Raw genomic sequence first — 72089 nt, forward strand, 5'->3', positions numbered from 1 at the left:
AGCTAGCTACCAAACTGAGCCAGTTAATGAATGAGTTTGATCAGTGCTTCTGACTTTAGAGCACAGCACTCAGGCTTTGCCATCTTTGCCAATCCTTTCACCACCGACGTCTGCACTGCACCCCAACATCTTCAGGTGGAGTTAATAGAGCTTCAAAGCGATAGTGGCCTGAGAGCAAAGTTCCAGGATGCTGCAATCCAGGACTTTTACCGTCAACTGCCCCCTGGTTTGATGCCACAGCTTCGACTTCATGCTGCCCGTGTTCTGTCTATGTTTGGGAGCACCTATCTGTGCGAGCAGATGTTTTCAATCATGAATCCAAACAAGACCAAGCACAGATCACGCATCACTGATGACAACCTCCATGCTGTTCTACGGATTGCCTCAGCACAAGACCTAAAACCAGACATTGACACACTGGCCGTGGAAAAAAGGTGTCAGACATCTGGTCAGAAAACACATAGGTAAGCATTTTTAAAAACCTAATTAAAATATAATAAAATGTATTTCAACCAAGAACAAGACTAGTTAAACTGTGTGCAATTTATTGATGTGCTTGCATTTTGCTTTGTGTTTGTTATTTTCAGAACATGATCAATGGATGAGGATGCTGGAGAGGGGATTCATGTGGTGTGTTAAAGGACAGACAGCATCTCCTCATTAACTCACCTTAAAACTTGACCAATATAGTTGTGAACTGAGACAACCCTTGTGTTGTTATTTTGAGTTTATTACATATACTACGTTATATGTGTAGCAATGAATTTAGTGTTTGCAGGTTTATGTGTTTATGCAGACAAATGTTCACTGTAATCCAACCATCTCTCATTAGTTGGATGTAACCCCTTGCAAGGCTGTGTGCAGCCATTTGTTTATGTAAAATTCTACACCTGTCACACATGTTCTTAGCAGCTCACAATTGTTGATTGGACCGTTATTCTGCCCCTCTCAACTATGGCAAAAAAGTTTGAACAAAGTTAATGTTATAACTTGTTATTTATCCTTATTCACTTGGATAGTTTGATTGTTGATTGATGCAGTAATGTGGGTTTCATAAGCTGACAAATTAAAAGGATTTATGTTATAACAGAGCAACAAGCAAACATTTCTTTTTACATTTATGCAAATATATATGTAATATTTGTAAGTTGAATAATAAAAATCCAGAGTTATTTAACATTAAGGAGTAGTTGCATTTATTTTACATTAGGCTACATTTATACTGCCTCAAAGTTACATCTGGCCCTTTGAGGGCAACGATTATGCTGATGTGGCCCTCGGTGAAAATGAGTTTGACACCCCTGATTTAGAGGCATGTTAGAATGCATAAGCAGAGTGATATTTTCAAAAAGATTTCAAAAAAATGTTTTCGGGACCTCAGAGACATTAACTTAAAAAGGAGTATAATAGGTTCAAGTTTAAGCCCAGAATTGTAATTGTGGCGCCGCCCCTTGCGGCCGCCTGCACAAGCACCTCGTGTTGATTATGCACATTCATTTTTTTTGTATTTTTAGAGCTTATAGAGCTTATTGTGTGTAATCACCGGGTGTCATGACAGTCACTGCATATATGTATGACCGTATGTATATGTATGTGACAAATAATCTCTCCCCTTTAAATCAGTTTACGTCTAAAACTGAGCCACACAAATATAGGGGTGTGTGCTCTCAGCAGAACAAAGTGTTGTATGAGCCACAGATTTGAAGAAAAAGAAAAAAAACGAGATTTGAGACATGAGAAAGAAATTCTACCTTATTTCCCCTGTGAAAGAAGTCCAGTTACCGTGTGAGTTACCATGCAGGGGAGGTCCAGCTTGATGGCACCCACCAGTGAAAACTGTACACAAGACACTGAGTTTAGGTAAGGTAGAAATAGATGTAAAAAAATAAATAATAAATAATTGTTTCCTTCAATTAGTAAATGTAAAAAAAATACCTAAAATAAAACACACTATTTCTATTTGTCTTTGGAAACGGGGAAAGCAGAAGCACAGCGAGAAAAATGCAGAATGCAATGAAGTGTAAGATGGGACCTGGCTTCTGTCTGAGAGCACATTTTTTTTTGTAAATGAATAAAAGACGATCTTATAAAGTATTTGTTAAATATGATCCACAAACGTCTAACTTTGGTAATAACATTTAGGAGCCAGGCATGGTGAGACCTTGTATGTTGCCCCAGTTGCCCCCCTCTGCCCCCTTGAATCGCAAATTCGGAGGCCGAGGTGTTTAGTCGGAAAATAACAACCCGGGGTGGCAGTGTCCCTTTTTATTAAGGCTTCAACTCGCCCCAAGCGTTCGCCTCACTCTCCTCTCCTGCCACACTCCACAAGGACCCGCCCCCTAGACAACACACTATCCTGGACACCTCCCCTCCAATCAGATGAACCTATGCAAATTATAACAACCCAGCAATGAGATTGGACCCCCCCAAAACACAGGGTTAAAATAAGTTTTATGTCTGAAATACTAGTGTGGTGGGCCAAGGGAGCGTGGTCAAGCCGTCGCTGCTCCCATCCCGGGGCTGCTCAGCTGCTACGGATCGGGCAAACTAACGGAGGGACTCCGCTGATTTGTACGATCCTAAAACCAGGCAGTAATATAGGGTTTGTTGTCCCTGCAGTGAGGATTGGCATGCTTGTGGGACATGGTGTGGCCCGGACGAGATGAGCACTCTACCCAAGCTGCCGGAAACTTCAGGGCAGGAGTGCACCTAAGCACCAATCTAGCTGAAAATTTCCGTATTTGCCTGTGAGCCTTTAAGTTGTCGTTTTGGCCCATGAGCCCCCTTCTGTTTAAATCCTGTGAATAAATACACGCCAACCCGCATTGTTTCTCTTCCCTCTTCTCTCTCATTCCCTGGCCCTGCGCCTGAACACACCTCTACAACCACCAATGGGTTTATTAGTTATTGTGTGAAATATAAAAATGAATTTCTGCTAATTCACTTGTTTAAAAATGACATGTTTAAATGACTTGTTTAGTCTGTCTCACAATATGTCCTATGATCTCTGCATACACTTTAAGTTAAACAAAGTCTTGCAGTTATCTAGTTAAAGGTAAAAAAATATTTTTATAGTAGTCTGCCATAAATAACTTTATATAATTGAAATGTGAGCTACAACTGGAATTGTTCAAATTGGTCACTGGGACATGTTTGTACTGTATCTCATGACTTCATATATTTTTCTTCTTTGCATTTAAAAACGGATCTTGATCAATAAGCAAATCCTACACCTGCTCTAGGTCTCTGGTACAAATTAGGCTCATAGAACACACTTAAATTGATTGTATTCTTAAAAAAAACATTTCCATGTAGTTTTATCTTGAGGCTCACAAAGCCACACGCAGTTGAATCAAATAGACCTCTAATGCAAAAATAGACAAATGCTAAGCAGCTCCACGCGGCTCACATGGCCAGGGGAGCTGCAACGGTGGATTAACATTTATTTAATAGTAAGTGTGCACTGTGTCAACACGTCTGGTGTATTCCTACTGTAAGGCGGAGTTCGCAGCTTGAGCCGGAGTGTCTTTATTTTATAAATCAGATTTAAAATGCATCCAAAATAGGCAAACAAGCGATTTATGGGTAACTTCAATGGCAAATACGACTGCCTCCATATAGTCGACCAAATGTTAGTCGATGAGAAGAGTCTTAGTCTACCAAGTCTTTCATTGGTCAGTTGGTCGCAGAAAAAATAAATAACTCCATTCTGGAGTTGTGTCTTGTCAAAATTAAACTTCGAGCCTATATGGCTAGACTCATGTATGAAATGCTAAAAGGCTTTTAATTTGAAGCAAATTATAACAAAAATGTTCAGTATCCTTGCTGGTTGTCCCAACACATACTGAAGAATAATAACAGCTTTCAATGACGGAGGCCTGGAGGGTAATCAATGAAATGACCGGGAGGAAGAGGACCAAGGAGGGACAGGTCGACGGACACAGCCCTGAGGAGAGGGTGACAACCTGGGCCAGGCACTTTCAGAGGCTGCTGGGAGAGACTGCGGAAGCAGTGGAGGAAGATGTGCCAACAGTCCTCCAAGACCTGGGAATTGATGATGGTCCCTTCACGGCTGGGGAGGTCGCCAGGGCAAAAACCACCTTGAAAGTGGGGAAAAGTGCCGGTCCAGATGGTCTACCCCCAGAGGTCCTGAAGAAATGTGATCTTGACGACATCTTTCTAGATTTCTGCAACCTTGCTCTGCTGCACAATCGGCAGCCTGATATGTGGTCTCTATCGAACATCATCCCAGTGCCCAAAGCTGGAGATCTCTCGAAAGCGGACAACTACCGAGGCATTAGCCTGACATGTATCCCTGCAAAGATCTACAATCGCATGATACTGAACAGGATAAGACCTGCCATCGACCCTCATTTGAGGGAGAACCAGAACGGCTTTCGGGAGGGGAGAACAACAACAGCCCAGATCTTGGCACTCAGGAGAATAATTGAGGAGGTGAGGAAGGACAACCTGACTGCAGTTTTGTGCTTCATTGATTTCTAAAGGCTTTTGACTCGATCCACAGAGGCATGATGGTGAAAATCCTTAGGGCATATGGAATTCCTCCCAACCTACTCCAAGCAATAGAAACCATGTACGCAGGAACAAGGGCCAAGGTGATGACCCCAGATGGCAACAGCGAGGAGTTTGACATTCTGGCTGGCGTTATGCAAGGGGACACACTAGCCCCCTTCCTCTTCATCATAGTCCTCGATTACGCACTCAGGAAGGCAATCAGCGGGCGAGAGCAGGAACTTGGCTTCACGCTCACACCAAGGAGGTCAAGACGACATCCCGCAGTGGTCCTCACAGACCTTGATTATGCGGATGACATCAGTCTGCTCTCCAATAATGTGGAACAAGCACGAGAACTACTGAAAAGGGTAGAGCTGGAGTGCGCCAAAGTAGGCCTGAGGCTAAACGCCAAGAAAACTGAGGTTATCACCTATAACGTTCCACTAGAACATCAACCTCTGACTACAGCAGGAGGAACTGTGCTGAAAGAAGTCGATGACTTCAAGAACCTGGGTTCATGGGTCAACTCAACTGAGCAAGATCTGAAAGTGAGGAAGGCACCTGCATGGAGGGCCCTGAACGGCATGTCCAGTGTATGGAACGCCAACCTCCCCCGCCAAATCAAACTCAGCTTCTTCTATGCGACAGTAGAGTCCGTTCTCCTCTATGGCAGTGAATGCTGGTCCCTGAAGCCAACCCTAGAGAAGTCCCTGGACAGGTGCTACACCAGGATGTTGCGTGTAGTGCTTAACATCAGCAAGAGTACACATGTAACCAACAGAATTCTGTATGAGGGAATACCAAGGGTGGGCGAGAAGATTGCTGCAAGGAGAATGAGACTAGCAGGACACTGCCAAAGACACCAGGAGCTGCCAGCCAGCAAACTGGTACTGTGGGAGCCAACACATGGGCACCGGTCACGAGGATGTCCCACTTCAACATATGTGGATGTACTCAAGAATGATGCGGGAGCACAAAGCACCAACGAGCTGGCCAGATGTATGGAGAACCGGGATGACTGGAAACAACGATGGAAGGCTCGTCTGAGGACGACCTAGAGAGAATGAGCAGCATTTTCGGGCAATTAACAGCCGACGCGCTACATGAAGTCAACTAGTCTAAAACTCTGGATAAATATTTCAGATATTATAAAACAATATTGCTTATATTATAAGAGCCATTTGAAACCGTTAATCACATTCTTCAATAACAAAATCGTATTTTGAATGCCCCAATGAGGCAGTGCACCTGAGCCCCAGGAGGCCGGGGACTGGGAAGGTGCAGTGAAGCTGGTGGTGGACCAGCTTTTCAGCAGGGATTTACAGGCGGGGATCCGCGGCCCCCAGGAAATGCGCCCGTTGGGCCCCTAAATGAGGGGTCGCAGTCACCGGGAAAAAAATCTTCAGTAAGCCATATTTTAGTGCAATTATGTCAATATGTAAATTAAATGTGTACATTAATAGAATAATAATAATAATAATAATAATAATAGGGCTTAATAAGTTTAACTGATGTAATGTTTACCGGTGTCATTTCCAGGCAGCGTTGCATTGCTGCACAGCATTTTAATTAAATTAATATTTTAAAGGCTGGTTATTAGGTTTTGTATATATCAGTATTGTAGCAATGTTAACGTTAGTTATAACATTCTCTCTCAGCCCTGGAACTCAAACCATTTTCTTAGGCGCCAAAGACATAACTTGAATAATTAAATTAATATTGTAAACGTGCGACAAAAAGCCCACTAATGGCTTGAACTGAAGACAAATAGTCGACTAGGAAAATCTTTATTTGGGGGCAGCCCGAGAAATAACAGACAAAATGTATTTACAGATTTTAATAATAACCAATAATAGCAAACATTAGGTCGTTCTTTTTCCCTTTTATGTTTTGTTAAATTGTAGGGCTATATATATATATATATATATATATATATATATATATATATATATATATTTGGGGGGGGGGGGATTTGTTTGTTTGTATTGTTCAGTGACTTGCAAAATAGTTTTAAAATCCAACATGAAAAATAATCACGATAAGATCATGGATCCTGACTGAAAAAAAATTGATAGATTTTTGCTACATCGCCAACCCCTACTTTACTTTAAATAGTTTACTTGGGGAAGAAACTGATATAACATGCCAATCAAAGTCGTAATGTCAATCAAGTTGTATCGTTTGTAATTATTCATTGGTTTGGTTCTGCAACTCTCCAATAAAAATGTTTTACGCCTTTTATTTGTTGTTTTTTATACAAAAAGTTAAAATCTGCTTCATGAGGAGGGCATACATTTCAAATTATATATTTGTTATATCGTATATAAAAACAAATAGAAATGCTTATTTTCAGTGAGCAATCCTAATAACAAAAATCTCATGTTTAAAATATCTTGGAAGCCAGCCATGAACTCAGGAACTATGTTACATCTCATTGATTTGTGAACAGTTTCCACTCAAGTAAACCGACTGGACGTCTCTCGTGGGGTCTCTGGACGCATCTAGCAGGGTCGGGTAACTGGACCATGACAAAAGGCTGAATCTCTCTTGCATGTCTCAATCATTTTTGTCCAAATTGGCCTTTCAGTCTTAACCACACTTCAGCAAGACTACGCATGAAAATCAAGCTTATATTTAGATATTTTACCCAATGTTTTCTTAATTCATTCGTGTTCCTGAAATTCCTTCATCATTAAAAACACATTTTAGTAGTAGTTACACGGTGTATTAGAGCGCAACTCCCACCTGTCTGTACAAGAGGAAAGTACTTAATTTTGTTTAAAGGACAGACTAGGAGCTCGAAACTAAATTCCACATGACATTTTATGGCTCTAACCGGGTGGAGTACTGCCCGGTGCTTAGCACCTTATGAGGAAATGCTAGATCTGATCAAACAGATTTAAACAGTTCACTAGATACACACCCACTGGTGGTCCTCCACGGCCAAACACATTCTTGCACGGCTCGATCCCCATACCTCGAAACATCGATATGAGAGTCTGTGAAGATTGAAAAAAGAACAATAACCGGTGATGGCTTGAACAGGTATCTCACCAATTTTCAGCAAATCAAAAGTGTTTCGACAAACATTTTGGGTTGCAACTTCTCCTTTGGGCAGACCCTCAGGCGGCTTCTTCTCGGTCAAGCCTTGCGTCGTCGTTTCACATAGCCGTGCTCGTCCCACTCGTGGCTCCAAGCCCAGCGGTGCCGTTTCTTTCGCTACCCGAAAACTTGGTTCGGGGGAAGAGAAGAGCAGACCTCTGGCCCTGCCAAATCCCCCCCTTTCAGGTAGCACAGGCAGGCCTCTGGCCAACCAAGGGAGGGGCTCACTGGCGGGTGGCGCTGCCCCTCGTCCAAACTGCATCAACCCTGCATCAGCAGAAGCGATGAACCCTCTGGATTGACTGAAGCCAAGCCCCGCTGCGGAGCCCGGCAGGCCTCTTCCACGTCCAACCACTGGCTGCTCGGACCCGAGTCCTCTGCCCCGGGCCATCCAGGGCAGGACACCGGGCGGAGGAGAATCCATACCAGTAAGCACAGTTTATTCAACACTAAGTCTGGAGGGTAGACAAACAAATGACTTGTTAACTTCCCACATCAGTCTTCTATTTTTTATTTTATTTTTTACCAAAATGGACATGCTTGTTGGTAGTGAAACACTACTGAAAGGTTTGAGTCTCTTTTTGAGAGTCGGTTCTTAACGAGTCACCCAGTAAAGAGGGTTCGTTCACTTTGACGACTCTTCGTCCATTTCAATCAGTTGGTGTAACGCAGCGGTCGGCTGCGAGTCGTGAACGGAATTCTCACCAGAATCATTTCACTCCGTAAAAATACATTTATTTTGGGTGAAATAGATGCTGAAAAACCGATCACGTTCGATGAATTCGATCACGGCGCTGGCCTCTATTTTATCTATATTTTGCCTTCGACTCTGCGTTTGAATCATCTCGTATCACTAGCAGGTAGTCGCAAAGGGACCAAACAAATGCCCGGCAGAATTAAAACAAAACAAAACAAGGCTTTAAACATGAATGGTGGGGTTTTTTTTTAAATTCAATAAACAATGTTGGTAACCTAACATGGTTGTCAATTATCCAGCTCGTTAACTTAACTCCCACTTGACGCTCTAACGGCAGTTTCAACACGTGGTCAGGCTACGCACCACCGACGGGAGTAAAACGCGACTTCATGTTGACAAAGCAAAAGCACGCACGGAGGGACACGGTTTTTTTTTCGGTTTACACGCATTCGTGAACTCGCTCGACTCCACGGATACGTTTGATAGTCTCGTCGCGCCGTCCTGCGATACTCACCAGTCCGGGAGCGACCGGGCCGTTAACGGACAGGGCCCTGAAGTGCGGCGAGGGGGCGGCGTCCGCGGGCCTCCCATTGGTCCGCCGCGCCTGTCAATCACCTGGCAGCGTCCGTACCTGTGATTGTGCCGCGTTCGCGTCGGATTCGACCCGCTTAGAAAAACCCGATGTCGTACTTTGAAAGGTGCGAGGGAATTTAAGTCAGAATTCCAATTTGGAATTTAAGTCAGAATTCCAATTTGGAATTGTGCGTCCGAGTTTGCCGGGGTAAGACTCCTGACGTCACGGCAACACGGTGTCACACACCGTTGACGGTGAACAAAGGTGCCCTTTGCGTGTTTTTTTTTTGATTCGAAAACACGGTTACCTTCGATGGGAACGGCGTTGTCGTTTTTATTGTAATGTTTACATACCTTTTGAAGCTTGTAGTATTCACAAGATCGTCAAACTAAAATAAATGTGCTGTCCATGTTTCCCCGAACAGAGGCGATAGAACACATTTGGCTCCGAAACGGGGACCGCCTCGTCGGAATTACCGATTTCCTAATTGCAACTGAACGCAGCATCGGTTTAACGTAGACTGAGCGATACAGGCCACGTCACTGCCATTAACACGAATGGAATTCCTTTAGAGGAAATCACAATGTCCATTATATATCATATCCACATGTTAAATACAGAAACGACATCACTTTTCAGACACAAATGAGAACCCTTTGAAATCATAAGTAATTGGTGCCTGTCATGGGTACCCAAAAGCAGTAGTTCTCAATGTGGGGTCTCTACCTATAGTACAGACATGAATGGAGGTTTGAGACAAAATCACATCTAACAATAAAGAGCTTCTCACAAAAGTCCACGGAGAACATGTTCCTATTGTGAGACAACAGCCTTGTATCCACGACACAGACTAAAACCTATTCTCTCCGGTGCTGATTTCTTTGTAATCTTTCCCGATGCCCTATCATCAAATGTGAAGGGGCAAAGGATCATCTCTTCTGCTCAACGCATGTGTGGCCGAGAAGGGGTTGGAAGCCCAGATGGCAAACACAACGGGTTGTTATTTGTGTGTTTTTTCTTTTAACGACAGCAGCTGTAAAGTATTTTTTTGTGCGGCGTTCCCTGTTCTAAACTGTTTATGTACATCCATGTGGGGTAATCTGGGGCTTATCCTTATCCCTACCAGGTGCTTCACGCTCACAGAACTGAACAATCCATCATAATAAATCTTTTTATTGCACCAGTAATTCAATCGAACCCATGCAATGAGCTAAGTAGGATGATCACATGACGACAACAGTTGTTCACTGGTAGTTGTGAGACGTGCCATCTATCGATGTCGAGTTTTGAGGGGTTTACTTTATACACTGTGTTTTCAATCCAAGATGTGCCAGCTTGCTCTTTATGAATCTCAATTAATTGCATTGACACGTTTGGTCTCAACATGCTCTGCTACATGAAGGGAAACTGTCAGATATTCACTTCTCAACAGGTTTCGGCCGCCAAACAGCGCCGTACATTGATATTTTCCGTTCCACTATTGCTCCCCTATTGATTCATATTGAATTTGATGCAATGCAGCTAATCTGTCTTTTTTCACCAAGGCATATGTAACAGTGTCTTTAGTCAGAATTGGGAGGTAAGAAAATATAGTGTTGATTCCCTTGCAGGGTGGGTTGGAGTGTAATAATGTGTAATTCATGGGGTGGTTTAGGCCTAAAACACAGATTTAGACACAGATTAGGCCTAATCTTAGACTAAATCAGGATCTCTTTAATCTGGACTCACTGAAATGGCCTTTCTCAGCTGTAGTTTAAAATAATATCAGACTTGTTCAGGATTTCCAGATGGAAGATTAGAGGTAATGGAGGTGTAAGTGAAGTTTTAAAATAAACCTGGCCAGAGGCAGGTTTATCTTTGGACGAATGGATGTGGCGTCCAGATCAACCTTGATAATATAGAACATGGATGATCTGGACTAAGACCAGCACCAAGACCAGACAGAAGGAGATGGCTAGTCCTTCATGACCTTAGTCTAGGACTTCCTAGTCTAGAACTAATTCATCTGAAACTAAGCAACGTCTCAGAAAGGAATTTTGAAATTCTGGATGAACCGTTCTGATATAGACGAAACCTCATCTGTGAGGCCGCCCCCTACAGTATATGATACGGTTATCAATTGAAATACAAAATAAGTAACAGACAAAATAGACAAGCTCAAACAACACTCATATCAAGTTCAAGTTCAAGTTCAAGTTCAAGTTCAAGTTTAAGTTCAAGAGATTATTTGTCACATATCATTTGCTTCATAGCACCCCGGCACTGTGGTTAAGGAACGGGAGAAAATTCCCTCCCACGGAATAGAAATGTGCAAATTCACAGCCTGTCTCTGCTCCTATCTGAATCGCGTGCATTTGTCAAGCTCGGTTTTACGTTCTGACGCATCCGACTACTCTACTTTTCAGCAGGCCGCTGACATTTCATGATTGATTGTAGTAGTGATTGATAGCAGGAGTGAGGGAATGCAGCTCAGGCGGTCAAGCAGGTCGTCTAGTGATCAGAAGATTGCCAATTCAATCCTCGGCTGAGAACGTGCTGAAATGTCCTTCAACAAGGGGTGCATGCATCAGCGGGCTATCTGGAATTAGCTTGAGCACCACTACTGTGATCGTCACATTTAATTCTTTGCTCTGTTGTTAAATGTTGGGCTTTTTTTTTTTTTTTTTTTTTTTGGTGGAAGCCATTATGCATCACTCAGGCATTTTTGTCCGATTCATGTAGCACTTTAGAATGCCAGGGGTAAAAAAAAAGCCGGCCCGCCTGCCTGCCGTGGAAGAAATATACCACAAAACTGTAGAATGAATCTGCTTAGACAACGTCGGAAGCCACATTAAACAGACAGCTAATAAAATGTATTACAGAGCGACAGACATGGACTCTTTAATCCAACGTGACAGCGAATGTAGTGATATGAGCTCAGACTGTAGGGTACGGCTTGGAACATGGCGCTCTTCTATCAGCAGCCAAGACAAGACATGACATGCGAGATTCTGAACTTGTTGTTAAACTTGTTTTTGAATGTATTACCAATATTGACTTCGGTTTACTGTTTAAATTTTTTAGGTTTATTTTTCTGTTGCTTTTGTACGTTTTATTTTTTTTGGGCTTAAGTTGAGTTTTGTTGTGCATTATCAATTTCTTTCTAAGATTCATCTTTCTGCTTCACTGTTCGGGTTTATTTCTGTAGTTATTGTACATGACCATTATGTCCTCTGGCCCTGCCAATTATTTTTAATGTTTAGGTTAGATTTGTTGTTTATCATTAGGTTTAGTGGATATGGCCATATGTTTTTTTTATTGTGTACAGTAAACTGCCAGGTTTTATTATTTATATGTTTCCATATATTGCCATTTTCTTTTCATATTTTTATTCCATTGCTTTATTATTATTGCTTATCTTTTACGTTAACTGCTGTGACACTGAAACTTCCCTCCAGGGTTGAATAACAGTATCTATCTATCTATCTATCTATCTATCTATCTATCTATCTGTCTGTCTGTCTGTCTGTCTGTCTGTCTGTCTGTCTATCTATCTATCTATCTATCCATCCATCCATCTCTTAGGATTCAGAACGGCTACTCCGAACAACACTCCATTGGACCAGGGTCTGCGGGACAGGAGGGGTGCGAGTGATTCAGGTTTGACTTGCCTGAAGGACTCGCACCCCCAACCCCACAATTTTAACTGCAATTACCAACAGCACACATTGAGCACTGGGGCTTTTTTTTTTCCGGGGTGGCCAGTGGCAAGCGGGTCGGTGTTGGGGCGTGGTTGGCCGGGGGGTGGTTGGGTGGGCCCCCCCTCCCGGCCTGGCTGGAGTCCTGACGGCTTGCGCCTGGTGGCTTGGGATGTGCTGCGACCTGGCTGGGCTGCGGAGAGCGCTGCCGGGTGCTTTCCGGGGCCCTTGGGGGGACTGCCTGCCTTTGTGGGTGTGGGTTGGGGTGTGGGGGGCGGCTGTTGGCCTTTTGCTTCTGCGGCGGGCGCCTGGGGGTGGCGGGGGGCCTGTATACCTGGCAGCCTGTCGGGGGCGGCACTGCTACGTGTGTGGGCACTTGGCACTCCCGCCAGGTGGGGGTCTGGTCAGCTGCGGTGGGGCAGGCCTCCCCCTTGTGCGGGGCGTGGGTGGGCATGGGGGTCCTGCCGGCTCGCCCATGGGGCGGGCCGCTCGGGCGGGGTGTCGGTCTGTTCCCGTGGGGCCAGGATCTGGGCCAGCGGTCCGTGCTTTGCACCCATGGCCCAGGTTCTGTGTCGGCGGCTGCGTCTTGTGCCTGCACCCAGGGGTTAGTTGTGCGTGTGCGGGGTCTCTTCATGCTCCCTGGGACTGGGTCATGCTCCTCGGGGCTGGGCATGGGAGTTGCTCCACGGCCCTCTGGCTTCTCTGGGGGCCCAGGGGTCTTCTGTGGCTGCAGGGCGAGGTACCCGGGGCTTTCCTGTGGCCGTAGGGTTTCCACGGGGCTGGGGAGTTCGGGGAGGCGCCGCGACATATTACCAACCTTCTACACCAATGCCAATGGGGATAAGTCAGGTACACTCACCGGTGGACACACACACACACACACACACACACACACACACACACACACACACCTGCCTTGAGTGCACCCTCCTGGTTGCATTCCTCTCCTTTCCTCCCTCATTTGCTGCCATAACTATGACTGGAAGAGGCCACGTGACCAGTTGTAGTTCCAGTTTTCCTGGACCTAATTCACTGTTTTTCAATACATGTTGTCATCCAACGTTCATGTTTTTGTGTACATTTTGTTTGTTTCTATGTTTATTTGTCTCACCATGGTGATTCAATAGTTCTCCAAAGAGGGTGGCTTGGTGGTGGTTCAATACAATCAAAAACTGTGCTCTTGTCATTCTACAGGTCATCCACAGGACAGAGTTATTGCAGCAGTTTTTGATGATTCAAGAATTATTTAAGAGTTGCATTGCAGGTTGAGAAGTTGAACTCCACTTGCAGACTAACTCTGTCCTGAATACAATGGCATACAAATACTTTGTGTTGTATGCCCAGCATGCTGACAGCACAGGTAAAAAAAAAAAATAGACAGATAAGGACACTTAAGAGGAATTTCCTTTTTTTTTTCAGGACGGCGAGATGAAAAATGACGCAGACTGAAGGGACGGATATGCCACAATATACTATATGTGACCATTAGAACAGCAGCATAGAACTCAATAGATGTTCTCTGTCAGGTCAGATGATGCAGTGTATTTCTGTGTGTACATGTGTAATATGGCAGCTAAGGTTTTCCAGAATGGATCTAGAATTTGAACGGTAACTTAACTTGTTGTTTTTGGTCACTGGCTAGGCACACTGGCAATTAGACCTAGGCCTGCTCCAGCCTCGCCGTAATGACAGAAACTTTCCCGGAAGCATTAAGTAGATAACTTTCTTCCCCACACCTGAACTCGGCCAGAATAATTAAATCGACGTTGCGGAGAGTGGTCTTTCCGCCGCCCGTCTTCCTTCCATTTCGATGATTTTACATAGAGCGACCAAACACGTGGTGTTTTCAACACAGATATGATTGCTGTGGAACACAAAACGATTTGACCGGTTTCTCGACAATTATTACAAGCAGTCAGACTCAATGGAACAGCCAGTGCCAGTCGAGAATAACAATGGAAACAATGGAAAGCCATACAACCATCCAACAACTTGGTAGATTGATTTTAGTTAGGTCACAGAGTTAGGGGAAAAGCAGTAATAAATAAATAAATATATATATATATATATATATATATATATATATAAAGTTCAACAAGCAAGTAGAAAAAAAATATATACTGGCTCTGTTCCATTGAGTTAGACTTCTTGTAATAATTAGAATTATATATATATATATATATATAAATATATATAGGACTTCCTGATCACGTGAATATATATATATATATATATATATATATATATATATATATATATATATATATATATATATATATATATATATTTTTTTTTTTAATATATATATATATTTTTTTACATATATATTTTTACAAGAAGTCTAACTCAATGGAACAATGCTGCAATACTTCTATCTATCTGTGTGAAGGACGACAATATATGGACAGGTAAAACTATCCGGTCGCGGAATAGATGGTAAAAATTTGTGGCACAGTCGTATTTGTCACATTTTATGGGGAGATATTAATATTAAAGTGAATGATGTTCAATTTACACCACATGTGTATATGACATTGCGACTGTTTGAACAGTCGCAAGCATCCGCACACAACTCCATCAGATCAACTCACACTGTATAAAATTCAACCTTGCGCAGAAGGAACATTTAGACGCCCAAGGTTCTCCCCAAACCTAACTAATGCATCGGGTTCAGAGAGAGGATTAGAACACGTCTACACCATAGCTTATTGCTATATTGCTCCTCTGACTATTTTTATTTTTTATTTTTTTATTTTTTGGAAAGTCACTTGAAAACAAACTGCAGGACGAGAGAAAGCCAAGGTGATGACAAGTCTATATTGTCAACACTCTCTGAACTAACATGTAAACATAGTAAATGTTTCCTGTTGTTTTTCTCTCAGAACTCATCTTTCTCAAGCCTCAGAGCTGGATTATTTATGATGCCAGCTATTTCTGTGTTAGAACCTGCTTATGAATAGAAAAGTTGGACATGACTTCTTTAAATTAAAGAAAAGCTCTGAGATAGGTCAGACACTATGGTAGGCAAATGCAGATAACTACTTCCCCCGCAGAGGGATCAATGATGTATACCCAAAAAAAGAAGAAAAAACACAAACCCGCTAATGACTGGGGCACATAGTGAGAGTGGGGGTTGACTTTCAACTCCTGAAACCTCAAATTTATGCAAATTGTTTCGCCATTTCACATTTTTCTCCTCGGTGCATATAATTAAATATATTGCTTCTGTATTTTTTCCATTAAAATAAATGTTCTGATTCTTCAGAAACAAAATGCATCGTTACAGTGTCTACAAAATGCTCTTGTGCCTTTGTATTGAGCGCTGCCCCGCTGACTCGCTATGCGATGGGGGCTGGAACAACTGTTTCTCTCTGGTCCTGCTCACCACTTTCACTTTCACTATCTTACTAGTTATTGCCCCGCTTAGCTCGGTAATGTTTGTACATAAAGGCCCTGTTTAGAAATCCTCAACTCGCTGCCAGGAAAGCAAACTAAACACTGTTTACGCCACATCCACGGGGAGGCAGACGCTCTCATCCCACCTGTCAAGTGCGATCCACAGAAAGAACGGTCAACAGGGGTCATTAGCCAATCAGGTTGGCAATTATAGTAAAGGTTGGCCTTGAACAATTTATTGACCATATTGTATGTTGACTTCTCACCCAGGACCCTTTAAAGCAGTGGTATTCAAACTGGGTGCAGCCCCCCCCTAGTGGCGCACGGAGGAATTGCCCGATTCTTTTTTATTTTATTTTTATTTTCATTCGTTGTCCACCTTTGTGCTCTTGTGTGAATAGGCAATTAAAGGCCACAAATAGATGGAACTGGCCGACCTGGGTAACTACAATATAAACTATGTTATTTTGCATATAACGCATTTTTTATTTGTACATTGTGGGGGGGGGGGGGTTTGAAGCATTTTAGAATGGCGAGAATGCATAATCTGAGTGGTATTTTCAGCAAAAAAAACAAACTTCAAAGACATGTTTTGAGGACCTCAGAGACTTATATTAAGTTGCTGAAAAGGAGTATAATATGTCCCCTTTAATCATGAACAGTAGACCCGTTTGAGATTGTCACTTTTAAACATCTTGCATACTTCCGAGGATGATTGGCTCCCAATGCGAGTATAATCCTACACCTGGTTGTCCCTCGTAATTACTCCAGCCTCACAGGGCTGAAGCAGACCCACTTCGCTGACAAGTGGTTTTGCATAAGCCCCCCGGGGCCTCTCCTCCGGCTTGGTAGACTGTAAACCCTGCAAAGATGTCCTCCTTGACATCTTTGCAATTGTAATGTCTTAACTGTATGTGGGGAAAATAAGACTGACAGCAGAACCCGGGGTATCGGCAAGGGGCCAGTGGCCACAGGTATTAATCTGATGTGACAATCAGCACGATGGACCTACAGTCAGGACGGGGATGAGTGGGAGCTAATGGGTGAATAAAAAGGCCGCAGCCTGGTGATCCCATGCATGGTGGTGGGATGGGGGCGGGGGGCGTGTTGGAGATTTACAAGTTGAGATGGCCCCTCTGCAGCCAGAGGGTACTGTAGAACTGCACCACAGCTGTTCCTGCCCGGATGATGATGCAAGCAGCCTGATGTCCCCAGAATGTTTTCCCCATATGTCCTCTCCTCTCCCCTCCTGCATAGTTCTGGTTTTTTTTGCCCTCATTTCATCAATATTTAGGCATTCTAAAAGATGAGAGGACTGATCAACCATGAATGGCATCCGATTACAAACTTGGAATAGACTAAGAATTTAACAAATCGCTGTAGACCATGCATGCGAGCTAATGTGCAGTCCAGTTCAGTGGTTTTTCGCTTTTGAGTGTTTGTAAAGCTATTTATAATAAGGTGACTTCTGCTGCCAGTGCTAGGCTACTGGCACGCTGCCAGGATACTCATTTCCTGGTTCCAAAACAGAAACAAAATGGACATAAATCGAGGAGGAAATGTGCACTAATGCAGATCCACATTGAAATTCTACACTTTAATGCTACTCGATGGATGGATAGATAGGTAGATAGATAGATAGATAGATAGATAGATAGATAGATAGATAGATAGATAGATAGATAGATAGATAGATAAATAGATAGGTAGGTAGGTAGATAGATAGATAGATAGATAGATAGATAGATAGACAGACAGACAGACAGACAGATAGATAGATAGATAGATAGATAGATAGACATCAAAACAATGGACTTTTGTTCCTAATATAAGAAACGAATGCCAATATGCCATAACATTAACATTAAAGATTAGAAACATAAAAAAAGCAATACACAATAAACTTAAAAATTAACAATAAACCCATGTATCAACAACTCACAATCCAAAAAAAAAAGGAAATCGTGCAAGTTTGCATACATATACTGTATGTCCTAGAGCCTTAATGAGAACGCAATATATACGCACACACTTCTCCCCATTCCCATTGGTCATTTTGCCATGTCGGTTGTGTGCCCCGCCATCTGACAAGCGCACAATTTGAAACAAAAAAACTAAAAAAACGGTGGTGTTTGAAGTCACTCATTTTTTAAGCTTCAAAGGTATTTTTTGGCTTTTGGTTTAATTTATTCCCACAGTTCATACATTTTGTGCCTTGCATTTTCTTTGACATAATTTGCTGGTTAGGTGCCCCCCTCCCCTGCTGGTATCTCACAGTCCGTCTGAAAGAGACGCGGCTCAGTCTCGTCGCTCCTCGTATTCGAAGCGGAACAAGCGCGCTGTGCTGAAGGAGGAGCGCTGATCTTCACCGCGACTTAAAAAAACGACATTTTTTCTATTTCTATATATATAAATACAAAGATATTTATATAGAAAAAAATATATATTTATATTGATACGTATAGATATATATTCTTTCTTTTTGTTCTTTTTTTTATTTTGGACTTAAATGTCCCTTGGATGGAACGCGCGCATATTTGGCCGTAGTGCGCGTCACTTCATCCCAGGGCTTAGAATAAACCAGTTCCCACTCACTGGAGAGTGTGGACGTGGAGAGGAGGTGGGTAGGATGGAGACCCCGCTCCCACTAGAGCCACTAGACTGGAGCCCAGAGGTCCATGTGGATCCACTATGAGCCTGGCCGGGACCACACTGCCGTGATGTTCAACACGTCGGGCGTCGAACTCACTCCCAAGAACCACCAGGAGCGAGACCTTTCCGAGGTGATCAACGGCACCGTGCAGCTCCTCCACGCCGCGCTGGTCACCATCGGTCCCACTGCGGCGTGGAACGAGTCCTGCGGGGAGCAGCTGCAGGACTTCGGCCGCCCGGAGAAGATCGTTATCGGCGTGATGCTGGCGATGATCACGGCGATCACCGTGATGGGGAACACGCTGGTGGTGATCGCCGTGTCCGTGGTGAAGAAGCTGAGACAGCCCTCCAACTACCTGCTGGTGTCCCTGGCCGTGGCGGACCTCTCCGTGGCCGTGGCGGTCATGCCGTTCGTCATCGTGACCGATCTGACCGGGGGAAAGTGGCTCTTCGGTGAGGTCTTCTGCAACATCTTCATCGGCATGGACGTGATGTGCTGCACCGCCTCCATCATGACCCTGTGCGTGATCAGCGTGGACAGGTGAGCTGCCCCCCAAAAGTTTCAGAGTGAAACGCGACCCTTACCTGTAACATAAGAATAATATCATGGAAACATGGACTGTAGAACCTGCAGGACGTCAGTGGGTCTTCAGATCAAGTTTGTGAATGTACTGATGAGTTAAGAGAGTTACTACCGACCCCTGTGGGGTCCTTCAAGAGATTCCAGGGGGTCCTCGGGAAAATCGTAGTTTAACTGACAAGTCGTTTGCCCCATTATAAAATGTACAATAATGACTGTTTTCTTGGTTTTTGTGTCACTGTTATCTCGGTTAAGTGTGGATGTTTGGTCTAAATCAGGGTTGTTCAACTGGTGGCCTGGGAGCCAAATGTGGGCCACTTATCAGTGTAGTGTAGCCTGGCCCTTTGAATTACATTAAATAAGACAGAAAGAAAAAGAAAAGAAAAGAAAAACCCCAGAAACTTAATTAAATGTCCTCCAGAGGCAGTTTTCCCTGTAGTCCAGCCCCATTTCGGTCTCGACCAATCATAATTTGCTTACTCACTACTGTAATTATTTAAATAATCTGGCATATTACTCAAGTGTTGTTTGGTGAGTAAACACGGGGCTGAGTGGGAAAACATCTATTGACAAACTGGTTACATTGGTTACGAGTTACATAATGTTTCTGGTTCACAGTGTCATTAGGAGAAATACCTGATGGCTCAAAGTCAGTTAAAAAAAAGAAAAGAAAGCATTTTAAAGCGTAGCCAGACTATTTCAATACAATTTATAAATAAATCATGAACCCTGAGCTGGCGGCAAGCAAACAATCCGTCCCCCACTAGAATGTAGCTGAATAGCCCTGGTCTAAATCATATCTAGCAATATAAATCTTATCAGATGGGTGGTCCCAGAGAAAATGCCTGATCAAATGGTGTCCGAGGCTTATCAATGCCCATATCAAATCGAGGGTCCTTGATATGAAAAGAGGGTTGAGGATCACTGTCCGATAGCAAAGAGATCGCGGACGCAAGAAGGCAGTGCTGCGATGGGTGTGTGAGCAGCAGGTGAGGTGAGCCGGTGGGATTCTCCAGCTGTGGTTAAACAGGGATTCAGTGAAAAGATCTATGTGTAGCTCGCATTTAATTTACAACCAGAACGAGGGAATCCCCCCCACAAGGCTGCTTAGCCACCACTTCTTCTCGTTATTTCTTCATGCTACATTTCTGACTGGCTGACATGCTTACAGTTTTGTTTATTTATATTTATATTCATCCACATTTTGTTATTCGTGTGGGCTATTTCCAAACAAGCTGTGCATAATATGAAAATGGAAATGCCGTAATCCTATTTAGCTACATCTCCCCAGATCATAATGTGATTATTATTCTTTTTTTTTTTTTTTATAAAAGAATAGAACAACATGCAGAGTGCATATTCAACTTCACATCACTAAAATAAAAATAAAAAACAACAACCTTTCTTTCCTTCATATGGCTCAAAAACAGGATGCCCCCGCCCAGCCACAAAGCACCAAAAAGAGGATGATTTAAAAATGATCTATCAAGAACGCTTTCAAGGCCGCATTTGTGGTCCATGCTTTGAACCCCACCCCCAATATTTTCCATTAATTGCTTTGAAACGGATCTCTTAAAGTTCATTATATGATCAAAATGGGCATAAAAGGGATCACTCTACGCTGTAGCTCACAGACACTCCCTTTCCGTCAAGATCGAGTTAAAAGAATCAACTTTCTTAGAATAACAGACCCTAAACCTGAGGGTTGCTGCTGCACGGTGTCATGTGCCAGGGACAGCAATTGGAAAACATCCTCTGTTCTCGCCAAAATCCTGAAATAAACAAGTTATCGTGCTTTCTTTTTTTTTGCTGGATTTCTGTTCAGGTTATTTTCCCTTAGCTCATGAAGCATTCTTAACTCAATACATTAAACCCGGATTATGGCCGTCGTGAATTTGATAAACAAGTGGACAGGAGGTAATGCAGAGCGGCTAATGCTATTAGGAGAGGAAACCGGAACATGGATATGAGACTGTGATTAAAATGCTTTGGCTCCAAATTAGCCGGATAAGTGTGACATATGAACCCCAATAAGCCGCTGTATATATATCAACAAGTGTTGGTGGAAAAATGGTGTGGTGAGACGTTCTTTGCCTTCACGTTGTTCAGGAACCAGCGGGAGGTTAGGGGTCACAGTAATTACAGAGCCCGGGATGGATGATTTGGTGTAGACTATCAGTGGTCACCTTGTACTGAACTCATCCCACGGCTTCCCTTATAGAGAACATAAGTCACCGGGGCCTTGGAGGTGAAAACGGAACGTTCTTCTGACCCCTGTGCTGGCCCTCTCCACTATTAAACAGGGGGAAGGGGGCCAACTGGCAACCTTGGTCGCTTAACCCCTGGACCCCTTACCATAATCGATATCGCCGTTCTCATCAGCTCCTCTTTAATTCTGAGTTTTAAATGACTCATAGCATGTGGTCAGAAATGGCCTCCTCCCCCCTTGGTGCAAACATGTCCTAAATGATGAAGTGGGCCATTCAAGTGGCTCCGACTTAATTTGTTACCTTGGCATTAAAATGCGCACACCCGCCATATCAATCAGAGAGCACAAGCCAGAGATTATTTTAGCATTTTTCATTTGTCATGAAACAAATGAAAGCATTGTGAGTGTGACCAGGCACGGCTCTGTGTCAATTAGAAATAAATACTCGAGATGAGTAAAAAATAAAAATAAAAAAAATAAAATATAATGCACATTACCTCGATTAACCTTCTGCTGTGACGGTCAAATCCAGGACGATGATGATGATAACTTGCTTCGCTTGTGGGATCCGCGATTCGAGCAGCCCCTAAAAAATGCTTTTGATCTCCTCGATATTAGGTTCATATTAAACTTTGGGGATCGTGTTTGGTGATAGCTTAGACAAACTGAGACAATTATTTCGGAATTGCACTGGACTCAACCCTGTACATAGATGCGGGACGATTTTTGGGTGTTAGCTCTCCTGCTGTTGTACGGGGCTCCCGGTGGTATACATAAATTCAAGCTGTCAATTTTTGGGTCGAGAAGATTAAGCGTGGCACAGGCCTGGTATCGATCAGCCACGGCTTACTGTGTCCCCTTATCATTAAAAGTTCGACACTCGACTTTATGCTGTGCTATTGATCTTCGTTGAGAGAGGTCCTTTAAATTCACTGAGGAGCAGTAGCTGCAGTATGACTTTGAGGGAATGAGGGGAGGGACAAATGCCAACACGTGGACTACGATGGCTATGATGTCAAACACAGGCCTTTGAGCAATGCCCAGGGAGGCATCGTGCACCGTGTTAAGTTCAAATCCTCTACGATGCTGCATGGGACGCCACCAGTGGGAAGGAGCAGAGTGACATGAGTGGAAGAGTGAGAACAATGACTCAAGAACAGCGAGGGGGGATTACACTCTCTGTAAGTGGTGTTGGATTTGTCTGTACTGTCGTGATACGGTGGCATAGGAAGTGTGAGAGAAAAATGCATATGATCAATTATTTGAATGAGGTCTTACCTGTTTTATATAGGACAATTGCCTTTTACGTATGTTACCTAGCTTTTAAAACACTTTGCCTCTGGGTTTTTTTGAATTAGTCTCTCAGAGTTTTGTTTATGTGAAGAGACTGCTCTTTCTAACTATGTTTGTCTATTGTAGTATAAAGACGAGATCACATTTCATCCTCACTCAACCTTGTGTGGAGATAAGGGTAACTTGACAGCGCATTGAGTGTATGATGTCAGAGCGTACCTGTGACCTGGGTTATGGCTGTTAACCCATTGTATGAGCTCTAATGATTTGTTTGATTTGATCAATGGATGATTGGGGGGGCATTGTCTTGTAAACGACACCTGAACAAAGGTACACAACCTCTCATCGGTATAAAGCCTTCTTCGTCAGAAGCAGGAGCAGATTGGTCAGAACACTGCTTTGGAGCAGTACTGAACCTTTCTCTTTATTCTGCAGAATAAATATCTTGAATATACTCAGTTTTTGTTTTCTTGTAGCGGGCAGACAACCTCACCGATCATTGCAGAAGAATTTCTTCCACAGAAGTCACACTACAGTGGAGTAGTATAAGACCAGTTGTAAACAAATCATACTGTCTCTTGTGAGAGATATGTATGTCTTATGGTGTATTGTGAACTTTATATATGAATGAAAAGGAGTTGTATGGATCAGTGTCTAGTAGAAGTTGTCCACGATACGTTAAGCGGTTTGAAAGACTTGCCGCTTATCACTGGCCTGGCTTTAAAACCGATCGAGGAGCTTCCTTCACCGCGGCAGAATTTGTGTCTGCAGATGCTGATTTGTGACTGTGATAGCTGCGCTCTTGGATGAGTGCCCATTCATCACCTCTGATCGCTTGGATGCAAAATGAATCCAATGCAGTGAAGAGCAAGACTCACGGACGAAAAGGAAAAAATAGACACAAAAAAAATCAATAAAATAAAAATGTTCTTGATCTTGAGCAGTAGATGGCCTGCAATAAACCCTCGAGATCTTGATCCCCATAGTCTGTGTCAGAGACCATGTGAGACCTCTACCTCTCAGATAAAGGAAGCTGCTCTGGGGCCAGGAGCAACTTTGCTCCATTGCCTAGTCCACATAGTACCTGACTCCATCCTTAAAAGTTTGTTTCCCATGTGACTGGTTGTTACCCTGCTGAGAGTTATATGATGTATCTTTAATAATTCAATGACCATATATAAATGATTCATGTCCAACATCAGGGAAAAAGGATACTTCTTTTTTAAACTTGCCCCGCTGCCTCGTAAAAAACGGCAGATAGCACAAAAGGGAACTATAGTGCTTTGCTCCGGCAAGACCATTCAATTTACAAATAACAAACACACGGTTTTACCCTGAATGGAAGGATGGATGAATGGATGGAGATACTGTATGTCTGGCTTAAAATAGAAATGCCCCTTTGGCCGGAAGGCTCCAGTCCCTTGATTTAACCCCCTGACAGCACCCGTTGCCCGATAGAGTCCTCGGCCTTGGGGTGTCGAGAAGAGAGAGGGGGAGAGAGGGAGGGCGAGAGAGAGCGAGAGCGAGAGAGAGAGAGTGTTGTGGTGTGGCGTGTGGATGGGATGGTTTGAGCAGCCCCACCTGACCTGGATCTGGGTAATTGGGTCAGGGTGGCTGCATACCTGTTGCTCATTGGCTGGGCTAAGGAGCAGCAGGTTAAAACCCCATCCCCAGGATACACTCAGGATAGGAGCCCTGTCATGGCATGTTCCATCTGCTCCAGGTTAGTTCCACCTAGCCTCCTCTCTACAATAAACTGATGTCTACAACACATCGTCGTTTGTGTCTCTGTGCCGGGGGGCCCTGGAAACGCCACTTGGTTGGCGTGTGGCAGGCGAAACTGCCACAAGTGTATTTTGTAATTTTGTGAGGCGGGCGAGTGGCACCCCAGGAGGGGTGGCGCTTGTTTCAGTGGAGATGGGAACGTCTTCCCACAGCAGATGACTTGACCTGGCTGACGCGGCACATGTAATGCAATGTGACACTTTGGCGACTCTCTCTTTGGCCCCCGTTCACTTCTGCCCCCCGCCCCCCAGCTTGCCGCAGTGTCTCGGCATGGCTGGAATACCCGGGAACATGGACAGCACCACCATCACCACCACCACCACCATCATCATCGTCCTCCTCCTCCCCAGTCAGTGCAGCCAGATCAAAGGCAGCACACGCTGCACACGAGGAATGCTAAAAAGAACAAAGAGGCCATCCTTGTGATGTGCGGCGCCGAAACATTCTCGAGGTGTTTCTCCGGGGTGAACTTAACCTCGGAGAGGTTTTTCTTCGGGCTGGAATGCCACCACCACTGGACTTCAACGTCATGAAGGCTTCATTATTATCGGCTCTGTGGTTCTATTGTGTTTTCTTGCAAAAAGGTTGATCCTTAATCTCAAATCCCACCCCGACGCCTGTCGATGTTGGTTTTGCTGGAAAAAACGTACCTCCGCTTGACCCTCTCATCTCGCCGGCTGACCGACGCATTTCCCCTATCTCCCCTCTCTGTGTAAAACGAGGGTTTTTCTGCTCATTGAGAATGCTGGTATGAGACTGCGTTTGCGTTAGACAACTTCTGCTCTGGTTTCTATTTGCCTCCGTTGGTTGTTTTACTACAATATTAAAGGAGCTGGGCCTGAGCGGCATCAGCTGAAATTGAGCGTCCTGGTAGCGTATCCATATTTAACCAATACACAGTGGATAAAGACGCACAACAAATACAGCGGCTTATAGTCGTTCAACACGCTAAATGTGTTAAGTGGACTTGCTGAATAATTATTCAGTGATTAATGTATTACTGTGATGTAACATGTCTGAAGAGAATCAATCGCAGGGGTGAATTCAGAGTTCGAAATAAAATCAGGGTTTTAGCTCGGCAATGATTTTTAATTAGCATTTCCCCGCTGAATCCCGACTCCTGTGTCAAAAAAGAACAAAACAAAACAAAAAAATCACACCGTTTAAAATGTTCTTTGCCTTGGGGCTGACGAGATCCCATGGAGTCGATGGGGGTTAACAAAGAAACAAGGCGTTTTCTTACAGCCCCATTTGAGGAGACACGAGCATCCTCCAATAACAGTGCATTTGCATGTCGCTCTCCGTCAGACGGAAGAAAGGGGGATAATGGATTCTTTAGTCTTTCAGCAGATCGCCATCTCTTGTCATTTTCCGTCTCTCTCCAGACATCCAGTATGTCAACCATTTTCCCTCGCCATCCCCTGGGAGAGGCGAGGTGAAAATGCCAAATTATTGACTCTGTTTCAAAATGTAGTCGCTGCCATCGTATAAATCCTGCTCTTTGAAAATGACAAAGGAGGGCTCCTTTATTTGTCTTAAGCGAACAAAAGGCGAGAGAAAGGTTCACCAGGAACCCAGATAATCGCTTTCCCATTGACTGAGCTCAGTGACAGCATTCTCACGTCAGGCTTGTTAGGGCATTGCAGCTGCTGGAGACTTTGGAAAGTAAAGTTTCCCCATTCGCAGTAGAGATTTGAAGTAAAGATTTGCATCGAGTTTTATAAGCATAGAATCCATAAAATCAATCCATTAATACAAATGCCTCGCAGTATATGGATGTATTTCCAGCGCTGTTTTTGAACGACCTGCATGTGTGGGCCATTTTTACAGCCCCTTCTCAAAGTCAGCGTCCAAGGCTGCCGAAAGTGACAACACAGCATTTTCACTGGAGATTTGGAAAATCCATAGGGCTGGACTTGTCGGCTTTACACTGCAGTTTTTCACATTTGATTTTGAGAACAGGAGGGGGGGTTGCTGCTATTACTCTGCTTCAATTTGGTCACCCGCTACCATTGCTTGGTGATTCTCGGCACCAACCTTCAAAGAAATGTAGAAAAAAAAAAAAGAAGCTTTTTCCGTGTTTTTCAAGGGTTTTTGGGGCACTGCATGCCATTTGTGGCTCGACGCCACGCCAATCTGTGCTCTGATCTCTCTCTTGTGGCATAGCCTTTGTAAAAAAACCCACAAAATAACCCCGATTGCTTTTTAAGTTTCAAGTGAATGGACATCAAAGCAACGATACTGGGCTTGTACCAGTAAGTAGACGTTGGCCCATAAACCCGCCGCTTTTTGTGGACCGTGGCTTCTGGGATTTTCCTCGCCTCGCCGTCTCCGTGATGTGCTGGAGTCTTTTCAGTCAGAAGTTCTCGACTGTGTCACTGTGGTTTCCCCGTCAGTGTCAATCATTTGAGTGTTATATCTTTGTGTTATATTTGGTGTCTGTGCCAATGTACACTTTTGACGCACGTCAATTTCTGGTGTGATATTGTTCGACTTTACATATAGTTCCTTCCCCACTTCGAAGGAATGATGGTGTAGTGATGGTGTAGGTAGACCTGGAGTGGATATTTGGTTTCTGATTAAGGACGTTTTTGTTGTTTTTATCTTCCTCTACATATAAATAATAATTTATAGGTATTGATTCGCGCAGAGGAGGTTTTTTTGGACTTATATGGCATTATATGGACGATTATTAGACATGATCCGAACAATAAAGAAAAAACCTGTTTGCTTCCTTGTTGGGACAAGGGAGTAAGCAGGGAAAGTACCTAGACAAAGCGTCTAGTCTACAGTATATAGGACGAGACACAATGTGCATAGGAACTCCATTTTTGACACCTGAAAAAAAACGTGCCAAAAGTACCAAACCCATGTCTCGATGGGTATCTATAAAACAGCTTGACCTACAATATTAGTTGACAAAATTAATTTAGTCCTAATGTAAAAGGGCAGTAAATCAATTGCAGGTAAATACCAAGTGGCTATATTTTACATTTAAAGACCTCTTGATTTTGCTAGTTTGCTGTAAGACATCCTCATGGTCCTTCTAAAGATTATATATTATATATTATACAATTTAAAAATTATACAATTTGATATATATATGTCTAACGGAAAGATTCTTTATTGTCACACACCACAACACGTGCACCCATGCGGCGACAGCGGCACACTCAAGTGCTTCACTTGCTTGAAACTTGTTCTCTGCATTCCACCCAGCCTCAGTTTGTCCTTCCTCCAGGGGGCAGCCAGGAGCAGCGGGCAGCAGACAGGGACCAACTCCAAACGTCCATCATTGCTCAGACGACGATCTTCTGCATGTTTTTGGTGGGGGTCGTTACCAATGTTGTATGGAGGAAACCCCATGTGAGCACGGGTAGAACATGCAAACTCCACAGAAAGGCCCCTAATCGAGAGAACCCACCTGAGCGTGGTGCCAACAGGCACTGTGCCACTGTGTGTGTGTATATATATATATATATATATATATATATATATATATATATATATATATATGATAAAGTGTTATATATTCATACTTAACACACACACATATATGTATACATATACACACACACACACACACACACACACACACACACACACACACACACACACAGACACTGTATACACAATATGTGTGTTTGTATGTGTGTGTGTATATGTGTGTGTATTTACTGTGTATATATATATATATATATATATATTCATTTCTTCTTAAATCTTTTAAAGGTCAGGAGTAAAACCAGAGGAGGTAGAAAATGCCCCCCTCCTCCAAGATCTGAGATTTCCTCTGAGGTTTTTTTTGCCGACCGAGGCCACTGTCCCCTGAGACAAAGTGCACTACGTCATGAGCCGAAGGGAAGGTAACGGAGATGGACGCCCTTCTCCACACTCTTTCATACTCCTCCTCGCACCGAAATGACAGACGGGCCGGAGCGCAGTTTTTTTTTTTGTTTTTTTTTACGTTATTTTATTTTCCACCGCTGACTTTAGCGGCTGTATAATGATGAAGCGAGGGGTTAAGCGCACTGATGAATATTCAAGCGAGCGTCTTGGACTGACCTAACTAAGATGAGTTTGTTGATTTGGAGCTCTGGCGTGCATGTGATGGGGAACAGGATTGGAGTTTCTCTTCCCCTTTTTGGGTTCTAACACACTCTCTGCACTCTTCCCTTTCTGGCACGGCTCTTTGAGGCACACAGAGGCGCAGCCATATTGTGGCGTAAGCGAACGGGTCAGCAGGGAGCAGGGCTTTCTAACCGCAGCACGCATCCCGGTGATAATTTGGTTATAAAAACGCAACTTTATGCAGGATGCAGAATATGTGCATATACGGGGCGCAATCACATGTCACATGTCACATGTGTATATTATATACATTACAGTAATGCTGACCCTGACTCATACACAATATAAGCATCATGAAAACATGTAGAGCTACTGTCACCATTTGAAAACAGACAATTCCAGAGGTGGTTTATGACCGTGGGAGACATTTGGGCTAAGGTAAACATACAGATAATGGAGAGAGGGGGAGAGAGAGAGAGAGAGAGAGAGAGAGAGAGAAACAGAGGGCGAGAGAGAGCGAGAGCAGTTAACTTAATTGTTGTCATTTAGAAACAAGGTCATCTCCTGTGTTAAGTTAGCTAGTTTATGTTTGAATGAATGAACGAAGGGGGGAAATAGGTGACTGACCAATCGGAATCGAGCTGCGATTCCGATTGGTCAGTCACCTATTTCCCCCCTTCGTTCATTCGTTCATTCAATCATGTCATGGTCAATGGTGGCACTCAGCGGTCAGTTATTCTTCATAATGGCCGCAGTCTGTCAGTAATGGCCGTTGTCGCGGGCAACCACTTCTCTGCCTGGTTTCACGCCCCTCGTATTGCTCCATCTACTTGCTAATGCTTACACTAGATAGCGGCGACATGTTGTGTCGCTACATAGAAACTGCAGTGGAAGGGTGGTGCTGCACGTGCAGTGGTGGGAAAAAGCACTCAAAAGCCAAACTTCAGTAAATATCTTACTAAAAAACTAAAGTCACTCATTAGAATACTACTTGAGTAAAGTCTTAAAGGGGCTTAGGGACTTACGGAACAGACTTGGCAGAAATGGAATATAATATTCACAAGTATGTTTTAATTTGTGTATAATCTCATGAAAATAAGAACCTTAGAATGGGCCGTTTTTATCTACATAGGGAGCGTGTACGTTTCGCGGAGGCAGCCATGTTGTCCGCCATGTTTCTTCTACGGTAGCTCAGAACGGACAAGCCAAACATCGGCTCTAGTGATGGCCTTTCGCATTTTATCACTAGTTTCATGGCCACTGTCTCTTCCACGGAGGCCGCCATGTTGGAGAGGGGTATTCAGTTGATTGTGATCTGCAACCTCACCACTAGATGCCACTAAATTCGACACTCACTGCACCTTTAAAGTAGCTGATATTAACAGTAATTAAGTATCAAAAGTAATTATAAGGTATTCAATTGACTTAAGTATCAAAAGTAAAAGTGAATGCTGTGGAGAAAAAACTTTTTTGCTCTGATTTTATTCTGGTTGCCAATATTTCCGTATTTTTCAGGAAGCACAAGAAGCATGTCATTCGGTACGACGCATCTTTCACTCCGTGAAAGTGTTCAGGGGAAATGTATTGGAGTTAAAGTATACTTTTTTGGCTGTAGCTGAGTAATGTAGCTGAGTAAAAGTAAACGTCGGCAAAAATATAATAACTCAATTAAAGTACAGATACTCAGCAAAAATATTTATGTACAGTAACAAAGTTTTATTTTACTTTCTTACTTTACACCAATGGCCCCATGTACATACTGTAGGTGACATAGGTTCATCAGGGTGTAGGGTGTAGGTTTTTTTGTTGGATGAATAAGTTCGTAATGTTCTTGCAGCGTTAGCTACCTTGTTGTGGACTACTTTTCTTGGCGGCTTAGCTCTTAAACTAGGCGTAGTAGTTCTTAAAACCATTTCAAGTCAATATTCCGTCTTCATGTATTCTATTATTTAGAAAGTAGCCGTGGAATAAGCTGGATAATTGGCAGCCAGCAGGTCATTATCACAACTACTCTTGTCAAACCTCTGCTACTTAATGAAACCCTAAAGGGCCCGTTTTGGTTGGCAGAGTAAATTACAAGATTATATTACAATTGACTTAAAATAACATTACTTGATCATCGGTTCATAGAACCGTTGAATTGAAGCTCTAGTGCCCGACGACTACTCTGTATAACCAAACTCTTCTAGGGTTTTGTTTTCGTTTTGAGAATTGCATTAACTCATCTTATCTAACATCCGTTAAATATCCCAAGCATGGCAGGATGTTGTATAACACGTGAAGTCATTATCTACTTATTCCATCAGAGTTCTGTGAGAACCGTGACAATACGCATGCTCTGTGTTCTGCCGCTGAGGTTGTGAAATTTGAAGCTGACCACTTTACAACCATTAGGAGGAAGTAATAAAGATTCCATAAAGATACAGTATCTTTACTTAAGGACTGTTTCCTCCCTATTTTATATGTTGATATTCATTGATGGATCTTTTTTCTTTTTTAATTGGGTTTTGGAATAGGTAACTTAATTCAGGGGATAGTTTTTCTCACTTCTTCCACGGTCCCTTGGCAGGTTGCCGGAGGTTGACTGTTGGATTTTTCATTGGCGCGCGGCACTCTGAAACTCCAACTCTGAAACTCCAAGCGTGCATGACTCCGCGCAATCGAGAACGAATGAAATCCGAGGGTCAAATCGTTTCCGCAACCGAAAAAGGAGAACACTGCCTTTCCCGGGGCCGGGAAGACCAAACGGAATGACCACCCCCAAACCGCCACGACCGAAACGTCCGCAGGTTGACATTTGGGTAATCAACTTCCCTTCGAACGGTGTATTGATTCCGGTGGAGAGCGGGCCGTGGAGGAACACGCCGTCGGCCACTCGGGGGTAGTTGATGGTGGGAATGGCAAGGCGAGGCCGGGGCCACGGCCCGGGCGGAGGTCAACACGACAAGTGTCAGCTGAGAAAGCATAACCGTCCAGCGATGACTCATTGAGGATGTTTATATAAGAGTCTATTTTAACAGGAGATGATCTGCAAACAAACGATCCCTCCATAGCTTAGTCATGCTGACCGACGAGAAGTGAGAAGAAGTGGACCCTGGTTAAAGGTCAGTCTAACTGATGAGGAGCAGGAGTTAGTCATAAAGAGTGGTTGGACTCTTGGTGAAGTTGGTGAACTCCACTGGGTTCGCCTCGTCGTACAGGTGGAAATTGCTTGTCCCGACACTTATTGCGGTTTCATTTTTCGGCCAGAGTAGTAGCCTCAGTATTGCCCTTAATAATAGTGGTCGTTAAAAAGAAAGAGGGAAGGTTAATGAAACGTCCCTTCCGGCACTGAGCTCGCCCTGTCAAAAAACGATGAAGACGTTTTACCTGAGTGTCGATGCTTTTGCTTTTTGAAAGGGGGGGGTGAGCACGTAACTGTAAATGTCGTGCTCCTTTCGACTTATTAGAATTGAAGGTTTTCACAGTCGATTGCGTTTTACATAAGCGCGGCGGCCTGGGAGCCCTTGTTCCCTACACAAAGTGGATTGATCAAAATACATTGAAGGCGCTGAGACAACATGGAGCCCTGCACGCACGCACACACACACACACACACACAGACAAACACACACACACACACACGCACACACACACACACACACACACACACAGACACACACACACACACACACACACACAGAGCTTTTGTCCAACAGGAACTACAAGATAAAAATAGCTTCTCGGCAAAGGATTGGGTACATTTCAGCAGTCTCCCTTTTCCTTTGTGCTTACACAGACCAAACATGAAAGCGGCAAAATGTAGTCCGCAAAAGCTTGCAAGTGCACTTCACAGTTGTGTAAAAGACGTGCGGCTTGATTTCAGATGATATGTGTGTCCGAATACGCTTGTTTCACAATCACGCAGACCGTATATAGTACAATCCAGGGGAAGAATGCGAGGGAATCCTCCAGAAACAGAGTTTCTGTGGGGAAAAAACCCCCACAAAAAAACAAGAAATGAAGCAAGCGATGTCACAGAGGAGCCGTGGCCTGCCTCTCACGCTCCTTCCTTTTAGGGAGAACTGTTCTAAATTTGCCCCAGCGTCTTCCCAGCCCAATTGTAACTTAGTAAATATTTCACCGTGTGTCCTCTCTCAGACATAAAAGGTTTGAGTGGTGCTCCTGGACTTGACTGGCGGACCACTGCAAACACTGAGGCTGTTTTGGCATTTGCAGAAATAGAATACTGTGCCCTCGCTGGTAGCCTAGCGGAAGTAATAGAGTTCTCCATTAACTCGGGTGCACTGTTTGTCTGGGACCAAGCAATCCCTAAGGGCTAGTATATATGCTATTTATTTATATATATATATGTATATATATATCTACAGTATATGAAATAAACAACATACATTCCAACCCCAGGTCATACATTCCAATTCCCCGGGGTCATGTGAATTTACTCAAAAGCAGAGGAATTTTTCATTTAAAATCTACAGCCAAAGAGTATAGTTTAAATTAAACATTATTTAAATGTAGATATTTAAATAAGTTAAATACTTGTGCTCACTTACTGTTACATAAGCAAAACATCATTTCCAAGATATTTGAATACGATTATGTTAATCTCTCCTTCAAATACTCTGCTCCTTAGGCAGTCAAATTTGTCATTTTTCCTTCTATCTTTCTTTCCACAAAACATAATAAACGTGTATTTGTTTCCGTGTCGCAGCCACAAGCACCCCAAATGAAATGACAACAAATCGATGTTCATGCTCCCTCATCCTCTTACCATGAAAAGATAAAGGATAAATGAGAATGAGATACATAGTCTCCTACAACCTGACAATGGTATCTCCCGGTAAAGTTGGTGAGAGGACTTAGCATCCACTGAGAGTGCCCCCTCTCCCTCCCCCTCTCGCTCTCCCTCTCCCTCTCCCTCTCTCTCTATTTCTCTCTCCCTCTCTCCCTTTCTCTCTCTAAAGGCCAAAAATGAGTCACAGGCTGCAGAAAACTACACCCCAACCCCCTCAACAGCCCAACCCCTCCACCCCCAGCCACCTCTCTAATTGAATAATGCATTCATAGAGGAGTGTTGCATTACTGTGTATCCATTATGTATTCCTGCGTGTTCCCCCAGCATGGAACGCGCCCATCCCAGGGATCCGTCACGTATATCTATCTGACATTGCTTGCCTGGATGCAGTCCGTCCACTCCGCAAACTCAAACCACTTGTTAAGTGAAAGTTGTACTCTGGGCATAGTAATGATTGGGGGCTGGGGGCCGGGTACATGCAAATTGTTACGCAACAGCCACACAAAACGGAGGCTTTCTCTGAGAGGAGGAAAGAATAATTCCTCGCCATGTGCCGTGCGAGTGCACACCGGGACCCTGCTGAAAGTTCCGCTCGGGTAATACACACAAAAGACGCGTGGCCCAATGACCTTACCTGCACTGCCCGTGACCCAGCAATTCAGTTCAAATCTACGTCTCTCTCCAATCTACATCTATATATGCTATACTGTACATATGAAATGAAGATGATATTCATGAGGGACACAAAGCTAAATGTCGTTTGAAGGCAAGTCTAGTTTTGAGATGATTGATGTTTGGAGAAAGCTGGGAATTGTCCCAGTTTTTACTAAATGTGAAACCTTTTGCACTCAAGTGTATCATGTTTTGGTTTTTGGGTTCAGCACTTCACTCTAGAGCTGCCCAGTTGAATTAATATTACTTCTGTACGGCTTTTCAAAAGCTAATGTAAGAGAGCTACAGTAATGGACCGCCAGGCGATAACACATCCGACACTCGACGCAACCTCTCATTTTAATGCCCGTCTCCATGAAATAAATGAAGAGCCCCCCTAACGTGACTGTACTCTGATTTAAGGCGCCAATTTGGCTTTATAAGGTTTAATGGCGCATTAAGATGCAGCATTCGTACTTAAGGACTGTCCAGAAAAACAAAGCAAAAAAACAAGAATCAAGCTGTGTTGAACAATCACAGGCATCAAAGGGGCTCTTAGACCAGCATCCAGGTTCTTTCAGAGCCACTGAAAAGATAGTACTTATCTGAAAACAGCCTGAAGATGAGGTCTTCATTAATTCCTTTCCCTCTTTCTCCCGCCAGGTACTTGGGGATTACGCGGCCTCTGACCTACCCGGCGCGACAGAACGGCCAACTAATGGCAAAGATGATCCTGGGAGTGTGGCTGGCGTCAGCATCCATCACCCTGCCGCCCTTCTGCGGCTGGGCCAAGAACGTCCACACAGCCGGTGTGTGCCTCATCAGCCAAGACTTTGGCTACACCATCTACTCCACAGCCGTAGCCTTCTACATCCCCATGCTGGTCATGCTGGTCATGTACTACAAGATCTTTAAGGCGGCGCGCAAGAGCGGAGCCAAGCACCGCTTCACAGACTTTGTGCGGCGTGAGCGCCTGGAAACGGTGGCCAGCGAGGCTCTGCGCATGCAGGGCCTGAAGCCGCCCGGCGTGGCTGAGGAGTGCGCCGCCCTGTCGCGCCTGCTGAGCCGCGAGCGCAGGAACATCTCCATCTTCAAGAGGGAGCAGAAGGCAGCCACCACGCTCGGGGTGATCGTGGGGGTTTTCGCCGTGTGCTGGCTGCCGTTCTTCATCCTCTCCACGGCGAGGCCCTTCATCTGCGGTGTGGAGTGTAGCTGCGTGCCCATTTGGCTGGAGCGCACGCTGCTCTGGCTGGGCTACGCCAACTCCCTCATGAATCCCTTCATCTACGCCTTCTTCAACCGAGACCTGCGCTCGACCTATCGTGACCTGCTCCGCTGCCGCTATCGCAACATCAACCGCCGGCTGTCTGCGGTGGGCGTGCATGAGGCTCTCAAGGTGTGAGGATGATGACGCTTCTTGTGTTCTTGTATGATTGATATTTAAAGGCTGACCTGTGCGAAGGGGGCCTGTAGATAAGACATGGAATGACAGAATAGGAGTCACCGTTAATGGTGCTCTTGCTCCTCCGCAAAGGCAGAGAGACATTACTTCAATGTCTGTATGACTCAGTTCTTTTTTGGGGGGGGGGGAGGTGGAAAATCACTGAGCGTACTTGATGGGCTATTCAAGTTGACACTGCTTTTGTGTATATGCCACAATTTTGTTCCGGCCTGACCAAGAAAATGACAAGCAACCGGTCAGTCATTCAAGAAGAGAAAAAAGTGAATTGATTTCGGTGTATTTGCTCAAAGGATGCTTGAGCGAGGTAAGCCGCGGATACTGTTGGTTCAACTTCCCGCTACACCCTTAACGTGCAGATGACAAGACTTTTTCAGGCCAAATCACATTCTGTACAGGTATCCATAAATGTATTAACCACTGGAGGCTAATGTTTTTCAAAACCGAAAATAAATAAATAAAAAGAACAGCATTGTTCCACCTAGAGGAGGGATTATTGACCCATTTCATCTTCCCATCTCTCAATCAGCTCCCACCGAATACAATCCTTTGGGTCCTTGGCGAAAACACAAATACTCATAAAATACCTCTAAGTGTAGCACAAATGTTTACTGAAAACAATGGCAAGAAAAGTTGGGAGGGTGTCAGATGGAGCTAAATGGATTATTTTCTTAAAACCACTGCAACCGCCCCTAAAAATCGAATCAAAACCTTTACGAGGATCTCTGTTGAGTGAGGTCCGCATGAACCACGTTTCTCTAACGATGCTGCTGCCTGCATCAATCAGGAGACAAAAAAGGTGCAAATAGTGCTGGGCGATAAAACGATAACAAAAATGATCCCAATATTTCTTTCCTCGATGTCGAAATACAACCGGGTCAATAATTTCAATGTCTCCCGCAGATTTCTTAATTGATAGAAGCGTTAGGCAAGTAGCAATGGAAAGCTAATCAATTTGGACGAGCTAACGATGACCTTTCACCTCCAGCCAATTACATTTGTCGATATGGAAAGAAGCCCCGCCCCGCAGCGGAGACTGTCCAGAATGAGTAACTCGGAGAAGGAGAAAGGTGATGCATCGTTGACAAGAGGGCCAAATACATCCATAGTTTGGTGTTTTTTGGGATATTTAAGTTCCAACCCAAAGCAGACGGTAAATATCAATTGTGTCAAATATGTCGACAACAGGGGCAACACCACAAACTTTATTATTTATTTTGATTTCCGGCCGACTTCCATATTTATTTTGTTTTTGACTTCATCTCAATTTTATTTAAGTGAAATGTTAATCACAGCAGCTGCACTTGTTACTCCCTGTTCGCTTCTTACGTACATTACAAGTGCTGTGCAATCTTCATTGTATAAAAATACTGTTCAGCATTTTATCTTTAGAGTTTCCCCCTCTCTTTCGTTGATATTTATTTTGTTAAAAAAAGAGGACGCTGAATACTGGTACGTTTTGTTGGAATTTTTTTTTTATAATGCAGATGTTTATCTTTATGTTATTTCACCAATAAAAATGTCTTTATAAAAAAAAAAAACGCTTAAAATAAATTGTGATTTTTATATATAGCGTGATAAATATCGTTATCAAAAGGTATGAAATACTTTATCGTGATAACGTTTTTGTCCATATCGCCCAGCGCTAGGTGCAAGTAGGTTTGACATAGCTTGGCACGGTTGTACTCATAGAATGCCTATCAGGAAACCAGATTATGTTGGGACCTCTTCTACTAAACCGTTATTCTGCTGCGATCCATCTGACGACAGTTGACCGCCGTCTTTCTGCTGAAGTTTATGAAGCAATTTGCAAAATACTGGTTCCATTTCACATAGAATTAAAAGACAGGTGTGCCAAAACAAATATACAAATATATATTATTCATATATCATGAATGCAGATCAAATTGACCACTGAGACGTTTGACATTTGAAAAGGCAACGAGAATTTTACTGAATATTAACTGCTTAATATTCCTATAGTGAGCAGTAATGTAATGCTATGTTATGTAATGAGGGACTGCCCATTGTTCCGACGGCCCATTATTCTGAAACCCCAATAGTATGAAAAATGCACGACTGGGAGATTTTTCGGACTTTTGGGGTTTCACAGTTGGCAATCAATGGGAAAGCGAGCAGCGGGGGGGGAGCAATCACGCTCACTCAGTCTACCGCGGTTGGGGTTGTCGCAGGCCTCCGCACTGGAACTGTCCGCGTATGCGAGCGGGACACCTGTGGGACACTCGCGGACCTTCGCTGCCGCGGCTCCCAGTGTCGTCAGCCTTTTCAGACTATTGGGGTTTCGGACCAATAGGCCGTTGGAACAATGGTATGGCACCGTGTAATGCTAGAAATGCCAAAGTTGGAGTTTGGGCGAAGTAAGTTTTCTTTTTTTTAGCGACCTTTAAAATAAAATTTACTTCGAAAACACCGAAAATTCTCAATATTTTTTGGGGAACCATCCTCACTATATGCTGTTCTCCCTCAATACAAGCTGACAACACTAAGCACCCGGCCTCTTTTAACATCGGATGCCTCAGTGGCCATTTGTCTGTGGATCAAATGATTACAGATAAATGAAAGTCTATAAAAAGGTGGAAAATCTGTGAACTTTTAACATGTTCATGAAAATGTTTTGCTCCAATTGCTGCCGTCGCTCAAGGTTTTTTCCCTTTACTGTGAGTAAAACAAAGACTGCAATCCCATTTAAACGGCTAAACATTTCCGTGACTCCCTTCTATCCAAATCAAATCGGGAATCATCCGAGCAGTGAGTGCTTTTTCTACCTCAATTTTTTGCAAAAAATTATGTTTCTTTTCTGGAAATATCAGTATTTATACCTTGCACTGTATTGAAATGAGCCACTATGATAGGCATTGTGTGAAGCTGCTTGATATGGCCAATTTGTCGTTGCCTTCAGAAGCCACATGGATCACTTTGTAAATAAAGTAACACTTGGTTAAAACGTCACTCCTATTCATGTCAGTGGCAGAACAGACTCCTGCAAACATAACTGCTTTAAACACAGCACTCGATGTAATGTTTCTTTCAGCGATACCGTTGGTCCCCCTCCATGGCACCGCATTAAACGTCGCATCAGACAACCTGGAATTGTACGGCGTTTTCGCGCAAATGACATCAGCCCAGTCGAGTGGATTGATCGGTCCATTGTGATAATAATGTAGACGCACCTCGCAGGCACGCCGCGTGCTTTTTTGAAACATTCCTGACATTCTTAATGAACTGGTGAAACAAGGCGCCCGGATAAAAGAGGCTGCTGTGAAATGACATTGACTCCGGGGAGAGTCGTCTCGGGATGGTGACCCAAAAAAAGACGAAAAAAAGACAAAAAAATAAAAAGACGCCTTTATTCTCCACCTGCTCGGAGCAAAATCTTTTATTCAAAACCTAGGTGGCAGCTGTCTTATGTGGCAGCCTGTCTCAGACAGCGCAGCAGAGACGGGGACGGGCAAGAAGCCGGCAATTACAGCAATGGTTTCTCTTCGAGAGATGAGAGTGCGTAAATATTCTTAACCGATTTCCCCCTTTATTTAGAATAAAATAACCATAGTCATCGTTAAATCTGAAGGGATGGGACACTTATTGTCAGCCCTTTTTCTTTTTCCCCATATATTGAAAAAAACGGGGCAGAACGCAATCTACAGAAGAAGAAAATAGAAAATGCTGCAGCTGGGGCCTTTGGTGGGAACATGAAGTAGCAGGAAGACGAATCCTTTCCTTCTCCTCTGCGGTGTCCAGTCTTCCAGCACAAATGTCAGCAGTTGTTACTCATGTGGGATGAGCACGGCCATGGCTGAACGGAGGCTGTCGCAGTCTTGCTTCCTGTGCATGTCCCAATGTGTGTCACCGCTGTCAGCCACGGGAGAACGGGGTGAAATATTCACATGTGATGTGGTATACTCATCAAAGGAAAATAAAACGGTAGTGACAGATTAGTCAGTTCCATATGATGCCCAAGGGGTCCATTGCCAATTATCACAGGCTCTGTGTGTGTGTGTGTGTGTGTGTGTGTGTGTGTGTGTGTGTGTGTGTGTGTGTGTGTGTGGTGTGTGTGTGTGTGTGTGTGTGTGTGTGTGTGTGTGTCTGTCTGTTGGGAGGGGTGCTTGGGGAAAACACACTATTTTTAGTTTGCTCCAGTAATTAGGTGGTGAAGCTTTGATTACAACATTTCGCAAAACAGATCTTACGTTCTAGTTTTTGGTAATGTTCTCTCCGCAGCCCCCAAATACAAATGTGCAAAAATTGGGCGGGAGTTTAAAAAAGCATTGTCTATTTGCACAGCCTCAGGGGAGCGGACGAGCGAGCGCATCAGTCGCGGGGACAACGAGATGGTATTTAAATGGTGGCATGGTTTGGACCAGGACCTTGGAAGGTCACCTTCTGACAATTTGAATCAGGTTGGAGCACACGGTGAAGCAAAAGGCCGACTATGACCCCGACAGTTATCGTATGCACCAACGGAGAGGTATTTGCAGCATCGACGTAGCCTCGAAACCCAGCTTTCAAACCTAAGAGCGGTTATATATACCGCGGTAGACATGTCAATTATGATGTAATCAAATTTACGCGGTGTGACCTGGAATATCAACTTCCTCCCACAGGCGGCTGCCGGCCAATCGCAGCAGGATAGTCTGCTGCTCCGTGCCGCCTCCCGCGGCGTCGTACCCCTGGCAGGTTCCGCGCGCTGAAAGAGGTTATTTGCGCGGTGGCAAAGTGACAGCCAAAATAGTTCCCTCCATCCACTGGAGGCTGCTTGCTTTAATTAGCTTCTGTCAAAGCTGAAAGGTAAACGCATGCATCTTCACCACTGCCAAAGGACCTGTACACGATAGCCTCCCCGGCACCACCGGTCCCTCCCCGCCCACCTCACCCCACCCCACCTAAAATGCACTTCAAAGAAGACGTTGTAGACATCCCCCCCCCCCCGCTCCGCTTCTATTGATTTTGCTGACACACATTTTGTGTTTCAGAGAAGAGTTTGAGGGCGTTGACTCACCGCCTTGTGCGTTCCGCACATATTCACAACAATCGGTGCCAGAAGGGCTCCTCCTACATTCACAACACGAGATGACCGCGGCCGTCGTTGAGCGCCGCATCTGCCGTTTAAATGCATGCGGCTGCGTGAGCGTGTTGATGCTAGTGTTTGGTGGTGGTGGTGGTGGTGGTGGTGGTGGGGGGGTGGGCACCAGCTCATCTACACCGACAAATTGTTCTCCTCCAAACTGTCGTATTGTCAATAAAAGTTGGATGCGATTGCACTTCGACTCCTCCAGGTTGAAATAAAGGATTTATTGAGATGATAAAGAACAAAAGTGGGATGGTTACGAAGCTTTGAGATTGAAGAGACGATGCAATATCGGGGCCAATGCATCTGAGTCTCTTGGTTTTCTTAATTTTATATGGTCGTGTACTTTTAACGCTGAATTATTAGGTTTCAGACAACATTTGAGGGCAGCCGTGATATGTGAGTTTGGTTATACTACATCTTTATTCAGTAGAGAGTGAATGATTCTTTACGTTATTTTCATTGTTTGTGTCCCTCTTGTCTTGTGTCTTCAACTTACTCAATGTACAGTAGAACTATTTGAACTACCTCTCAAGAAAAGCATTTAATGGAGCTGCATAAACATTTTGTTGATCACAAGTAATTTATTCTGCTTTAAAGGAGTTAACGACTGTTAATGTGAGCGTAGAGTCGATTATTCCTCAGCCTGCCAATAGCGTTGAACCACTATCCTCTAGAATGTAAATAACAGATTATATTCCATTTATTGCTCCTATTTACTGCCTACAGATGAATCATAGGCTACACAATGTGGGCCAAATGCAAATGATGAGATGAGATGAAAAATGTGCTCCAAATAATGCATTTATCACTTTTACCAATATTGACACATGGTTATTAGGGGCCACAGAAATATTATTTGGGGTGTGAGGTGGACACAATTATTCTTAAAAAAATACAGTATTGTACCCCCTATTATAAAAAAAACAACCCATCCCATACTCTTCCCTTCACTGAAGCAACTAATAATAATAATAATAATAATAATAATAATAATAATAACAGTAATAATGATAATAATAAAAATGATAATAATAATAATAATAATAACAATAGTAGCACCTAAATTAAAACCTATTGAGAAGGCAAAATATAACTTATTTATAACATTCTCCTCATCATACAGCATTATTTTCCATCGTAATTATTATTATGAATGTTGTTTTGGAAAAAGTATTCCTCGGGCATAGTATGGTTCTGCTCAGATATTGTGAAAGCCTGCACTCGCCAACAGCTACACACTTATCTCAGTAAAAATCAACATTAATCTCCCAATCACACATCAAGAACAACCAGGCTTATCAGCGAACAAAATAAAAAGCAACATATGTTCACAGTTGTGGCGATAACCCCATCTTTGCTGCAGCTTCGCCCCTGCTCACTCCTCTCCATTGCACCGGACTCCTTTGGAGGCAGAGCCTGCAAAGAAGACTAAACACTTTGATGAAGACTTTCCATTCCTCACAATCAGCCTCTTCCTCTTCTCCGAGGCCATGTTTATTTCAGTTCTTTGAAGAATAGAAAAAAATATGTGCTGGCCAAAATAGATGACAGGGAGATACTGTTGAGGGTCCAAAGGCAGGATGAAATAAACTGAAACGGGAGCTGAAAGAGCTGTAAAATGGCAAATGTAAATATGGATATGAACTGGCACTGCCTTCCAAAATGTAATAATTGTAGGACCTGGCGCTTTGAGTGTACCAGTTGTACGGGCCCATAAGAAACGGAAAGCGAGGTGCACGTTTCACAGCCTTTCATCCTCAAGTACGGTATCCTCCAACCATCCTCTTTCCTTTATATAAATCGCCGGCTACTCCCCACATCACCAGGTTCATTTCCAGAAATAGAGCACATCATACGTTGGTCCGCCTTATGCAAAGTGTCTGATCTATGCTGCACACGAGCTACGTTATGTTCAAAGGCGGCTGTGAAGTCAGGTGGAAGCCTCCACGTAGCTGAACATCCTGGCTTTGTCAGTTTTCGCTGAGGCCGCCTGGTTACACGAGGCTCTGGGTTCGGGGGCCGACGGCAGAGCCAGTCGGTCGGTGTGTGCGGAGTTAAGTACACCCAGGTGTTCCTGCGTTGTCGAAGCCGGTTACGGCAGCAGTCGATTTGGACCTGCCTCTTGTCACAGCGCGTCTCTGCTGATCCGCTGGGCTTAGCTGGAGCAAGGGCTTGTTCACCCGGACACCTCACCCGACTCTCATCAAATCTCTGCTCGGTTTGCCGCTGATGACTCCCAGAAGGCCCTCCCATGCAGGAATAAGGAAATAAAGATTCCAGTGTGAAGAACATCCCTCCTGTACCAGGGACCATATGTGCCAGGGATGTTTTCATCAGAACTGTCATTCAACTGTCATTTCCTTCTGGATTTGCATTAATGTTCTGTTACTGTGCGTGTTCTCTTCTGCACTTAGACGCTGATGACAGACTTCCCCATTAAAGCAAACGCATTAAGATTTGTGACCTTTGTGCGGCTTGTGTTCCTTTTTCAGAGGCAGGACTCAAGTCATGCAGGCTAAATGACCTTCAGAGACACCAGTTGGATATTTCGGTGCTCGCCGAGGCGAGATGCTGGTTCTCTAAGTTTGGCTGGAATGCCGATTGATTTTTTGAAGATGAACAGACCTTAAGGCAAACACGAGACCCACCAATGTTCATTAAACAAATCATCTGCGAATTTTACATTCCTCGAGGAGGCTGTCTCTCTGACAAAAATAAAAAAATCAGAAACTAGAAAAATCTGACACTCGCCGTGGCTAACGGCTGTTTGGGCCATTGGGCCAAGTGGGATTGTTTGGTGAAATTGCTTTAAAAGCGCGGCGTGTGCACATTCACAGGCATGGATGGGAAAAAAACGAGTTTCTAATATGGAATTGACCGGCTCCGCAATTCAGAGCGCAGAGCACTTCGCGCGCTGACAGCGGTCGTTGTGTGGAGAGCCCGGTGCCTGTTGCACAAATTCAATATAGAGTTGAAGCCTATTATCAACAATATAGAGGCTGCAATTCCTTTTATCTGCCCTGTTGTTCCATGCCCCCTCACATACGCACACCACACAATACATTACAAACTAGACTCCTTGATGACTCTAAAAATGACTTTCTATAATAAAGGGGAGATAAAGATGACATCGCTCATCAGTGGGTGACTGAGTGAGTGAGTGGCAATAATTGCTGAGAGCCACTCTGTGCGTACAGACTTCCACTCTTTGCTCATTGCTGCTGTTTCTATTAACCCTCAAAGCCGCTTGGACAACCAACACAACGTGCACGGCAGCAGGGAGACGAGAGGGCCGAGGGCGGGTTTGCCTCACAAGATAAACTCAACTCCATCTGGCGTCACAATTTACACCTCCACCCGTTCATTAATGTGCCTATTTCAAGACCATTTCCTGAGCGGGGTGAGCGGAGATGTCCACATCCATTACGGCGATAAAATCCTAAGAGAAAGGGGGGTTTGCCGGCTTGGTCGGAGGTGTGTGGTGTTATCCGGTCAAGGTTACCGGGCATTCAAGACGAGGTTGCAATCTTCGGGGGACGCCTCAGAATCAAAATGAAATTACGCCGGCTGCGTCTCCATTTTTTCGGAAAATGTAGTAGTCGAGATCTTCTCTACCGAAGGTTTGGCCCCCGTAGTATTCAGCCGGTAAACAGCATTTCAAATCATCATTCTATTAGAGAATTTATTTGAAACCTCTCCTCCTGACAAACTTCTCACCCAAACTAACAATGCAAATAGAAACGGGCTTGGGCTGCGATCCGTCGCTTTAAGTGCACCCTTGATTTTGGATGAGGATCATATAATGGGAGGAGTGGTTTGCCTTCTTTTTTTTTTTTTTTTTCCCCCCCACAGCACACTTGGCACCAAAGGTTCCCTCTGTCTCTCTATTTATTACAGGCAACACCGCCCACAAAACATTTTACACATCCTCCGTGTGCGGGAGATAAGAGATTTTTTTTATATGTGAAAGAAAACCCAGCACAAACCAATAACTTGGCATCCAAGTAAAAGGAGAAGCATGTGAATGATTCAATGGGACTGTAGAACAACTTGATGGTTATTGTTTACCCCACCCCCACCCGACCCAAATAATGGATTGCTCCGTATTCTAATCCATTGTGACCCCATGAACTTCCCACTCTGCAGAAGCTGTTCTGTGATACTACACTTTGAACTTCCCCAAGCAGGTACAGGGCGAAACAGTGGTGGAACATAAAAAAACAGACAAATTTATGACTCAACCCTGAGTTGTGTTCTGCCCAATTTCATTGTTTCAGCGTGAATAAGTTGAGTCACGGCGCAGAATAAAGGCCGGCTTTTTAAATAGGGGAGCTGCACACTTTGATTCTTGGCTTGAAAAACTCATCGCTACTGCTGGCACCCGCAGATGGATTAGATTGTCGAAACTGCTAAAAGTATGACACAATCGCAGAGAGAGAGAGAGAAAAAAAAAAAGAATCACACCTCTGAATGAGTGACATGTTTGACGCCCTCCTTTTTCACACTTTTGTCTTGTAGGATTTCAAAGTACAGCGTCACGAAAATCACTTAGTGCTGTATGTGGCTGGCTGCTCTCATGGACATCACGGAATGAATCTTGACAATTCAAAGACGTCAATTCTGAGATATTGTTGTCCACAGAAAACAAGATGCAGTGGAAGATGGTCGTCGGGGTTTAACTGGGCAGTAACAGGCAGCTCTAGTGTCCATCACAATCAGATTCAGAATCTGTTTATCTGGCCAAGTACATTTTCATATTCCAAGAATTTGTCTTGGTAAAGGTTGTTGCATTTTGTAAAAAACATTTGCATAATGTAAAAAAAAGCCAAAATACAAAACCAAATATAGTATGTATACAATACATTTTTACAATAAAATTATTATGATGTTATTACAATGTTGTCACAATGTTATTACAATTATATTACAATATATTTCATAGTTGTGACTCCTGACATCTCCTTTTACATACATACCAAAAATGTAAATGCTATTCAGAAACAAATGCAAGCAAGCAGTTCCAATAAGAGTTGCAGAAATGCCATTACTTTTGCAGTTATTAGCGACAGTGTAACTTGTGACATTGGAATTTAATAATCAAGAGAAAAGAAAACATGTGATTCCTCCTGAAAAGCACCAATAGAAAATACATGCATGTTTAGAGAGCCATTCGGTTATGTCACATGGATGTTTAATGAAGAACTTCCGCTGATAAAATGCAATGAAACAGCCATAGCCTCTTGTCGGGCTCTTTACATTGATAATTCACTTTTTAAATGTAAGTCATTTGGCCGCGACTCTCATGCAAAGTTCTTTACCATCATCAGCTGCTTGACTAGCAGTGCAGCTGCAATCACAAGGGCTGCGTGAAAAGTCAAGTCAAGTCAAGTTCATTTGTATTTTCCTTTATCACAGTTTGAGTCTCTAAGTATCCACAATCACATCACAGCTCGACGACAACCTCCAGCCCTAAAGCCTTTATCAACAAATCAACAAATTTGTTGATTCAAGTATGAAATCCCTTTGAGATGTGAGGTCCTTTTGATAGTTGCTTTTGGGTCCACCGATCTGTTGATATGACTTAGATGCAAGGTTATATCTGACAGGCAAGGAAGATATATCTATGCATATATAGATATAGACATCTATACCTGAATTGTCCTGTTCATTTCCCAGGCACAGTTGTATTCAAGTTGCATTTTCTTCTGAAATATACATGACAAAAACCTGGCTGAGTTGGGGAATGACTTTCTTGAGGCACCGAAGCCTTTATTCACCACCAGTCGCTGGATTTCAATACTTATAATACCTGGTGTGATTGCTGTTAGGTCGCCGTATGGGAGAATGTCAAAGGCTTTGAGCTCATTCTTGTCATGGATTACATTTTTTCATCATGCAATCAAAAAATTCATTTTCCCGGATCTTCTGTTTTTTCGCATAGGATTGCGAACGGCTCAGCCGTATTCGTCGCTCGTATCCATTAAGCAATACGCTTTCACAATGGAAATTCGTCTTTTGAAGTGAAAGACATATTTCGGGGAGTCTAATGAGAAAGTCAAGGACCTTCATTGAGCTTGATCTCGGGGATACGGTGGGGATGAGGATTTGCGGTGAAGCGCTTAAGGGGAAGCCTTCTTCTGTGATCCATGTATGTCGTAGATATTTCTGAATGTCTTTGTGTATATTTCTGACAGACAACTCATAGATTTACTTTAAAATTATCTTTATTTAGTTTGCATCGTTGGAGTTTGACGTCTGGGCTCCACTGCTCCTCACTCCCGACAAGGTGTACAGAAAACAGGCATACTTAGTGAGCTACAAATATTGGGGTGGAGAAGCTCCCATTGGATAGAAGAGTAGAGCCCAACAGGTGCATGCAGGCGAGGTGGGGAAGCGCAGCAACGCAGCAAGCAAGCAGGCAGCAAACCAGGCAGAAAAGCACGTAGGGCAGGAGGGATTGGCTGCTTGAATGGGCCGGCCCATAAGGGCAAGGAAGCATGCGGCACCGTCAAGTTGTCCGACAGAACGTGCTCCGCAAGCTGAGCATCATTTGTGTCTAAATTTTTGGACTCCACTTTACTGTGATTCATAGAACCTACAGCAGTTATTACAACAATTACCGTACATTAATCTTCACACATCAGGAAAAAGATATAATTCACACGGCTCTTACGGATCTTCATGGGGAACGCGGAACAAAATCTGTGAATGTCTTTGGGCAGTTCACCCTGTCATTTTGAGGGCATCACCCCGCAGGTGGTGGACACCCCCAGGGGGTGATGCCCTGTCCTCCTTCCAGAAAAAAACCTGTCCATTTGGAGTAAAAGCGGGATGCAGCACGGGATACTGTTTGGATATGAATCATCTGGTCATTCTCCAGAGGAGCAGCATGATCACGCTCCATTACACACTGAACCCGTGAACACCCAAACACATCAAATTCAACACATGAATGGCTAAATAAAAAAAATAAAAAAAATAAAAACACACACACACACACACAAAAAAAAAAACAACCGAAAAAAAGTCACACACAACATGGAGCCTTCTCATGAAGTTGCGGATTAAACACCGTCTTAGCAGAAGCATTCCCACCCTGGGGACTATGCGAGTGAATGTCTGATTTGTGTATCGCCGCCCCCCACTGTGCCGGTCCATCTCTGAAATTCCCCCAGGAGAAGTGAGTGTGGGTGCGGGAGGATTTGTGGCTTAATGCCGATCTATCTATCGGAGAATAACGGAGAAGGAGACTCTTGCCAAAGTAGTGTAGAAGGGGTAAGAAGATCTACGATTACAAAAGACTGAAATTGCACAGTGATACACCACAGCTGAACCACTTATTTTAAGATCTTAGGCATGGTTTCCCCTATATTGAATGTTTTATTATAAAGAGATCTAAATTTACTGTTCACAGTATAATGACATCTGACACTCAAGTGTGAGATGTGGATCTATAATCAACCAGTTTAGTTAGAGGCTAATTCACTCGTCCTGGAAAAAATAAATCCCTAAGTGGCCCAGTTTCCCTGTCTCACTTCTCCATGGCTCATTGCTGCACCACATGAATACGCTCATCAGCTATAACATCAGCTTCAACGTTAAAACCACTGACAGGTGCAGTGAATAACATTACTCATCTCGGTCCAGTGGCACCTGTCAAAGTGTGGGATATATGAGGCAGCAAGTGAACAGTCAGTTCTTGAAGTTGATGTGTTGGAAGTAGGAAAAATGGGGAAGCGTAATGATCTGAGACGACTGGGTCAGAGCATCTTCAAAATGGCAGGTCTTGTGGGGTGTTCCTGGTATGCAGTGCTTAGTAACTAACAAAAGTGGTCCAAGGAAGGACAACCGGTGAACCGGCAACTGGTTCATGGGCGCCCATGGGTTCATTGATGCACGTGGGGAGAGTCTAGCACATCTGGTCCAATCCCACAGAAGAGCTACTGCAGCACAAATTGCTGAAAAAGTTAATGCTGCTATGATAGAAAGGTGTCAGAACATACAGTACATCACAGCTTGTTGCGTCTGAGTGTCCATGCTGACCCCTGTCCACCGCCAAAAGTGGCTACAATGGGCACGTGAGCGTCAGAACTGGACCATGGAGCAATGGAAGAAGGTGGCCTGGTCTGATGAATCACATTTTCTTCTACATTATGTGGATGGACGGGTTAGGGTCTGATCTGATGGAGCATCTGTGGGATGTGCTGAAACAACAAGCCCGATCCATGGGGGCCCCACCTCGCAACTCACAGGACTTAAAGGATCTGCTGCGAATAGCTTGGTGCCAGATACCACAGGACACCTTCAGAGGTCTTGTGGAGCAAGACGGGCCATGCATTGACGGGTCGGAGTTGTTTTGGTGGCACGAGTGGGACCTACACAATATTAGCAGTTATCAGTGGTGGTTTTAATGTTGTGGCTGATGGGTGTGTGTATATAGTATGTATATATATATATATATATTTATATATATATTGCTAGCCCCGACATGACTTTCAAACGAGGAGGATTAGAGCCAATGAGAGAGACAAGAGGAGCCACGAAGCAACACCCCACGCGGACTGTCTCCATTAAAGCAAGATAAAACAATTATAGACGTACGCGCGACTTGGAAGGAGTGGTATTTGCATCGGTGAGTCTCTCCCTCTCTCTCTCTCTCTCGCTCTCTCTCTCTCTCTCTCTCTCTCTCTCTCTCCCTCCCCGATGAGAGAATAATCGTGCGCCCACCAGGACGCCAGGGGGAAGTGGCTTTCATTCCAAAAGGTCTTGGGTTGCGGTGGCAGGACCCTACACCTACTCCTCTCTCCAAGAAGCCTCGCCTGCAGCTTTATCTACGCTGCCAGGCCGTCTCCTCACCGAGCACACACACACACACACACACACACACACACACACACACACACACACACACACACACACACACACACACACACACACACACACACACACACACACACACACACACACACACACACACACACACATCTTCAATATGCACACACGTTGCATATTTAAGCCCATAATTACCAGTCATGGTATGCATAAGAAGCAGCTGCATTTGCTCCCAAATATTTTCTAGTCCTTCCAGCCTACACCGTAAAAGCTGAGTGATTTTCATTCCTCTAAGAAAACAACAGGGAAATAAACTGACTCTCAAGGTGGTGGATAGAAATATCAGAATAACCTTTTGTGACGCAAATGCTCCCATTTTTATTGGTGCCGTTTTATTTTCTATTACCAACAATGGCTCTTCGGGACAACAGCCGTATCATTATCGCATCCACGACCTCAGCGGTAATCAGGCAGCCATTTATTTTTCACGGCGACTCACACTTCGTCGTGTGATTGCCAGGAATGAATACCATTGTTTGCGTCTTCCTCCATGCCGTTCAAGTTGCCGAGAGCCGTTCTCATGGCGTGGTAAATGGCCAGGCATGAATGTAAATTACCGTATTTGTCACGGAAAAAAAACGAAACAAAACATCTGCAGGCAGTTCTCAAAAGCCCATGTGATGATTCCCCAACCAGTGACAAAGAAAGCACAGTCACGTAGCGTGCTCACATTCACAAGTTAAGGTGGACCAGACCAGAAAAAAGTGCGTCACCAGAATGAGATGATGATTGAATAAGGTGTTTGCATTATTTTGATTCCTCCAACCAACCGAGATTACACGACTCATTCTTCAGTCGATCAACTCAATATTCAACCGGGTTGGGAGCAGAGGAAGTGCGTGAGACTTTCCCGAGAATCATCACGTCCTGAGAATAAAACATTTTATTCATTCATTTATTATATTTAAAACATTCCGCTCCTTCATTTGGGTGAGCATGAATTTACTTTGATCATCACTCCGAGAGTGTGGCTGCCTGCTGCCGGTCACAATGGAAAATTTCCCGGTGTAAGTTCGTGTTGTGTGAATCTCTGACCTTTGAACATGCCAGAAGTGTGTTCCGAAATATGACCGAAGAATCAAGGTCCGTCACTCGGATCTTTATTCCGATCAGATATCATCAAACTATTGCCCTGATTCGGAATAAAATAAAACGGAACTTTTAGTGTGGACACACCACACTAGACACAGAGGATTCTTCACTCCCCTCCCCTCACATACTCTGAAGTAGACTTCACACCGAATCCCAAAACGCATCTGACAGTCGCCCTAGAGGCTGTCGGATCAACTGCCTCTGGGGTGCGGGTCAGAAATTTGCCAGGGAAAATGGGAGGGCTTGTTTTTCCAGTTCAACATTTACCATTTTTTTTCATGAATGGGAGATAATACCATCTTGATATAGCGTTCCCAAAATGCAAAAAAAAAAATACACACAATTCACCTGTATAAAAAGACGTGTTGATAGTGAATATGATGACATCCACGATAACGTCAATAATGTCATTAACTTGGATACGTGAGTTATATACAGTACATAGTGCTAAGCCGAGTTCCAAAGACACGACTGATGCAACATCCGGTTGTAGTAGCCCGAAACTTGTCGCAAGAGTGGAAAAATCTGAACGCATCCTGGAGCCTTGAACGCATCCCGGCACATCTATACCGATGCGGAGTCAGACTCTCCAAAGGGATGAATGGACTTCCGGTTTGTTGTTGAAACTTTTGAAAAAGAACACCACTCAAAGCAACACCTTGAAAGAGCAGAAACAGAGGAGTGGAGGAGACGCAGGCGGAGAGACTCCTCGCCGCGGAGCGAGGGGGCCCCCGCCGGCTGTTTTTTTTAATGTCTCGGAATGTTGCGCAGCGGCTCTTAAGAAGGGTTGAGTCATGCCCAGGTGAAAGTCACGTCTGGCTTTTTGGAAGATGACCACCGGTTACCCCTGGTGCCTACCCACACAGCACCAGCTGAGAAGGTCAGATCATGTCAGACGTTTGGGATCCCACAGTCACTCCGCGGTCGCGGTGGATAAGCATTTCGTTGCCATTTCCCCCGAAACATTGTCACGATTCCATTCCTTCACACCGTCGGCTGCTAGACAGATGTTCTGTTCAATGCGGTCGTATGACTAACTGCTGGGCCCTGCAAGGACAAGTGGGTTTTCAAAATGCCACTAGAATAATAACTAAATACAAGTTTGTAATTCTATTCAAAGTGGTTTTGAAGCATCGACAGACAGAAACACAAGGGGACAAACGGGGCTAACACACGGGCACATGGCGACGGAGCTCAGCATACAGTATGGGGAACGCCACAGCACATCCAAGATGCGTGAATGGCACAAAGAGAGGGGAAATCGAATACATTGAAGCAACATGGGGACAGGAAATGAAATCTGAGGTGAAGCCAATGATATCTTCTTGCCGAACAGTCATAGCTTTTCATTTACTTGCTTCTCTGAAAGCGATTGCCGCGTAGCTTCCTTAATCTTCACACATCGTGGGTTAAAAGGATAAGAATGCTATAATTTCACAGCTGCCGAAGTGCGAAGAGGAAATTAATTGTCAATGCGTTATAGTCCTTTGCTCGTTGCCGACGTGGAAATCCAAATTATTACTGCTATCCAAATCTTCTTGAGGAAGGGCTTTAGTGTTCATTTGCTTCAGCTCAGCTCTGGACAAAGTGCCTCTTCAGCAAAGAGCATGATTAATTCAAACGGCCGCGGAAGAAGTTTTTGCTGCAATGGGATTAAGTTACTTCAAAGGCAAGGTTTCTATTGGTAAGGCAAAGTAAGACGACTCGGCACTAATCTCCAAAATCTTGTAAATTCTTTGTCCTACGATGTCTAATAATGTTGTTAATAACCCAATCTCCACAAATGATTTAGTGGTCAATATAGCTGAAAATAACGACCTAGCAGACAAAGCGGCTTTCTGGTTATGTAAATACAAAATATTAAAAGGCAAGGGCATGTGTTGATGTCCATGACAATATTTCAACTCCTTCCACTGATCCAATACAGCACCAGTAATGACATCCGTGTTTTTGAAATCCATTGTATTTCCCTTTCGGCTTTCAACTCTCAGTAGACAATACTGCGTTATCTCTTGCCAGTGTAGCTATCCAGCACACAGACACTTTGGATGGGCTGGATGGGGCTCACTGTCATGGTTTGTCGAACCTTTTAATTTGGCTTCGTAAGTCCAAATAAAACAAGTGTTTAACATCAAAAGTCATATTCACCTAAAGGGACTATCCAGTGAGTCATCCGAGACAAAGATATTTGAATATTTGATAACGACGACCAAGTGTTGAGGCAGAGCCCAAACAGATCAACTTCACAACTCACTCACGTTTTTGCTGCAGATGCCTAAATCTATGAAGTTGTGGCCTTCTACTTATTGTGTAAATGAATGCAGAGCAGGCCACCACAGGGCAAGCTCTCCAAACACGCTATTTAATTGCCGTCAATTACACGTAGGCGTCTTGTTTCTCCTATTTAAGCGTTCAGGGAAGGATGTTCGGGGTGTGCCAACATTATCTGTCGTAAATGTCAGAGACCATGCCCAGTGAGGTTTGCCCAAATCGAATCCCGACTGGTAAAGCAGTCCAAAGATTAACATTATGTCTCCATTGCAACGTGTAATTAATCGAAAACGCTCGCCTCTGGAGAGGGGTTTCACAGATTGGTTCAGGATTCACAAACCTTGAGTCTTGAGAGAGTGAGGGCGAGGGAAACATTTGCAAGAAAATTAAGCGAAGTGGAAGAAAAACGAGACCGGCACAAAGCCTCTCCGCCCATCATGGCAGTTCCAAGGGATTACCACGGCAGCCTCTGGGACAACAGGCTTCTCAACCCCCAAAACAACAAGTCTGTTCCATTTAGACGCGTAGGTTTGTTCAGAGGCGATGGGAGCCCGAAATTAAAGAATATTATTCTTGCAGCAAATAGGAACATTATGAATGTAAACATCCGGGAAGGAAGCCAGATTGTAATACCCTGATCTCCACTGCACGGACAAAAGCCTTCCATCTCGACAGCATCCGAAGAGCAAGCGATCTGTTTTGAGTTTTGACAAACAAGCTTCTGATCTGTCAAAAACAGCGGACGTCTCTCGAGCCACCAGAGCATTTTCCCCAGAATTTCCGTCTCGGCCGCATCAGTCCAAACATTCGCTAATGATGGGGAAACATATACATGGATACCGCTGTCATAAACAACTGGAGCTATTCGCCATTCCCTCAAACAGCTGTGCAAGAATGTAAGCATCATGCATCTGTGCATGTTAAAGCGTCAGATGAGAGACAGGGCAAAAAAAAAAACCAGAAAACAATCAGACTCCTTTTTAATGCCAGATCCCTCTTATCGCCAACTGGACGTGGCGTCCTAAAAACCCTCCACCAACCACCAGACCGCGGGCTTGATGTCCAGCTCATGGCTCAACCAAATGTCCTGCTCCTGTTGGCAAAGAGTCGCATTTCTTAGTTGAAGTGTGTTTTTCTGATTAAGTATGGGATAATGTAGGGCCAGCCGGTCATTATCAAAAAATAACCCCCCGGACAGGCTGATCGGGTCTTGCAGCACATTGAACAGCTACTTACAAAATAACAGAATACATTGAGACAGGATAGTGATTTGAAATTGTTTTAAAAATAGTATGCCTAGTTTAAGAGCGAGGCGCGAGGGACGTGAATCCCGGCAGAGAAGTGGTTGCCAGTGACAACGGTCACTATTAAGATAAGATAAGATGGCACTTTATTAATCATATTAAGGTGAAATTCAGGCGCTGCAGCACCTCAGTGGGAAAAACCTGAAGTACAGAGGGAGAGTAAGCGGATATACACTAAATTTGCAATACATACATTCAGAAATACAAAAAATCAAATAAAATAAAGTAATAATAATAATTCACGGCTCCAGAATGTACAGCGTAGTCATTAACAGACAGCGGCCGTTATTCAGAAATAAGTGAGCGCTGTTTAGAGCTATTGGCCAATCAGAATTGAGTATTCCACAGACTTGTATAATAACATTGGTTTAGGATACAGTAGATATTCAGCTTAATGTAGCCTCACATACTACTGAGTGTCCCTGCACTGTTTGCCACTATTCTGTGCAGACTGGAAATCAGGCTGCATCCCATATTGAATGACTCACGCCGGACCTTTTTTGTTGTCATCTCTTGTCATTTACCTCCTGTTCCGAACATTGTCGGACATAAATCACTGTGACATGATAGAGAGATAACGACGGCAGCGAGGGAGAGCCCAGCCCATGGGCTCTTGGCAGCGCGGGATTAGAAAAACATGTCAGTGAGCCTCACGTGCACTGCGGCAGCCAAACTGAAAGCCTCCCGATAATCTCAAAACATGCTGAATATGGTCGCAACAGTTGGACACGGCAGAGATCTTCTCAAGGGTTTGGCTCCGACACGCGCTGGAGTGAGACCACCAGAACGCGCTTCTGACATTGGTAATTAGTCTCACTCAACATTAGGTAAACAGCAAAAAATAAATAAAATAAAAGAGAAGACACAAATTGTCCATCAGCAGTGCCTGGTTCGCCACTCCTCAAATTGAACACGTTACATCATTTCAAAGAAAACGGCATGAATCAGGTTTCATATTTCAGCCGGTGCATCTTTTCATGTTTTGAAAAAGTCCAAATTTTCTCAACATCCTGTTCCGCGCAAAATTGTATTCCATTAAATCAATAGACCACGGTGATCGAGCACCCGACTGGATGACAGGAATACATCACCAATTGTTATTAGGGTCATTTTTTATATATTTGCAGTTAATTAAGTTATGACGATTTGAATGATTTTAAGCAGTTTTTATGTAAATCAAAAGCATTTGCCAGCAGCTTGCTTCAAAACAAATATTGGAGCTCTTCACACACGCTTTGTAAATAAACTGTTAAATCTCCTCCATTGATTCCCAAACCCGCCCACGACCCCCCAACTTGCATTCAAACACATCCGAGCGCTGTGTTTGAATGCAATGTGAGATGCCGAGATTTGAGGACAATGGAGGAAGGAGTGGGATGGCCTTTTGTATTATCTCGAGCATTTGACATTGTCGACATCACAACGGCTTATATTCTGCTTTGAATCTCGCCTCCTTAGATATGGCAATCAAACTTACATACACTGTACTGTCAAAGCCTTTTGGAGTTTTTTTTTCCCACCCACTCTCAGAGCAGGAGGGATATGTGAAGCACGTTGTTACCAAACAAAGTATTACATCCGTTCGCAAAATATATATTGAACATTGAGGTGGATATTCCCTGAATTGTACTTATTATATAATATGCTGAACTATACTTCAGCATATGCATTATGAGGTTGTTATCCTTTGTGAAGGATTTTACAGCCCAAACTTACAAATAACTGTATGGAAAGCAAAACTTTCGATATGCAAACATTAGATACGTTTATACTTAAATAAGGAAGTTATAAGACCCAATTGTTGCAAAGGTCCATGTCTGAATAGAGATGGTCATAGGAAGGGTCACACCGCATCTGGGCTCCACTTCTCAACACATCGCGGTTTGAATAAACATCAGTGTTGAAATACGGGGAGTGATGAGCCAGGATCCTACGATGGACAGAAGAGTAGTCCAAATATAATGAAATACATAACGGAATTCCTCCATGGAAAGGTACTCAATTCCAGCAAAATCAACGTCTGCTGTGAAATCTGTCTAGAAAGCTCAGTCCCAGTCTGAGAAAAAGCACCACCGGGATCAGATTTGGTCCCAGGTCTGATCTCACACCTGCACGTTATCTTTGACGCGTCATCTTTTTGAACAATCCTATAATCATTGACGGCGGCCTGTTTGAGTGACACCTCGCTCGGTGAGGAAGTGGGGGCGGGTGTTTCTCCTGTCACTCTCGAGTCAAACGGACAAAGTGGCCTCTTTAGCTCTAAGGGAGAGGAAGTGTCTGCATGATGATTCAAACAAAGCAACCGTGTTCAATAGACTGGTCAATGGCCGGGATGGTTGATGGGAGGCGGGGAGGGGGGCGGTGTAGACATCGCCGCAGGGTCATTGGACTCATCCGATCGCGGTTTCCTCACAGCGACTCAGACATGTGCACGGGCCGCGGGCGATGATAATGGGCACCCCGCTGAGCTGGCATGTCTTCGTGCATTCCCATGGTTCCGAGCACCATGTGAATCATCCCCGCATGGGGAAAAAGAGGAGAAAAAGGCACATGTGGGAGATTAATTAACATTCATTATCGCATCTTGGCTTTTCTTTGGCGGCGCTTTATTAGCATAATGCATATCCATCATCCCCCTCTTGATGTCGCTCGGGAAACTGGGGAACATGTGCCTTGGCGGCGGTCTGCTTCGCCCGCGAAAAAAAATGCGCCCAAACAGAAGAAGGAGGACAGGATGTTCTCCAAGAGGACGAGAGGAGATACGTCACGTGCGGCGTCTTGTTTTTCATTCACTCATTCATTAGTTTGTTTTCCTTTATGCGTTTCATGGCACGGCGTATGGGAGCCCATCTTGAGCCCATCGCAGCTTGAGCCCGAAACTTCCGCCTGGAGCTTCTGCCGGTCTGCTAAGCTGGTCTGCTGCCGTGGATGCGGAAATCACAATATACTGGTAACAAAAAAAAGCCATTCCCTCTTTTTTTAAATGTTTGGAAGAGGGGTCATTCAAACACTCGTCTTGCATTGACAAACCATATCTATGTCTATACAGTAGAGTACTTTATGTATAGGTTCAAAATGAGGGAAGCTAACCTTTAATTACAAAGCTGCTGGAATTCATGTCACATTACAACTCCTTTGGAATTTGAAGAATTGAGAAGATACAAGTCTCCGTGTCCTACACGTATGGGTGTAAGACATGGTCCCTGGGTGCTTTATCTGTCTTCATGTGGCTCTTCTATTAGCCTCTAGATCAGGGGTTGGGAACTTTTTTGCCAGGGAGAGCCATTAAAGCAAAATATTTCTGAATGTATTTCCTTGTGAGCCATATAATATTTAATAAAATCTAATGCAACTTAACGCGTGCATTTTTTAAGTAAGGCCGAGTACCTTAAAAAAGCGCTTTTTTCTTCTTAATAATATTGTTGTTATACTGTAGCTAACCAATAATAAATGAAATACTTTTTTACCATTAATGCGACTTGTGGTGCTGCATGGTTTTGCTGGTGGCCTTGTAGTCTGGTTCATACGTAGTGAGGTTAAGCTTCATGCTGCGTTGAGGCTTCCATCAGTTACACATGCGCGTAGGTTGCTCTTAATGTTTCTCAGATGCGAGAAAGACTGCTCACATGCGTATGTAGAGCCAAACATGGTCACTACGGCAATACTCACACGCTGCATTGTGTGGTATGTGACGGGAAGCTTGTTCCAAGTTTTAAGAATCAGCTGGTCTTCAGGTTCAAGTTCAAGAGATTATTTGTCACATACATATTGACGTTTTTTCCATTTCTGTCCACTCGTGTTCAGCTGATTGGTCTGACTCGAGGCAGGGAGTTTTCTTAATGTTTGTCTGTCTTACAGAGGGGCTCGGCGCACAGCAGTGGAACGCCATTCCTCCTGCGCCCGAGAGGATCATTATCATCCACAATTATTATAATAATCCTCAGTGATATATATAATTGTGGCCTGTATGATGTGCCGCATATTGAAATGAACAATAAAACTCTGGCCATGTCGGCGCACCACGGCCAGAAAGACTCCGTCTTCCTCCCTAAGCCCTTACCTGTGGGCAGAGAGTCCCACAAGTGGCGCCTGAGCAGAGACCCAGGAGGGGCAGGGCGCCAAGTAAAAGGTCCCCGGAGTCTTTCTGTGGTCCGCAGCCGGTGCTTGACTAGGCCCCTTTGTCCACAACATTTATATTTTTAATTTTATTTTCAAAGTTTAAATCTCTCTTACCTGTTTTACTTTAAAATTACACAGAATAATTATTTATTACTTGTTAATTGGGATGAAAAATGTTAGCTCAAAATTGTCTGCGAGCCATATACCGTCATCGAAAGAGCCATAATTGGCTCGCGAGCCATAGGTTACCGACTCCTGCCCTAGATGATAATTTCCGCCTTTCCTATGGGCACGCGGACCATGAGAGTAGGATGCTACTTGGTGGCAGGAGTATGTCTCTCCTTCCCACACACTCCCAATTCTGACATTCCAATATTAGCCTACCTGCCAAACCTTTGAGGGGAGAGCAGGGTTCAGAAAAAAAATAATAATAAGGAAACCCTGGCAACCACAAGGAGAACATGCAAATGCCACATGACCAGAAAGCTGAACTCCTGGTGCTGTACGTGGAGTGTGTGCACTCCTGTTTGTGTGTCCTGCTCAAAAAAAAGTGATGAGTGCACACACAAGCACACAAGCGCACACACACACACACATACACACACACACACACACACACACACACACACACACACACACACACACACACACACACACACACACCCTTCAAAATCGTTTTTGGACTCACGACAGAAATCACGGCGTCCCTCTGGTGGTGGAGGGCTCTCAGGAAGAGCTACATGGTGAACCAGCAAAAAAAGGTCAAAAGAGCCGACCTTTCTCTTAACACCTACGCTGACAGTCACACACCTCCTGATTACCTTTCATCTGCCGCGCCGAAGCCCTTCAATACCCCAATTACGGCTGCTAATGGAACGGCCTCTCTTCAAAGCCAAGCCCTCCATCAAGCAGGGGGAAGGAGCTCAGGGTACAGCACAAGCAAAAGGTTTTGGGTTTTTTTTGTTAGAAATTGGGTGAATGCTCTGAATAGCTCGTAAATTCGCCTCTCCGGAGAGGTAAAAAGAAGCAGAGCGCCGGATGTATCCCGTTGCATGTGCAAAGGCTAAACGATTTGCAGAGCCGGAGCTTTTCCTTCAAAGCTACCCGTAAACATGTCACGTGCGGTCCAAGAACCTGGTTGGATTCTTCGAACGGCGTGTGGGAAATCAGGCCCAGATGCACCACGCACGTATGACTCAACATATGACACAACTGGGTGGGAACTAGGTGGTCTTTTCCCCTAATCAAAGGATTCCATTTAAAGGAGGTAGCGTGATTCCATAATACATTTTTAGAAGGCGTTTACCACAACCAAGCTAGAGTTGCAGTGTGGAACTATCCATAGTTGCCAAGGTGATGGAGACTTGAACGTGGATGTTTTTCAGTCAATGAGTCTGTGGGAAGATTATCGGACAAAGACTGACAACCGGGTTACTGCTCCATAGAGATTTCTCAATACAAAAGCTCACCATGGCGTATTTTAAAACATTCAAGGGGCCATGATATAAAACTTTGCATTGTATAATTTCACAGATTTCTGACAGATAACTCTTTGATTTACTTTTAAATATGTGCATTTATTTGGCATTGTTTGCAGTGTTTCCCATTCACGGATTTATTTGTGGCGGCCCATCACAATATCAACATTGACCGCCACATATTGATTTTCTATTTTTATTTTTTTTACTATTCAAAATGGTTGAAATCTTAGTTCATTGTAGACCTGAGTGCAGCGCATTGATTCGCTCGGCCCCTTCTTGCCCCGCGCTCTCTCTCTCTCTATGGAATGCCATATCAGTTAATATTAAATAAATAAATAAACGAATAAATATGCCCATGAAATAAATCCTGAAAAAAATAAATGAGGCAATAAATCTATCAATACATTGAAATAGAAATGAGTAAATATAGATCAATAAATACATCTTTTTATCTTTATTTTAAAAGGGACTGTGGCAGTTCCGCCTGCCACGCACCACCCGAGTGGTGTTCAGGGCCCTCCGATACAGAGACATAGTCAGAGATGTTGCAAATACACCCAGTTATTGCAGAGAGGTGTAACAAGAGAGGTGCAGATGGACACATGTCGTGTGTGTGTGTGTGTGTGTGTGTGTGTGTGTGGGGGGATGGGTGCTTTACCTGTTGCTCGTTGATTGCTCTGACAAGTAACAGGCGCACAGCCACCTCTGATCCTGGGCCCAATTACCTAGACCCAAGACAGGTGTGGCTGCGTAAACCACACACTTTTTAAGCAGCTTAAGGACTTTTAAAGGATTTTTCAAAAGACAATTCTTATTGACTTCAGGGGACTTTAATTTCATAATTCCACATTCATTTATTAAAGCGGAATTTTATTTCATAATGCCACATTTATTTATTTTGTGGCGCTTTTATTTCATAATGCCACATTTCCATTCCTTGTAAATGGGGGCGTGGTTATCCCACAGATTCAGAGCCGACAGAGAGATGGGACAACACCGGCACTGGCGTTGGCGGTCTTCTACACAACAGTAGTGGTTGCTCGGAGGTGGTCCCCAGCACCCGACACCTCCTCGGTTGGAGCCAGAGGCTCGATAGGGAGCGAGCCGGTAACGGTGGAGGACCACCACCCGGTGGTCACACACACACACACTCTCTGCTTGACCAGCCGTACCCTGAACACCATGTCTGACAGTTGTTACAGCACAGTGCAAGGGCCGGCCCACTGGTTCGACAGCTTAGGGGAGAGGTCCCTCTTTCTCTAGATCTATTAATCTGTTAACATCATCATGCATTAAAGCCCTCGAAAATGATATGATATCGTTAATCAAAAACGCAAGTACGGTTTGGGTCCTCTGTGTGTCCTCTGAGGGAGCGATTGGGGTGCAATATGTGCCCGTCTCCTTCTCCATGCATAATTGTGACATTGGAATAAAGCAAATAAAAACATTGGGTATTATTTTAGATGTATTTTATTTTACTCAATTTCCTTATTGAACGAAACAAATAGTTGGCGTCTGGGATCTAATGGCGAGATGTACAGAAAACATAGGCATGCTTAGTGAGCTAGAAATATAGGAGTGATGAGCTTGAATCCATTAGATAGAAGAGTAGAGCCCACCAGATGGATGAAGGGGAGCTGGAGGGAGCGCGGCAGCAGGCAGGATTGGCTGCTTAAACAGGCCAGCCCAGACGGGCGCGGAAGCGTGTGGCACCGTCGAGTTGTCTGACAACTAGCTCCACAAGCTACGCGTCATTCTTCATCAGTAGTCGAACCGACTGCACATCACAGTGTTCATCGAAAAGTTCATCTGAAGTTTTTGTTTTTTGATGTGATGAATTGGTGCTGCCAGTTTTATGCCAAAAACTTTGTATCTTTTAATTCAGGAGTGGTTGGAGCCTCTTTACCTAGCTTGGCCCCGCTGAACTGAAACCAATCAAGAAAAAATACGAAAGCAGAGCGCTCGTCAAGGAGTACCCACTAGTTCACGCACACTCTAATCAGCCTAGATAGAAAATCTTTAAATTCAGAGAAACTGCCTCGTTCTCAAAACGATTCAGAAACGATCCCTCTTGGTGCCGTGCCACAGCTTGTTGAAGGATGTGTGCAGAACTTGCTGCTGGTGAATTCGGGACCTCTAGGTTCAGTGACGGTGTGGGCGGTAAATACGGACAGTCTGATCTAACAATACACCAGCATACAGTCTAGTGGTGGGGCAGTCAAGTTTAAAGCGTTGTTTTTTCAGGATAAAAGACACACAAAATGCATTTTTCATGCCTATTGTCAAATATTAAAATTGTTCTTGTATTTATCTGTTGGTAAATTTATACCGGATATGAATTGGCTGAATTGAGGAATACTCTCACACACTTTTCTGTGGCCGACGTTGTCACGCTATATGGTTTTTTATAATTTATTTACTGCAGCTATAAAACGGTAATGGTCGGTTGAACTAACAGGATATCCTGCTGGGAAATGTGGCAGGGATAGCAGCTGCCATCGAATACTTGGCCTCTGCCGATCAGTTTGGATACACACAAATCCCTTGAGATAACAACTACAGTAGGCGCCGGGTCCATTATAGATTCTCCCCCGCTCATATCTGACACCGGATGAAAGGTTGAGCCCATCAGGCAAGTGCTGAAAGCCGCAATATTGACAGAAACTCATGGACAAAAGTGGTATTTTGCCGTGCTCCACCCTCATCTCTCTGCAGGAATTCTTCGACATCCCCGGGACGGCCGGGAAAATGTTAAGAGCTGCGCCGAATGCCTCTTCCATCGTGTTTATCGAAGGCAGGAGAAGCCCTCGAATTTAAAAGAGCCCGAATAGAGACTGCTTTTGACTCTCCTCTCATGAATAACTCATCAATAGCTTTATGAATAACTAATCGATGGGTCAGAGTCAAAGATCAGACACAAAGCCCAGGAGAAACCATGTTGGAGGAGAAGACTCCAGACTTTCCTCATTAAACCCTGAGTTGTAAATATCACCTTACCATTTGGTCCAAGCCGTAGGTAAAATGACTTATTTGTATTGTCAGCCCCGGCTCAAAGCACAGAGAAGGAAGGGGAAGGTGCCCGGAAGGATCTGCTTTACCTCATTGTTAGTTTGAAACATGAATTACATGGTGGGACGAAAATATGGGAGGTAATGTTTCTGTAGAGGACAAGAAAGAATCCTCGCAGATCAGGTGGGCAAACCCGTATAAGCAAAGCGAATGACCGCAAGGGAGGACCGTGCCTTCCCTTTACAACTCAATACACCTGTCCATACACCTTCTAGGCACACACCTTCCAACATTGAATGAATGAGATGCTGAATGGTGTGAGAGCAGACAGATTCATGCGTCCCGGTCAAAAATAACTAATGTGGCGGAGATTATGTCCTGGTTAGAAATACGCTCCATGTGACCTTGGACTGCGGTCATTTGCAGCTTGAAAGCAGAGGCGGAGCTATTATCATTATCAAAATGCTGCAGTTATCCGACACACCATTCAAGCCTATTTTTACATGCTCCCACATCCCACGGCCCCGTGTGGACTATTTGGGTTAATGGAGCAAATTTCATGACCTTAAGAGCACCGCTGGCACAAATCTGTCCCATTGCATGCAACTCATTACAAAAGCCAATGTTTTATTTATTCATGAGAAATGTTAAACAATTAAAACAAAAGAAGATCACAATCAGAAGAAGAATCAGACCTAAAGGGAGAAAACGGTGCGCTTAATAACTCCAGTGCGGCAGGTTGAATCAATTTTATTAAGCAGAAATGATGAACATTTTAAACCACATAACAGTTGATGTATTGCTGACCTCTATGGATGACCGGTACTGTGTCCATTCACCTAATGCTAATTTCCCTGCTGCGTATACAGTGTCTGCCAATTGGCATCTAGAAGGCTTGTTTCTTCTCAAGGTTTCTTGAGAGTTTTACCATGCCTGTCTGATGGCTGTGGGTTAGCGGGGGGGGATCATGAAATTGTCCTTTGAATGCGGGCCCTGTAAAGACCTTTGAAGGTCTATACAAATTTAATTACATCATCCAATAAAATATAAAACAAAAGGAAGGAAAGACATGTAACAAAAACGGAAAGAAATGTACATGGTGCTACTTTACTGGCAGAGAAAACCCTTTTTTATTATTTTACTCTGTAAGCAAAATATACTTAAATATTAAGATTCTTACATATAGACAATTGTATATACAATAGGCAAGACAGTGGTTGGAGACGGGTTTGGTGCCCACCAAGAGTGTGCACTTTGTATTTTTCCACGAAACCCAATTACAACTGTAATGTCCCCATGCCATTCAAAGCCCAGTGACAACATCTTGCAAGAATGCAGCCATTTCAATAAAAGAAAAACAAAACACACCTACACACAGAGGAGGTAGGTGTCCGTGTGGACCTGTAGAGGTCCAACTAGATGTTGCTGAATACATTAGAGAGGAGGAGAAATCATAAAGTCTGTGGCCATGGCTCTTTTGTTTTCAAAGTGCAAAAGATTTTGTGTCCAGGATTATTGAATGTGCTTACAAGCACCTTATTTGAAACAGAAAACTAATGTTGTTTAAGGAGGTTTCCACCTAAATTGGTCATGGCCGCCCCTCGGAGCATGGGGACACAGTGCCCCACTGTGGTTTCTCTGAAGAGTCGCTGAGCGCAGATGATGGTGATGGACGGAAGACCTTTTCTTTCCTCAATCAGATGGAATTTTAGTTGACCGCGTTAGAAATATATATATTTGCAGCTTCTCCAAACACCAACCAAAGTGTTGAATGTGCAAGAACTAATTTGTCTTCCAGATCAAGTGATTCAACAGTGCATACCGCTGAGAAAACATTCAATATGTATTCAGTGAAAATGCCACATGAAATTATTTTTTTTACAATAAACTAAAAATCTTTTTCAACAGGAGGGTGGGTCACAAATGTCTGAGGAGTTAGAGCCACTGCTACCGCTCCAGAAGTTGTCTTCCAGACGCCACTTCAGACAGATGATGGTGCATCCTTCCAAGGAGTGCATTTGAGATTCCTTTGTTGAGGTCACAGAAAGAAGACGACTTTCATCTGCCACCCTTCCCCTCTTGGAGAAGACGTCAATTTTTTTCCACCACAGTAGTACAGTACACTTGGTAAAGTTACAATGGTGCCGTTATTCAGAAGGTGATTGGGTGCCGGACAGACTTGTGTCTCGTCTGGAAGTGCAGGTTGTGATCAGCTTAAGGCTGACCCATTTTAGCGCTGATATGTGAGTGAGTGAGGGGGAGCGGTAGTGATAGCGTTTTGGGACGCCAAGATGACACAATGGGCAGTCTCTTGGTTTTTTTTTACCCCTCTAATAAAAACAATACAGTGTTAAGTTCAATGCCACTAAATAGACAGACAACCATCATTGACATCTTGACTCCTTCCCTTTGCAGTTCAAAGTTGATGACCTTATTGTTGCAACATTAAAAACACACTTTACTCTCACAATCACAGACATGCATACAGCTACACATATAAAAACATTTTCCCACATCTGGGAAGATTGACAGTGCACACACAACACTAAAATATGATGTTGTTAGTAAATTGTATGATATTGCCAATGACAGTATAATGTTATTCTTTATGCAGCCCTTTTCCTAGGCATATAACCAGGTCTGTAGGAAAGACGATACGTTTTTAGGAAATTATGATATACACTCACTGAACACTTTATTAGGAACACCTGTACACCTACCTATTCATGCAATTATCTAATCAGCCAATCGTGTGGCAGCAGTACAATGCATAAAATCATGCAGACACGGGTCAGGAGCTTCAGCTAATGTTCACACAACCATCAGAACGGGGAAAAATGTGACCTTAGTATTTTCGATCGTGGCATGATTGTTGGTACCGGGCTGGTTTGAGTATTTCTGTAACTGCTGATCTCCTGGGATTTTCACGCACAAGTCTCTAGAGGTTGCTCAGATTGGTGTGAAAAACAAAAAACATCCAGTGAGCGGCAGTTTTCTGATTGGAAACGCCTTATTAATGAGAGAGGTCAATGGCGAATGGCCAGACTGGTTCCAGCTGACAGAAAGGCTGCAGTAACTCAGATAACCACTCCGTACAATTGCTGTGAGCATAAAAACATTTCAGAATGCCCAACACGTCTAACATTGAGGAGGATGGGCTACAACAGCAGAAGACCATGTCGGGTTCCACCTCTGTCAGCTAAGAACAGAAAGCTGAGGCTGCAGTTGGCACATGCTCACCAAAACTGGACGGTTGAAGACTGGGAAAACGTAGCCCAGTCTGATGAATCTCGATTTCTGCTGAGGCACACAGATGGTAGGGTCAGAATTTGGCACCAACAGCATGAATCCATGGACCCAACCAGGCTTGTGTCAACAGTCCAGGCTGGTGGTGGTGCCGTAATGGTGTGGGGAATTTTTTCTTGGCACACTTTGGGCCCGTTTAAACCAATCAATCATCACCTGAATGCCAGGGCCTATTTGAGTGTTGTTGCTGACCATGTGCATCCCTTCATGGCCACAATTTCCTATCTTCTAATGGCTACTTCCAACATGATGATGCACCAATTCACAAAGCAAAAGTCATCTCAAACTGGTTTCATGAACATGACAAGGAGTTCAATGTTCTTCACTGGCCTTCCCAGTCACCAGATCTGAATCCATTAGAACACCTTTGGGCTGTGAAGGGAGATTCGCAGCATGAGTGCGCAGCTGACAAATCTGCAGGAATTGGGTGAGGCAATCATATCAAATCTTAAAGGAATGTTTCCAACATCTTGTGGAATCCATACCAAGAGGAATTGAGGCTCCTTTGGGAGCAAAGGGAGGCCCTACCCAGTATTAGTATAGTGCTCCTAATAAAGTGCTCGTTATGTGTATATTTGGTTCATATGAACATTTCATCCATTTCTCACTCGTCTGTAATGCCTATGCATGGACCCAGGTAGTGACCACTCTGTTCAGAATAAAGCCAACGTCAGCGCAGCCTGGACAGCTCATATCAGAGGTGTTCAAGCTTGCGCCTTTGCTGGCTGCTGCATATTATGTGTCAAGGTGAAAGCCGGCACTAAGAGGGGATTTGGTGCAAGAAAGGTGTCATTACACAGGTCTCAGATCTGTTTTTATCAGATCTCTCAAAAATTGCATTGAAACGAGATTAACGGCAGGGACCAAGGTCTTTGGCAACAGCAGATTGCCCTCCATTTCCATGTGAGGATTTGTCAAGCCTTCCCAGCCTGGTGTGAGTGCACCCCATCCAATGCGGGGCATGTGCGGGTTCAGACCAACAATCTAATGTTTGTCCCTCCGGAAACATTTAGGGCAGAAAAAGATGCAGTCATCACCTTTAACACCTACTACACAGTCCATGAATAAATTTTGTGTGTATTTGTGGTTTGGCCTGCATGTAGAACATACCCATGAACACACACTAGTTTGGGACACTGATCTTTTGTGTCAGGTGCCAAATGAAAGAAACAACCAGTTACTCAAACAAGCTTTTCTCAAAGGATTCTATTGATTTGAGCAGACTGAAATACAAAGAGGAACCAGTCATGATTCACAGATTCTCTCCCCTGGTTGTAGGTTATGTGTAGGAGTCTGAAGGAAGGAAGGTAAACTGAATCACCTGTAAGCGTATTCTGATCCTGGGGGCAGGAAGGTCGTCAGTTGGAATATTCCAAAAGAGGATGGAATTAGAAACACAACAAAAAGATAAAATCCTAAATATTTTCCCAGCTTCCAAACAAAATGTCATTGTGGATCTCTACACAGAGACACCGTGTCCGACAGCAGAGGAGTGGATCTCCCGGACCGGTGGAACTGTACCGGGCAACCAATGACGCAGAGTTGTGCTTAACAAATAAAGAGCATAAGCACACTCTGCAGATCTTCCACGGATAACTTGAGTTAATTAAAAATGAAATAGACCGATGGCTGTCTACTCATTCAGAGGGCACCTGTCACTGGCTGGAGCGGCCGTAACCCTTCAAATCAGAATGGTGATGATCTGCAAATTACCGTGGCCGACTGGGGGGATAAATCACGTGGCATGTTCTAGTCCAGGGGCACCTCTGCGACGCTGGGGATCATGGCCACCGTGGCCTGCTTTGACTCCTGCATCTTGTCCAGGCCAAAGAGCAGGTCCAGGTGGGTGACCGGCCGCAGGCGCTCCCCGTCCAGCGGCCTGAAACAAAGGCGCAAGCAAATCAAGGTCAAAATTAAAATAAAACAAGAGACTTTCATCCAAGAAAGCCTGACAGGACTACAAGCACATATTATACATTTCACAGACTAAGAACGCGGGTAGATTTGAAAACTGACGAGAGACTATCAGCGGGTTCCAGAGCCATGGTTTCGCGGCCACAGCAGACGTCTCTTTAGAGCACTTGAAAAAATACATGCAATGCCTCTTTTGTGGTCAAATATAATTTTTTTTACTGCTACTGTTATAGTGCTACAATGTTAAAACATTTTTCCTTTAATCGAGCCAGTGTTTCTTTTAAGATTGAAGCCTTTGGTGATTGATGTGTGCCAGTGTTTTCGAACAACGTTAAAACTGTTGACTCACAATACCTTCGTAAATGGCAACTTTTTGGACCGCGTGACCCGTTTATTTCGTTTAAATGATTGTGTCAGTAAGCCACAAAATGTCCAAGAGAGATACGTGTAAAAGAAAAACACAAAATGAAAACATTATTCGATTTTTAAAATAACTTTTTGTGATGGCCAAGTAAATTTCAAACTACACAATATGCTTAAGAACTTGGCTTCACATTTTACAGAGAGCAAAGCTGTTAGAGCACCAAATTGGATGCCAATGTCATAAAAAAACAAACCAAAAAAAAACCTCTCTGGGACAGCACTGCTGTTAGTATTGGAATTGGCCTTACCAAGTTGGCTTGTGCCGAATTGCTCTGCGCTCCATACAGTAAGAGTAGTTAACGTGGATATGATTTGGACAGTGAAAATTAAAGATGAGATAATAAAGTAAAACGGAACGGATGATGCTGTGATGTTGTCACACCAAGCACAGACACAGTCTTTTAAAAGGGAGTTATTGTTTGGAAAGAGGAAACATTGTTATGAAATCGATTTATTGTATGTTAAATATATTAAATAAAATGTTCACATTATTCTGTAAATGTTTATTTACAAACTGAGATTTGATAATTTTAAAGCTCCGTCAGATGCTGAGCCAAGCTCAAGGGGATTATTCAAAATCTTTAATCCTAATTACATTCTAATCAGAAATAATTGAAAAAAAATGCTAAAAAGAGAATACATTTAATAAAAAATAAAATATAAATACTACTTCTACTAAGAATGTTATTATTAAGGTAAGAAAGTCCCTGAGATCTGACACTGTGGTGTGGTCTGCGGGCGAAAAAATGCTCTTTCTCGAAGGCGCGGAATCCGCAACACTATTTTCCCCCTCCCAACTCCCCCCCGTACAACTATAAGTAGGGGCCCGCCGTCCTCGCCTAGAAAAGCCCGTTTAAAGCCAGAAAGTACAAAAGAGAATATACCCAAAAGATGGACAGTCGTCACCTGACCAACAGAAGACATTCGAAGATCAAAGCCAGCAAGCCAAGTCATCCTGCTCAGCGTGCAACGGACAACACACTGTACATTCTTCAGAAGGGTTGAAAGATATTTCTTGTAAATATATTCCTCCGTCCTGCGTCCATGAGTCGCTTAGCAACAGCAGGAGCTATATCCAGCGCTTCCCACACACACCACACCACACCACACACACACACACCACACCACACCACACCACACACTTCTAGGGAAAAGAAAAAGGAAAGAAGAAAGAAGAGATTTATGGACACAAGGTGTAAGTATAAGGTGTCGTACTTTTCCTCGTCCTGGTCGACCTGCAGCTGCTGGGCAATCTGCCTCATCTGCTCCTTGCGGACATAGTCGCGCACGCGGTACATGGCGGCGTCGCGGCACAGCTCCTTGAGGTCGCTGCCGGAGTAGCCAGGCGTCTTCTCGGCAATCTCCTTCAGATTGATGGCATTGCTCAGCTGAACCGGGGAGACAAATTAAACCAGTGATGTCACGTTCAGGGGTGGAAGAGAGTTCAGTTTTTTTTCCCTGAAATAAGCCAGATTGCTGACCTCTCTTATTCAAAACTAATGAAGGAGCGCAAATCGGCTAATCCGGTCGCAAAGATTTCTATTTAGTATAACATAAATACAAGGAATTTAAAATACCTATTCATATGCACACGTATCCTGCACTAGAGGGCCGTTGTTTTGTTTTATTTACACTGAGTATAGAAAAGACAAGGAAGTAAATGTCTTTATTACGAGAGCCTTTCTAGTTGTCAGTGAACAATTAGCAGAGTGTCAGATTGTCACAAAAAAATAATTATATATATATATATATATATATATATATATATATATATATATATATATATATATGAAAAGCGCTTCAAATTCAAGAGCAGCTTGTACCGTGGAATGGAAGTTAATTCCAGCTGCACCGACCCTGAGCGAGGGCGTTCAACGAGATGTGATTTTGGCTCGTGCGTAATTATCATTAGACATACGTCTGAAATGGGACACAGTCCTGAACAGTGTCACCTTTAACAAACAAGGACTTACATTTTCTCCTTCCAAAATCAGCTTGAGGATCTCCTGTCTTTGTCTGGTGTTCTGTGAAAAGACAGGACGAAAAGCTTAATTATGTAGAAACTAAACACAAAACATGAAGTGAATCTTCACTAATGGCTGCTATTAATTTTGATAATTATTCCTTTGTTGCTGTAAGACACAGCAAATAAGATTACCAGGAAACTTAGCCGGCAAATTGCCTCTTTTGAAATGTTAAAAGTTAACTTGTCGTTCGAATACGACTCTTATAAATGCAGTTGAAAGTTTTTTCCTCCCAATACTACACTCAATGACGACATAAATGTGAATATACATGTATGTGTACATGATGTGTGAGTCTCACCGGCAGGCCAATATGAAAGGTGGTGGGCATCCTGCGCAGGATGGCTGGATCCACGTCCTGGGGCCGGTTGGTGGCTCCCATCACCATCACCTGCCACAACGCATTAACACACTCCGTTTACAGCCGTCTAATCCCATCATACGTATCAAAAACACTCCTTTTACAGCCTTCCAAAGCTATCCAACTCCTAAAGAGGAGCAGCACTACTAATCCTGCACGGGGATGCCCCATCCCTCCAAATGAAACAACTACAACAGTCTAAACAACTAAAAACACACTGTTTTTAAGTTGTTTTAATTGGACGAACGGCTCCAAATACGGAACGACTTCATGTCTCTCCACGATCAGACGCACAGAAAGCTGCATTCACGTATAAAAATAAATGTATTATTTTCCTTATTTATAATTATTATTAATAATTAAAATAAAAAAATAAAAAACGTAATTCATTTTATGAGGGAAAGTGCCCTAATATTGTTAGATAACTGTTAATGATCGGTTAATAAGGGTTGGCTATCGGTCAGAATTTTTTTTTCTAAATATGCATCATTAATGCGTACAGTATACTGTACGCATTCATGTGGTCAATACCCAGATGTGGTCAATACCAAGAGAAGGAGTTTATTTTATTAATCTATTTGGGTGGAGCTCTTTGTAATTCAGTGCACCTTTTTCTATATAGAATGATAAAGCAGGACACACAGCATGACACAGGCAAAAAAGCAGAATGCATAGTGAGATTGTCATAGTATACATTTTTGCAGTAGCATAGTTTTCTTCGAAAAATCTGAGAATCCACACTGGTAATCGATAAGGGATCGTGATTCTTGGAAGGTGTTCCTCCAGCTCTGGTTCCAATGGTTCCCAGCCTTAATGAGTAGCATTATGAACTGGGTTACCTGGCTGGTTGTTGCAGTGTCCAGGCCATCCCATAGACTCATGAACTGGGCCTTCATCATGGCGGTGGCTTCATGGTCCAGGCTTGAGCGGTTCCTCAGGAAGGAATCTAAAATGCGACGACAAAAGGGAGAAATATATACACAGGGAGGTTGTATTTGTGAAATGCACAACACAACACAGCCAGTAGCAGTCAATACTGGGAATTAAATGATTGGACTTAAAACAGTAAAAGATGAGACTAAGTCAAAGTGGGTACAAACAAACTACATACAATGTAATACACACAATAAAAAAATAAATCAAAATATCTTGTGTATAAATGTGCTTTACAGATAAAAAGTATGCTGTAGAACAGAAAAGCTTTGGTCAATAAAGTAAACAAATGAATAAAGTAAGAGATGTTACATTGAAGTGAATATTTCAAAATAATAGAGTATAAAGTGTCTCTCATATTGTGAGCCACGCATGTGTGTGTTATTCTGTGGACGTGCGAGTGATGCTAGTAAGT

The 72089-nt window shown here is 43.7% G+C and overlaps 2 protein-coding genes across 2 annotated transcripts in view; one reads left to right on the forward strand and one right to left on the reverse strand.

Annotated features, from left to right (window-relative positions):
- Window positions 1-18681: 18681 nt before the first annotated feature.
- htr7c (5-hydroxytryptamine (serotonin) receptor 7c) lies at window positions 18682-35399 on the forward strand (the record flags this gene model as incomplete). The annotated part of the gene is made up of 2 exons (XM_080003248.1): window positions 18682-19154; window positions 34661-35399. 2 exons carry the CDS (start codon window positions 18682-18684, stop codon window positions 35397-35399), a joined length of 1212 nt encoding a protein of 403 aa, XP_079859374.1.
- A 32328-nt stretch (window positions 35400-67727) lies between these two features.
- atad1a (ATPase family AAA domain containing 1a) overlaps window positions 67728-72089 on the reverse strand; it is an 8013-nt gene continuing 3651 nt past the window's right edge. The window contains exons 6-10 of the mRNA XM_080003565.1: window positions 71581-71687; window positions 70682-70771; window positions 70330-70380; window positions 69572-69744; window positions 67728-67898 (exon numbers count right to left, since the gene is read on the reverse strand). Coding sequence (XP_079859691.1) covers window positions 67769-67898; window positions 69572-69744; window positions 70330-70380; window positions 70682-70771; window positions 71581-71687 — 551 coding nt within the window. The 3' untranslated portion in view covers window positions 67728-67768. The remainder of the gene's footprint in view (window positions 67899-69571; window positions 69745-70329; window positions 70381-70681; window positions 70772-71580; window positions 71688-72089) is intronic.

Source organism: Zeus faber, assembly GCF_960531495.2.
Source record: "Zeus faber genome assembly, chromosome: 7".
Classification (NCBI taxonomy): Eukaryota; Metazoa; Chordata; class Actinopteri; order Zeiformes; family Zeidae; genus Zeus; species Zeus faber.